General features: G+C 38.4%; 1 pseudogene; it reads left to right on the top strand.

Annotated features, from left to right (window-relative positions):
- Nucleotides 1–32,108: 32,108 nt before the first annotated feature.
- LOC149242649 (protein IQ-DOMAIN 13-like) lies at nt 32,109–69,685 on the top strand (annotated as a pseudogene).
- Nucleotides 69,686–72,089: the final 2,404 nt, after the last annotated feature.

The raw sequence follows: 72,089 nt of genomic DNA, 5'->3' as shown, positions 1-72,089 counted from the left end.
TACGGGTAGCTTGATCATGCTCGCCATGCTGAATTGCGGGGTTGGTGGAGGTGGAGTGGGTGGAGATGGAGGTGAAGGAGGTGAAGCGGGTGGTGGCGTGGGTGGAGGTGGTAGCTGCGGAATGCGTTGCCTTACCAAACTGACCACACTTCTCAGAGAGACCCGAGCAAGCTCTTCCTCGCTCTCTCGCGAATGTGAAATTAAGGGACTATTTCCTAATTCTCCGCTACCTTTGTAGATCTTTCCGCTCCGCGTCGTTCCAAACATTAATGTATTCACATAACCCACTTGTCATGTAACAACATCTTAATCTAGGTATTCAAAGATTTAATGTACTTACCTCGCGGTCCCTTGAGAAAATGTCGTTCTGCTTCACTATAGCTCATGGTCGTGTCTATTGCAAACTCAGTGATAAATCCCCCTATTATCCGGTCGAGCCAATGGTCCACAGCTCGCACGATCTTGTCTTCTGATGCCTCTAGTCTACGCACTAATTCCGGAGTCCACACTATAGGCTGGTCGAGCTTACACCTTCCCTCGCTGTCGGCTAAACTTGCAATCCACTCATACATTTAAGAAGGAAAGGACGCAAAGAAAATCTCATGGATTTTCGTATACACGTAGCGATCTAGCTACCTCGTCTCGGATACCTGCGGGGTTCTATTTTCCTGTGTCGTGAACTCATGAATATTCTTGTCCAACCACTCTTCAATTTCCTTCTTTGTTGGGTTCCAATGGCATGACATCATACATCCCTTAGGCAGATCCCGGTCCCAACAACGGAACCATTTGTTGGCTTAGTGGGGCCTGACCCAGGTTCGGAAATGATTTAGCCAAGCAAATCCCAGTACTACTAGCCCTTTTAGCAACAATCCACGGAGAGTGGATTGAGTTCTCACCCGAAGTGGTATGGGAGGGTGCTGGAACTAGGTTTCCGCACCCTAGGGATGTCTTGAGAAGGTCCTATAGGTTCGCGATCCTAATCTGCGCACTGTGCTGCTCCGTGCAGCTTTCTATTCTTTGCAACCCATGCACACCTTTGTGAATACAACATTATTCCGATCCGATCCTTACTGTGCTAATATATTAGTGTTTAAATTAGTTTGTGCGGGCCCAATATTCTTATTACTTATTCAACTTTCAGATAAGCACGCGTACTCGAAAACAATATAAATGGATAGAGATAATCAGAACATAGAAATACAAATCTATAAACAGATGCACAATATTCTGAATCAATCTTATCTTTATTATTACTCAAGTTCAGTTACAGACCTAACTCCGCCCTGCGCACTCAGCTGCGGGGGTCCACACACTCAGTTGCAGACTCTACTAGGCCTCTGTGCACTCAACTACAGAGCCTCTACCTACCACTACGACCCAATACCTTCAGATCAACTTCTATCTTCTAATCATGCCTTCGCATCTATCTATTACTTGCTTTCTTCCTACAAAATTGTCTTTACACTTAGAGCCTCACTCTATTTATACAATCCCATGGTCCACGAACCATGGGTAGGCTGACACACTTTACATTAAATTGCATTATCTTAGGGCGGACAACCCTAGACTCTCGCGCTCCGCGCTCGCATTTCGTGGGGTATTTGCATTACATTGACCAAAACTCGGCCTTTAAGCCCAAAAACTTGCTATGGGGGGATCCATGGCCCAACAGATGCTAATCTTGAAATCAATAAAGTATAATTAAGGATGGAAAGTGTGGTAGATGTACTTGTATATATGGTGGATGGATATGGATGATGTGACTATAATGAATGTAGGTAAAGGCTTAAGTGGTTGGAGCTGATTATGATAGTGATGAGAAATAGTCCTTGCATTGGGTGTGCAAAATGTAAAGGCTTCAGTTAGAAGGTCTTGGTTTAGTTCCAGGATAGGTGACCTAAATGGCTAAGGTTAAGGGATGCTGAGGAGCATGGAATATGAATTGAGTTGAAGAAAAATATTTACATAATTTGTGATGATTGAATAGAAAGAGAATGTTTACATAATAATCTGAGTTAATAAGAAAAACATATTGTTTACTTGACTTGTTTTAAAGCAAATTTAGCACTGCTTAGTTTCCTTAGTGGAAGGTTATATGGCATGTGGTTCTGTTGTGGCCACAACTACCACCCTATTGAAACATGCTCTTACAACAAATTTTCAGTGGGTCCCCTAGAAGTTTGATTTTTCATCTTTCAGAATGATCTGTTTTATCACATGGATGTTAACTCCTTGCCGAGTCAAATTTTCAAGGCCTGATGGTCCTCTGCTGCATGGGTCATTCATGACACAACCTGTCCATTTATTCTCTCCCTTCATCGGGATCTTTCAATCTTCACAAACATGCATGGTACATTGGTGCCCGCACAAACCATCACCCCTACCCTTATTATAATCATTTTTGGTTTAAATTGCAAAACCCCATCGCGTCATTATTCCCATTACAATGCCTTATAGCGAAAATCCTTCACAAAGCATGCATAAACCCTTCTGGGCCCATTGCAAATAACACAAGGCATTCATGGCTTCCGGACCCGATGGGTTTTATTAACTCAAATGTATTGCTTTCAGCCCAACCCCAAAGCTATATATAAAGGGCGCATAAATATCCCGGACCTGCCGATGATTATAAAACTAGGCGCATTAATTTTCAAGTCTGGCCTTATGGCCGGATACGCAAGTTTTTCGCTTATACCCTTGTGTTTCCGAAAAAAAATTATAGTCGGGGTTTTCCAAAGGGAAAGGTAACCTTGCGGACCCGAAGGGATTTATGAAACTTAACTTATATGTGCTTTGGGTCCGCAGCCCCATCGCATATCGCATATCGGTGGGAGCCCAGGCCTTATACATATTACACGCAACGATATAGCGGACCCGCCGACCTATCAAATACGATATATATATTTTTGGGTCTGAAGCCCTATCGCATATCACGATCGGCGGAGCCCCAGGCTTGTGCCTATTGTGATATGCGATAGGCTGGACCCGACAATATTTATAGACTCCATCAAATAACTTTTGAGGTCCGGCCTAAGTGATCGGGGCAGAATTTTCAGTGTTTTCCCATGTTTTTCAAAATCTGTGATATAACAAAGGATCGGGTTTTCAGTGTAAAAGCGGGCTTGTGGAGCCCCGATAGTGCAATTGCGCATCGGGGCGGTGGAAGGCAAGGCTCCTATGACCTGAGAAGGGACCAATACCCAATTACGATGAAAGGAAGCCCTCAAAAACTATGCCAAGCCTATGGGCTAAGCCGAAATTTGTATGTTGACTGTGTATCAGGCATAAATCCTTTTCACACTTGTTTCGTGGTTTTATAAAATGAATGAAGGCAGTGTTTGTGTTTGATTAAGCATTTTTGTTCTATTGTTCACAATCATCAAGCTAATGATAGCTATCCTTGTAGGTGAGAAGCAAAGGATGCAAGAGGGGATTCAAAGGGCCATTGTATACAGAAGCGCTGCGTTTAAGGGTTTGGCCGCAAGCATTCTGGGTCAGAATCCCACGCGTTGCTTGCACATTATGTAAGCAGAGCTGTCCCGGTCTTCATTATGGGAAGGCAACAGAAAGTCACCCTTTTCACCAATATCTATGTTCTTCCTCAAGAAAGGAATCGATTCGGCCGTTATGCTTTCTACGTGCCGGCGGTCACGCTGACAATCCCACCTCTGTGTACTCGATTTGCATATCTGAAATAGTGGGAGGATGAAGAGGCAGGGTAGACCTAGACTCATGGGGCGTTTGCATTAGTATTACCTCTGAAGAGGAGAAAGGGCTTTTGATTTTCGAGAAGAACAATGTTGCTTTATTGTGAATGAGGAGGACTGTTTTTGAGGGAGGAGGGAGCCATTAGTTTCAGACTCATTGTATTGTTTTGGATCAAAGTGTTGTTATTGGCATGAATGTAAATGTGATTTATATTTATGCATATTGATGACTTTCAGTCACTATTAGTCTTGTTAAATTGAATGTGATTCAGTTTCATGGTTAACTTGTGAATGATCTCTGATTTGAAACTAAATTAAACATTTGTTGCAGTTTTAATTCCATAGAAGAATGTGGATTCCTGTATGAGTGATTGGATTGCAATTTAGCTTTAATACAACCTTGTCCAGCTGTGAATTCAGTGATTGATTCATTTGGACTTGAATCTATGCATGATGTTTAACCTTCTTCATCATGCTCTTGCTGAACATATATATGATGTTTAAACCTCTATATCATGCTCTTGCAGGATAGATTAGAGTAGCTAGGACTAGATTAGAGTAGTTAGAAGTAGTATAGATATGATTTAATAAATAGAGGTTAGTTGTTTTATCTTTGTTGATCTAATTGAAGTCTTCCTCCCGGAAGCAACCTTTCGACATGTCCAAACAATTTATGGGGTCCCTTAAAACCCGTCGGAGCTAGCCATCCCAAACGAAAGCAGGTCTAATTGGGGCTTGCGATCAGGTTAGTTCCCCTTGTTGGCATCGTGCACATTTTCCATGTCAACAAATTGGCGCTAGGAGGGCCTGAATCTCCATCTCTAGCTTTTCAAAGATTTCATTTATAAGTACCACGCATGGATTCAAAAGGATTAATGTATGGATCGTAAAGGTCAGAGATCCTGCCACACATTTGAAAGAGCCTCATTTTGAAGAAACAAAGACCCCTCTAAGTCTTGTTTCCGCGTCACCCAAGGAAGAGAGACTGTGGGAATATCCTATCACTTAGGAACAACCTGTTAGAGCACTTACTCGGGCTTATGCTCGTTCCCTCTCTCAACTTCCCATCTTTCACTCCTTACCTCCAACAACTAAGAGAAAGCCAAGGATCTTTACCCTGAGCGAAGACACATCTGCAGCCACTTCTCTCGAAGATATTGTGCTAGAATCCTTGCAAAGTATCGACACCCCTTGGGAAGAAATTCCTGAGGATTCCCCTTTTAAAGGTAACTCCTCGCTTGATTTTGAGAATCCTAATGGAGAAGAATCCAACTAAAACTTCCCTATCCATTGTATGGCCAAAATTCCTCCTCCGGGTGGGAATCAACCCCCACCTCCTTCGGGAGCACTCCCTCCTTAGCTTGCACATGATATGGTAGCGGTACCTGGGCAGAAACATCCCTTACCCAAAAATACAGAAAGAGTGTTACCCAATTTTGACCCTGAGCGGGGAGATACTACTGATAACCATATTCGCTCTTTCTTCCTAGCCTTACGCAGGTTGGGGGTCGCTGATGAGGATATGGTGTGCCGCATGTTCTCTTTTACTTTGATTGGTGCGGCCTCCACATGGTATTTCAGCTTGAGAATAGGGTCAATCACCTCTTGGGATGCTTTTCAGCAGGCCTTTTTAGACAAATTTGGTGATGACAAAACACCTGCGGCCTTAGTTTTAGAATTATCCCGTCTAAAAATGGAAACCAAGGAGAAGGTTAAGGATTTTAATATTCGATTCAACACCTTATTCAATAGAATCCCAACCACCGCTAGACCTACTGAGGAAGTGCTCATGGAGTTCTATGTCTCTGCTCTCCCTGTCCCTACAACGATGTGGGTTAAAAGGAGTAATGTGCAGACCTTACAAGGTGCTATCGATGAAGCAGTGAAAGTTGAAAATGAAATGATCAGCCTCATAGCATGCCACCCTACAACTAGAGAAAAGAAAGCCCCTCAGACATCCAAGAAGAATAATGGAAATGATAACAAAGGGGCTGAAACTAAAGACAAGGACACCACGGATGTGGAAGGGTTGCATCGGATCATTAAGAAACTTACGAACACAGTTATTGATATGAGAAGGAATCATGGAGAGAGTACTAGTGGTAAGGGAGGAGATTATAATAACAGAAAACCTTCAAACCTTTTTACCGGAATAAAATAGAAGGCGGTCATGGTCAACTTGCATTGCCTGCTCCACCTAATGAAGGGGCTTTAAACACAGAAGAATTGGCTCTGATTGGATCACTCCTCAACAAATAAGAACCTATATTGGAGCTTGAATCAGAATAAGGAGATGAGGAGGAATACCAAGTATAAGAACTCATAGATGAGGAAACCCAAATTAATGTGCTATGGGATTTCCATAGTGATGAGAATGACGACGAGGGAGATAACACCACAAAAATCAACGCTAATGAAATCCACACGCGCAATAAAGGGCCGCTTCCAGGTGCGACAAAGCCCTTAGACCGAACAAAGCAAGATGTTTGCCCTGTGAAAGCATCCGCTCCTAGAGTCCCTGTCGAGAATAGTAGGCCTGGCGGTCAATCCAAGAATACCCTTGTTGCAAGTCACCCAGAGAAAGAAAATGCATCTCCCACTACAACGAAGGCTACTCAACATGGTAAAATCCCACTTAAAAATGGCAAGACAGGTATGTTTACTCTTCCCTATCCTATTTATAACATTGATTATAATATTGTGGATGATCTCAAGAAGTCTAGGGCCAATATCACATATTTTGACTTGTTAAAATTAATGCAGCAAAGAGATTTGCTGCTGAAAGCCATGAATGAGTGGATTTGCAAAAACCTTGCCACCTCAAGCACCCAAACCAAGAAGCCAATGTCGAAACCTGTTAGTACCACTAGCGTAGCCCAAATACCATCAGCTACGGAGGCCACGTTATCCAAAATGAATTGAAAACCCCAGGATGTCAGCGCAGCCACGATAGGGAGGAAATCTAAATCTATGACTCCATGGTTGCTCATTATGTTTGAAATTTTCAACATGAATGCCCACAATTTCTTGGTAGATTTTGGTGTCTCATCCATTGTCATGCCTTATGCTGTTGCTAAAAGACTTCAGGCCATACCTGAAAAAACTGGAACTCAAATCATGCAATTAGATAGGACAAATGTGACAGTAATTGGAGAATTGAAGGATGTGTTGATTCAGATGGCTACTAAACCACAATATCCACAGGTCATCAATATAGTGGTAGTCGATATACCTGAGGCCTATGGAATGCTTCTTAGCAAGGACTGGTCAGCAAAATTGAACAGATACTTCTCGACTGATTGGTCCCATCTCTTGTTGCCTTAGAAGGGAAAGGGTGATATGTTGAGAGTCGATAGGGAAAGATACATGAAATATGTGGTAACAGAACTAAATGGTCCCAATGAACATGTAATGTTTACCAACTCCATCCTTGGGAATTACAGTTTCAATGTTTATACTATAGAAACCTGTTTTGGAGAGTTTCATGTAGAAACCGTTGAAGAAACTTTGACACACACATAGTTGGAAATTCCCTCCCATAATCCAACTGATGAGCTATCCTATATTATAGTAGATTATAGGACCCATTTCTTAGATAGTAGTTTAATTGATGTAACATTAGATGCAATATTCTGGACACTCTATTTTGATGGTTCTAACGGCCTTGAAGGTGCAGGCACTGGAAGTATTCTCATTAACCTGCAAGGGAACCAACATCTAATGGCCAGCCAATTGGAGTTCACATGTACCAACAACACAAGGAATATGAAGGCCTACTGCAAGGCTTGAAGAAAGCCATTGGTATGAATGTGAAAAATCTTAAAATTTTCGGTGACTCTCAGATAATCATAGATCAGGTAAGGAAAATGATACACTGCAATTCTTCACACCTGATGAGGTACTAGCACGAGGTATGGGATTTAATTGATAGTTTTGATTCCCTCAACATTACATACATACCTCGAGGCCAAAACCAAGATGCTGATCTGATGGCTAATATGGCTACTAAATTTTTTCCTGATTTTAGACTGAAGAAAAATAAATGTTCTGTTGAATTGATTTTCAGACCGTCCGTGCTTGATAACATCTCGAATTGGAAGGTTTTCAAAGATGATGAGCAAATCCTTGAGTTCCTACACTGCGAGAAGACATTCAAGATTGCAGTCATTGACAAAAAGGAGCATGAAAAGCTTATGAGTGAAAGGGAAGATGAGGAAAAGGATCAGTCCAATGTGATTCCAAAATCAATTGTTAGGATGGAGCACTTGTATGACTTGCATGATAAATTCAAGAAACCTACTAACTGCAAAACACACAGCTCGTCCATGAAGTATGAAACAGTCAACCTTGGGACCGAAAAAGACCCAAAAAATGTCAATCTGGGCCTGGGGTGCTCTCCGCAGGAAAGGGCTACATTTGTCAAACTATTTAAAGAATACAAGGATGTCTTTGCATGGACATATGAAGACCTAAAGACCTTTGATACCAGTATTATGCAACATGTGATCCCTTTGGAAAAGGAGGCCAAGCCCTACCAACAAAAGCTGCGTAAGATGCATCCAAGCCTAGAACCATTGGTGAAGAAAGAACTGAACAAAATGCTGGATGCTAAAATCATATTCCTGGTTAGACACACCCGCTGGGTAGCCAATCTCGTGCCGGTGAGAGAGAAAAATCGAGACATCAGGCTGTGTATTGATTTCAGAAACCTGAAGAGAGCATCTCAAAAGGATAACTATCATGTCCCTTCTATGGAACACATCCTTCAGTACGTTTTTGGGTCTGAAATTTTGTCCCTATTAGATGGGTTTTCAGGATATAATCAGATATTGGTATCTCATGGGGATCAACTTAAGACAACTTTCAACACCAAATGGGGCACCTACGCATACGAAAAATGCCTTTTGGGCTCATTAACGTGGGTGCCACATTCCAGAGAGCTATGGACATAGCCTTCTGAGGGTTGATGAACAGATCGATAGTGGTGTACATGGATGACATCACTGTGTATTCATATCGCAGGAGGGATCACATTTATCACCTAAGGCAGATTTTCGAAAGATGCCAAAGGTATGGAATTTCTTTGAATCCCAAGAAGAGCATCTTTGCAGCCATAAATGGGAAACTACTGGGTCACATCCTTTCTAAAGACAAAATTGTGATTGATCCTGAAAGAATACAAACCATCATGAGAATACAACCCCCTGCCAATAAAAAAGCCATGCAATATTTCTTTGGGACGATTAATTTCGTTAGGAAATTCGTGTCAAGCTTCGCTGAAATAGTACACCCCTTGCAGTTGATGATGAAGAAGGATGTTGTGTATAAATGGAGCGATGAAGCCAAGGAAGCATTTCAGCGAATCCAGGTAGTCATTGCTCAAGCTCCTACACTGGTCAGCCCTGATTTCGACAAAGGATTCTTCTTATACACCTTTGATTCCGACCTTTCATATGTCACAATTCTCACTCAAAAAAGTGATGATGGCAATGAAGTCCCCATTTCCTTCATGCGTTCAAATATTCGAGGAGTGGAACTGAATTACCCAGACATGGAGAAGCAGGGCTATGCAGTTTTCAAGGCCATTAAACATTTCCGCCCCTATTTACTGAAGGCCAAGACCAAATTCATCGTGCCCCATCCTACTGTAAGAGCCCTCTTCGTGCAGAAAGAAATGGGTGAACGAAGAGGGAACTGGATAACCGCCCTTCAAGAGTTCGACCTGGAGATAAATCCAACACAGATAGTTTGAGGGCAGGGACTTTTTAGGCTAGCGGTAGAAGCCTTAGCGGACCAAAAGGAGGCATCTAAAAAATCAGGAACGTTGAGTTTGCAATATGCACAAAGGGAACTCTGGGAGGAGCTCTTGTGGAGTAACGAAGCGCTGATGTATGAGCGAAAAGCATCGAAACCTTTTTGGACCCTGAGTTGTGGTACCACGACATACGCTTCTATCTAGTGTGGGGTTCATGTCCGGAACACATGGATGCAACACAGAGGAGAGCTCTCAAATTAAAATCCAATCTGTATTATTTGGCCGACAACATCTTGTATAGAAAAATCATGATGGAATCTGGCTGAGGTGTTTAGAGAATGCCAACCATGTATTGAAAGAAATGCACGGCAACCCAACAAGTGGTCATTATGGCAGAGAGATTACTGCCCACAAAAAATTGAGAGCCAGATATTGTTGGCCCATAGTGTTCAGTGACTCGAATACCTATGCTTGCAAATCCAAGGTGTGCCAAACCGTTGTAGGACGAGAAAGAAAGCCCACTGTTCCCCTCAGGCCCGTCATGATTTACCGAACGTTCCAGCAATGGGGCCTAGACGTCATAGACAAGATTACTCCAAACTCCTCACAGCAGCACAAGTATATACTCACAGTGATTGATTACTTCACCAGATGGACCGAAGCCATCTCGCTTCGGAAGGTGAACAAAGATGAGGTAATATCATTCATTGAGAAATTCATTATCAACAGGTATGGCATCCCTGACACTCTCATCTTTGATAACGCTTCTTATTTTTCATCTCTAAGACTGACTGAGTTTTCCATTGATAAGTCAATCCACATAAAATATGCAACAAACTATTATCCCTAGGGAAACAGAGTTGCAGAGTCTTCCAATAAGAACCTTATCTGCATAATCCGCAAGACAGTCGTTGATAACCAAAGGAACTGGCACAACGCCTTGACAAATGCCCTTTGGGCCGATAGGGTCACCCCTAAAGTGGCCTTGGGAAACTCTCCATACTTCCTAGTCTATGGACAGGAAGCCATCTTTCCCCCAAATGTTGCCCTCCCATCCTTACAGCTCTCCCAAGCTTCAAGAGGAACCCCTTCAACCCTGCTTCAAGAAAGGATCGACCAACTGATGAAGCTGGAGGAATTAAGGGATAGAGCCAGAATTAAATTCAAAAATCACCAAATGATTGTAAAAAGATGGTTTGATCATCATCTGGCGGGAGATAAAGATTTCCAAGTGGGGGAACTAGTTCTGAAATGGGAAAAGCTGAGTGAACCAAAGGGTAAACACACAAAATTCCAACACCTATGGTTGGGCCCATTCCAAGTCGTCGAAAAGATTGGTCAAGGGACCTACAGGTTGAAAACTTACAAGGGGAGACTGAAAAGCTCCCTGTTAATGGCTAGCATTTGAAGAGATACTTCCAGTAGCCACCGCTTTGGTGGTTGCCTCCTGAGTAGATTAGAGTTCATTTCTTTTTGCTGTTAGTTTAGTTGTATTTATGTCCTTTCCTTTGTTTTCTACCAAGTCTGTACTCTTGTTGTTTTGAATTACATTCCTTTTCAGCGAGCTAATTGTAGTCATTTGGTCTCGTTCTACCTTTCATATTTTCCCTCATTCACTGCTCTTGGCCTTTCCCTACCTCATTAACTTGCTGATGATTTTTCTGTTTCTGAATCCATCATTTCCCCACAAATCAAACAAACCTTCTATCAACCCATGAACACTTGAGAATCAGCAGTGGAATGCAAACTGAAACCACTCATTGGCATCTGTTTGGAACTGTGTGAGATTTGTTGATAACTTGAACATCTGGAGCATGTAGGGGCACCTATATAAAGCAAAAAAATGTGTAACTGCAGCTGGACTAGCATGGAGGAACACTGCATTTAAATAAATCCCACTCAGACCTAGCCTATACTTGCTTGTAAGGTTTACAATCATTCTCCATTGGTCCCATCGACAACATTAAATGGTCCAATACCTGTTACTCACACGTAAACCTCCTTTCATGGGCTAAGCTCACTGTCTCATACCCTGTGGCAAATCTAATTGTGCTCTAGTTCTTGTGCCTGAAACTGGAAGGACTTATCTAAAAAGAAATTAAATGTCAAGTCCTTGTGCCAATCTGGAAGGACAGGTTGTTTGGGAAGCCGGTTAGAGTAAGGAATGTTGCTGGGCTCAGAGTACTGGTTGACATAGCAAACCCAACCTTTCTTAAGTGGTTTAAAAATATGGCATGATCCATGACTGCACCCCATTCAATCAATAAATATAGCAATGAAATTCTCATATAAAGTGCAAGAAAAACATGTCTACATCAAGCTTGATGAATAATAAAGAGCTAAGGTACACACCTAAACGGGTATGGATAGACCAGTGATGGCCCCAAAGGGATTTTTGAAAGTGGAAAACAGGTAGAGGAAGGTTAATAAACCCCATAATATTGCCATTGTAGAATGCCTGTCAAAATCATATCAGCAAGTAGAAGCTATTTGTCTCTATCCCCTCTGAAGTAATAATTTTTAAGTGGAACCCATGCTTGTCCATCTATATAGTTTGCATTTCAAGTTTATTTTTAACATCCTGATGTTCTACTAATCTGAAGGTTATTAGGAAGTAGAGATAACTAGTTCGCCCAACGGTTTGCCATTTGTTTTGGCTACAACTATCGAATTTGTCTCTATCCCCTCTGAAGCAATAACCCATGCTTGTCCATCTATATAGTTTGCATTTCAAGTTTATTTTTAACATCCTGATGTTCTACCGATTTGAAGGTTATTTGGAAGCATAGATAACTAGTTCGCCCAACGGTTCGCCATTTGTTGTGGCCACAACTACCACCCTATTGAAACATGCTCTTACAACAAATTTTCAATGGGTCCCCTAGAAGTTTGATTTTTCACCTTTCAGAATGATTTGTTTTATCACATGGGTGTTAATTCCTTTTCGAGTCAAAGTTTCAAGGCCTGATGGTCCTCTGCTGCATGGGTCATTCATGACACAACCTGTTTATTCTCTCCCTTCATCGGGATCTTTCAATCTTCACAAACATGCATGGTACATTGGCACTTGCACAAACAATCACCCCTACCCTTATTATGATCGTTTGTTGGTTTAACTCACAAAACCCCATTGCGTCATTATTCCCATTACAATGCCTTATACCGAAAATCCTTCACAAAGCATGCATAAACCCTTCTGGGCCCATCGCAAATAACACAAGGCATTCATGGCTTCTGGACCCGATGGGTTTTATTAACTCAAATGTATACATTTTGGGTCCAGAGCCCCATCACAGATCGCTATCGGCCCAGCCCCAAAGCTATATATAAAGGGTGCATAAATATCCTGGACCCACCGATGATTATAAAACCGGGCGCATTAATTTTCAAGTCCGGCCTTATGGCCGGATATGCAGGTTTTTCGCTTATACCCTTGTGTTTCCAAAAAAACATTATAGTCAGGGTTTTCCAAAGGGAAAGGTAACCTTGCGGACCTGAAGGGATTTATGAACCTTAACTTATATGTGCTTCGGGTCCGCAGCCCCATCGCATATCGCATATCGGTGGGAGCCCGAGCCTTATACATATTACGTGCAACGATATAGCGGACCTGCCGACCTATCAAATACGATATATATATTTTCAGTTCCGAAGCCCTATCGCATATCGCGATCGATGGAGCCCCAAGCTTGCACCTATTGCGATATGCGATAGGTCGGACCTGACGATATTTATAAACTCCATCATATAACTTTTGAGGTCCGATCGGGGAAGAATTTTCAGTGTTTTCCCATGTTTTTCAAAATCTGCGTTATAACAAAGGATCGGGTTTTCAGTGTAAAAAGTGGGCCTGTGGAGCCCCGATAGTGCAATTGCGCATCAGGGTAGTGGAAGGCAAGGGTCCTATGACCTGAGAAGGGGTCGATACCCGATTGCGATGAAAGGAAGCCCTCGAAAATTGTGCCAAGCCTATGGGTTGAGCGGGAAATTGTATGTTGACTGTGTATCAGGCATAAATCCTTTTCACACTTGTTCCGTGGTTTTATAAAATGAATGAAGGCAACCTTTGCATTTGATTAAGAATTTTTGTTCTATTGTTCACAATCATCAAGCTAATGATAGCTATCCTTGTAGGTGAGAAGCAAAGGACGTAGGAGGGGATTCGAAGGGCCATTATATACAGAAGCGTTGCGTTTAAGGATCTGGCCGCAAGCATTCCAGGTCGGAACTCCATGCGTTGCCTGCACATTCTGTAAGCAGAGCTGTCCTGGTCTTCAATATGGGAAGGCAACAGACAATCACCCTTTTCACCAATATCTGTGCTCTTCCTCAAGAAAGGAATCGACCCGGTCATTATGCTTTCTACGTGCCAGCGGTCACGCTGACAATCCCACCTCTGTGTACTTGATTTGCATATCTGAAACAGTGGGAAGATGAAGAGGCAGGGTAGACCTAGAATCATAGGGCGTTTGCATAAATATTACCTCCGAAGAGGAGAAAGGGCTTTTGATTTTCGAGAAGAACAATGTTGCTTTATTGTGAATGAGGAGGACTGTTTTTGAGGGAGGAGGGAGCCATTAGTTTCAGACTCATTGTATTGTTTTGGATTAGAGTGTTGTATTGGCATGAATGTAAATGTGATTTATATTTATGCATATTGATGAATTTCAATCACTATTATTCTTGTTAAATTGAATGTGATTCAGTTTCATGGTTAACTTGTGAATGATCTCTGATTTGAAACTAAATTAAACATAAGTTGTAGTTTTAATTCCATAGAAGAATGTGGATTCTTATATGAGTGATTGGATTGCAATTTAGCTTTAATACAGTCTTGTCCAATTGTGAAGTCAGTGATTGATTCATTTGGACTTGAATCTATGCATGATGTTTAACCTTCTTCATCACGCTCCTACTGAACATATATATGATGTTTAAACCCCTGTATCATGCTCTTTCAGGATAGATTATAGTAGCTAGGACTAGATTAGAGTAGTTAGAAGTAGTATAGATAGGATTTAATACATAGAGGTTAGCTGTTTTATCTTTGTTGATCTAATTGAAGTCTTCCTCCCAGAAGCAACCTTTCGACATGTCTAAACAATTTACGGGGTCCCTTAAAACCTGTCGGAGCTAGCCATCCAAAATAAAAGCAGGTCTAATTTGGGCTTGCGACCAAGTTAGTTCCCCTTGTTGGCATCGTGCACATTTGCCATGTCAACAGGTTCTCATAGAAATAAGGGTGCAAGAGAAGACTCTCTTGGTAAAATAAAGCCATATTGTGAAGAGTATGGTGGAGTATTGTTTTTTTCCCTAGGAAAAAAACTGTAATTTTATTTATAAAAGTAAGAAAAATTACATTTTTTATATACATAAACAAAGTGTGTATTCGAGTAAGATCTATCCAAATTCTAGCAATAGGCACAAATAAACCAGTTCCCCCAATAAAGAAACTACAACATTATAATATTTACCCTAGGGGTATGCACAAAAAAATATTCACAGCAAAACCCTAGAACCCAAACAACTAGCTCCAAATAGGAAGGTTACAGGACCAAAACGCTGACAGGCAAACAAGATAGAGAACAACCCAAATAGCATATTATAGGGTCCAAAAGGCTGCATACATAACCCTAGAAACCACACAAAATATGCTTACGGGTAAACCCATAGGATTAAACATGAGTTGTGAGAAAACGAGCTCGGAAAAAATTCGAAGCGAGGTCACAGTGGCAACCCTAGCAACTGGAAGTGAACAATGAAACCAACTACATGGAAGGCAACAACAAAAAAAATGCCCGGAGGCGGCAATGGAAATTAAGAAACTACAACAATTGGAAAACCAATAGAAATGTCAAAGGATGACCCACAATAACCCACGAGCAATGCAAAATGACAACAGTAGTCAAAGCCTATAAAGGAGGCGGTTGTAATGACATACAACAAACCTTGACCAAAGAAACCCACAGATGAGCCACATAAACATTCCAAGAAGAACTGCATCAGCGGATGGCAAAGGAGAAGGCCATGAGAACTCGACCATGGAAGATGGAGGCAACAACACGAACCAAAGGGCATAAGCGGATAGGGTTCCCTAACCACTGAGCCCTATACTCCCTCAATTCCCTCTAGGCATCCTCCATCATATGGTGGAAGATTGTTGAGTATATGAATAGGAATTTAAAGTCCTACATATTAGGTTAGTATTGAAATCTGAGTGAAATGGATTATGGGTAAAGTGATGCACATGGATATATGTGTGTGTGCACATGGATGTATGTAGGTCATACCTAAAGGCACCCTTGAGTGTCTTGCATGATGAATAGCATGAATACATGAAATTGGTGTGAATGTTAACCATACTACAGACTTATTCCTAATGGAGATAAATATCTTTGTGTATAATTTAGTGCATGTACTCACTTGGAAAGTCCATGGTAGGGTTGTGAGAGTGATGTAGTTATTAGGACATGTTGATGCTATCCTTGATATGAGAAGCAACCTGAAGTATTAACGTGAAACAAATTATTTCATGTAAATGAACATGGAAACCAACCGTGTAAGTGTTGGTTAGATCAAGAGACAAAGTGGTTTGATCATGTTCGATCAAGCATGATACAAAAGTGGGATTGCATGGAAAATGCTCCCTTGGGTGGACTATGGAAGGAATTTGTTAAGAGGACATAGTTATAAAAAATGACACACCAAAATAAGATGTAAATGAAGGCCATATATGTATTAAAATGACAAAGCTATTTGCATTATAAAAACTTTAGTTGAGAAAGTTGTATGCACAGGGGTGCAAAGGGGAGGGTTTCCATGGGTTTCTATAGAAGAAATAATTGGGTCAATGAGCTTGTTAAGAACGATGGATAAAATTTGATGACATATTTAATATGTTTCAATTTTTAATGAAAAGTTGCATAAAGGAAAGCATATTTAGATGAATATCAATCAAGGTGAACTTGGCTAAATTGTTAAGAACTAAATTATGAAATTTAAGCTATGCAGTGGACTTATAGGGGAGCTTCCCTTGAAATATTTTTTGTGTTCCTTTTAAAAGAGAAAACATTAAGTTATGAGATAATGGAGCATGGGAATATTTGATAAATACTAACTTCTAGTTGCAATAATAAAACATTGAGAAAATGAATAATTAAGTGCATGCAGTTATCTTAGGGCATAACTTGCTAATGGTTGTTGATTGCAAAATTGTTATAGCATATGCATTGTGATTTTCATGATAGATGGTATTGTGATTGTGATTAGGAAAAGTTGAATTTGTTGATGACATGATTCAAATTCAGTTAATATCCTTTTGCAAAGGAAAATGAGAAGATGATGCATGCCAAGAGGGCCAATGCAAGGAGTCATGTATACTCCCAAAAAAATCAACTAGTCATGTACCAATAATATTGATGATTGCGATTATGCAAGCATGAAACTTGCTCATACTCAATAGAAGGTAAATTGAAGGAATTAGGTAAGAATTCCTTCAAACATAATTTGTATTTATGATGACATGCTTATAATTAGATGAATGATTTTCATTTATATCTGAATACGATATGGTTAAATCAGAAAACTGCTAGCACATAAAGATTTAGAGAAACCTTGATAACATGTGCATGCATTGAGCTACCTTGTGGGATAGGCATTAAATGAATGAACCATACACTCGTGATATAAAATATGTTTGGTAATACATTGAGGGAATGCATGAATATGTGGGATACATGAAGTAGATTCAAGGATTGCATTATGTGCATGAGGCTGTGAGCATTGTCCCAATAGTTTCTAAGCTTGAAACAAGTGATTTCATCATATAATGTAGAGTGTGTTGGTAAGGAACATGTAATTGAATGCTTTCTTTCTCCTGGTTATTGTGAGAATTGTATGGAATTGTTGATATATGGATGCATGTTGTCATTTATACCTAGTGGGTTATGACAAAGGAAATATTCCTTCAATGTTTAAAGATTGCTAGAATCTTTATAATGCATTCATGGGTTTCTATGGCATGATTGGGTCATGACACTTATATTATGAATAATGATGGTACATATACTTGTATGCATGCTTATAGACAACAATCAATTGCATAATGCCATGAAGGGAAATAACTTCTAATGCTCTTAAGGAATTATTGAGTAGTGAAATTAGTGGTTTGAATCCCTCACCCTACAAAACAAGGTGGAAACTAACTACTAATAAAATTTGAGAAATTTATTTTAGTAGAGTGAGTGAGTATGTAACTCTCAACTTTGAGATGTTTTGGTTTATTAGAACAAAATTTGGTAGCATTATAAATTACCAAGAATGAAGGTGATGTAAAATATTAAATATGTAATGTAATGATGATTTTGTTTCAATGTAAACATTATGTAGCTAACTTGATTGAATGATTAGATGTGTGATGACTTTGAAGCCAATTTTTGTGGTTATAGTGAATATTAAATTTAACAGATTTTATGCATGCAGACTAATAATTCTTTGGCTAAGTGAAAATGTAGATTGCAGGTAAAATGGCCATAGGTATGGCATTGAATGTAAACCCATAAGAAGGATGGTTATATCACCTGCAAAAGAGCCAAAAATTATGAAAAATAGTCTCATATTTGTGAACTTTTATTTTGTATGAAGCACGTTGAAATCAAAGATTTTATTTTATTTTATTATAACCAATCTCATGAGAATGGTATGCATGTGATATAGGTGAGACAATGAATCTGTCCAAGAAGGAATAGATAAATGTTGTGAAGCAGAGAGCCCAAAATAAGGCCATTGTAGTGACACTACAACCCTATGGCATGTAAAATATGTTAGATCAATTATTAACGAGAAAATTCCCTAGGGTTAGGGTTGGCAGGCCCAAGAGAGAAAAACATTAAATTCAACAAACGGATTCAAGCAATCATGCATACATATTGAATTGACAAAGTAGATCTAGAGTGCATACCTATAGGTCCTACATTCAATGATGTTATTGTAGGGTCCAAACCCTAACTTCTCCTCTTGAAGTTGTAGACCTGTAAGATGAACAAGAAACTAGACGCATATGGTAACATTCAAAGCATATATTCATATAATCAAATCATTCCATAAAAGTATACATTATACATTCATATCCATAAGAAATAGAAAATGCAGATAAGAATGGAATGCAAGTCTCTTTATTGAAATAACAACAACAAGAGCTAGTTACGATCCAACCTTATCCAAATTAATAACATTGATGGAACCTTCCTCCAGATCCCTCCTACCCAAGCCAACGAGAACCTCCACTCCAATAGTAGCATTGAAATGTGAGATAAAGGGGCTCAACATTTATGTAAGGAAACTAGGGTTTCCTATAGATATGGGAGTGTAGAGAGCACATGATAATGCAAACTTGATCTAGGGGAAATTTGGTAGATTAAGGATGTCAATCATTAGGATGATTATTAGGTCAACCCATAGGGTATATTTATTCCACCAAAAACTAGTTGGGTTGGTTATTCCATAGGATCCTTTAGGTGACTTCCTAGTCTAACGAGTAAATCCTGCCCAAAAAATAACTTAATTATTTTTTACAAATAACTTAAAAATAACTCTACTAGTGCACGATATATACAAACTTTTACAAATTTATACAACAACCCATCTTCATTATATTAATCAAACTAATAATACAACAATATAGGGATATCGTACTAGGTATAATGGCCCTCACACATCCATTGATACAAATATATACAACAACTAGGGATTGGTGTTGGTCACTTCGATAATCAATCTACCTTGAACAAAGTACCGGTCGTCTAATTGATGTGGAACTCCTCACAACTACCTTCATCATACCTTGTACACATCTGCCTGATCCTTAAACTTCTGATCTGCTGCAACTCCAATCTACCTCTATCAATAAACCAACTCCATTAGGTTGTTGAACTCATCTTCACTTGCTCTCTAGCTGAACGTTATTCCTTCAATGAATCAACACATCGAGACTCCTGTAGAGTTGTTCACAACTCTGTTTGTGAAAAAATCTCAACTGCCCATTGCTGCTTCTCATATTTTTTGGGATTTTCTTCCCATGAGTTCCTTCTTGTGATGCTTGATGAAGACACACTTAGGGTTGAAGGTCTTCCCACTATCACTTTCGAATGTCCTTCTCCAATAATGAACTTAGGGCATGGAGGATTGCCCAAATTTTGTTGTAGATGTCCTTCTCTACAAGGCAAGTCTAGGGATACAAACTGCTCCTAGCTAATCAAACCTTTGAGCTCATCTTCTTCCACTTCTAACAATCCCTTAGTGCTTCAAGAGACTTGTTTCTTAGGGCTTGAAGGAAGCCTCTACAATTCTGCACAAGTTGTTCTTTAGGTTGGTCCAACTTTTCCAACTTGGTCCACTCTCATGCTGCTCTCCAATAGTCCATGAGTGTCCAATACAATGTCCTCTTCTAAGACACCATCCACTTAGCATCCATCCATTAACAAGGTGACATCTACAACTTACTACTGCTCCCTCCTTAACCTCGATTTTTATGCATTCAAAAGTTTGGTTAGGGCACACAAAAACCTTAAACCACTACTCCAAAACCATTTTTGTTCCTTGCCAAATATTTCTCCTATCTTGTTGTCCCTTCCTTAACCTTCAAGACACCTTGGGCACCTCTACAAGAATATCAAACAACTAGGACTGTTACAACAAACTAGGGATTCCTGGTTACACAAGAAAACATTGTTGTTTGAAGCATCTTGAACCTTTTATACATGCACTTCTCCTTCTATGGGTTGCGACCAAGTGTGACCTCCCTCCCCAAGGCCTCACAACCCTTAAATCACCTCCAAAACAGGGTTGTTTTCTATAACACTCCCGCAGTCACTTGTAATAGAGATTCCCCACATTATAATGCACATAAAATACCCTTAAAACATACCTCTAACCAACGACTGGGGTCTGTAGTGATCTCACACTCCAATTTGTCCAAGACACAATCTCAAACCTTCCTTGTGGGCTGCCTTAGACCTGCGGCCAAGATGCCAAGGAAACCACACCCTTGAAAGAGACAAAACCTCTCCAAACTCAGCCCCTTGCCTTCCTAATCTGCTGCCTTAGTCACTTCTTGATGGTTTGAAGCACTTGGATGTGTCTCAAATGCCTCTCCACTCACTTGTATTTAACATTTCTCATGTGGCATCAACTTAATGTTTTGGGCACACTAACACACCAAGTTGACCTGAATTACATTCCATAAGAATCACCAAATTCTATAGAAATTAATATATTTACTTCTAGAGCTCAGATTTCAGTGATTTTCACTACCCCTTTCTCCTCTCAGGGTCCTCTATCATCTCCATAAATCACATGTCAAATTATCCTCATGGTGTTGGCCCCACATCGATGGGTACAAAACCCCAAGCTTGGGTTCCGAGCCCATAAAGTACTTTTGTGGTGCTCCAACCTCCACTCCCCTAACCATAGGGCTTGGAGTACCTCCCAAGATACCAAATCTCAATAGACAAACCAACGAATAGGTCATTGGTCCAATGGTTAGCTTATGCTATGTTAAGACTTTGGGTTGGGGGGAGGTCTTGGGGTCGTGCCAGCGGGCCTCCTGACTTCCGCTTTGTTACAACTATATAGCCTATCGTTTATATTATAACCTATCAATTATATTATAACATATTGTTTATATTATAATAGCCTGCCATTTGCTTTTGGGTTTGGCGGGACCACCAAAATGGTGGCCCACCAACTCATTGTTCTAACAATTCTGCCATTTGCTAACTTGACTTGTCGCTAATGCGGTTTGGTGCCCCGCTAAGTGCTTTGCTAATCTATTCACCAAATTTGGCCGTATGCTGCTAGACTTGGAGGTTGCACCAAATTTATCCCCAGCCAAGTTGATATGTCGAATTTTTCCAACCCAAGTTAGACTTGGCAAACCACAAGGTGCCACATGGAGAAAATTGATTGGGACATGTGGTGCCTATGGATTGGGCCACTTCAAACACTATTATACTAAGTAGCTTGATCTAATGCTGACAAGTGGAACTGTTTAATTGGCCCACGTGATCTTATACAATTGATGATGCTACTGATGGGTTTTCCATGTGGCAACATTTGGGAGTGCCACGTGACACCCTATGTACCACCTGCAATTTTTTTTAGTTGTTTGACTTAAAATTTAGATGGGTATAACTTTCACATATGGAGTTGGATTGAGGTATCATTTGTGCTGTTGGAAAGCTCTCACTGATCTATATAGCTTGGTGCTAGTTTTTTTGAGATTTTAGGACTTCAAATTTTGAGCATTTTGGGATCCTCCTGGAGAATTCCTCCCCACATAAGATTTTGGGCCTCCAAAAGCCTCATCAATCAACAAGTAGGTGAAGGAGTCATTCCTTCACTTTCTCCTTTTCAATCCATCGTGCCTTACTAGGATGCATTCCTTTGAAACCCACTCGAAGTTACTCCATGTCTCCCCATCGTGAAGTCCTGGTTTTCCTATCTAGGATGATATTTTCAAGCAAGTTTCCCAAGTACTCTGGTGAAAAATTATCCACTGATGGAACTCGAACACTCTCCTATGGATCCATGATCATGGGTGGTTCATAGAGTTTTAAGTTTTCAACATTAACCACATAATACATTTTCATATATGCTGGAAGATTAAGGCGATAAGCATTGTTCCCAATCTTCTCTAAGATAGGGAAAGGACCATACCTGACTGGTCTCAATTTCTTTCCTTCTCCCTGCATCCTGTCCTTGGTAATATGGAGCCCTACCCAGTTTCCAACCTAGAACTAGTGATGAACTTTGTGTTTGTCATGTCAAGCTTTGTGTTACACTTGAATCTTCTCTAAGTGTTCCTGCATTATTTGATGAATCATTTGGATTTACTGAATGAACTTGCAAGCTGTTGGCTCAAATTGGGCCTAACCTAGGTTTGGAAGAATTATTTAGCCAAACAAATCCCGCAGCTACTGGCCCTTTCGGCAACAGCCTGCGAAACGCGGACTGAGGTCTCACCCGAGGTAGCAAGGGAGGGTGCTGGAACCAGGTTTCTGCACCCTTGGGATGTCTAGATGTGGTCTTGGAGGCTTCGCGCACTGTTCCGTAGCTTCGTACTACTTCTGCTTTGCGCAGGTCTGAACCCAAGAATTTCTTTATTACTTGCTTACTGTGCTTTTTATGTATTCAATTTACTTATTATGGTCTTTAAGCAAACATTTATCAGAGGTAACTCATTCACATACAAAATAAACACCAATTCATACATTCATAACAGAGACAGATGCATATAGAATAAATAGTGAAAGTAAAAGCCAAATCGCGATAATTCAGATTTAACACAGAATTTCGAAAACACTTATCTTTATTAACTTTCTTCACCAATACATCCAAACCCACCCTGCGCACTCAGCTGTAGGGGTCCGCGCACACAGTTGCGGACTCTTCCAGGCCTCTGTGCACATAGCTACAGAGCCTCTACCTATTACCCAACCCTTTGACTCGGACTTACAGACGCTTTCGACTTCCTTCCTCAGATACCCATTACATAACAGATTAAGAATTATTCTACCAAAACTTGACTTCTCTAACCATAGAGCCTCACTCTATTTATACCTTTCCATGGACCACGATCCATGGGTGGGCCAACTCATTTACATTACTTTTGGGCAGACTACCCTTTTGACTCTGACTTATTACAAATCACGCCCTGCGCATCCGCGGAGCCTTTTCCCTATTTTTATCCCAAAATTTCGGGCTGCACGCCTCATGACCATTGCGCGGGGCTTCCGCTACCCAACAGTCCCCCAACACAATCATCGTGACTCATCCCAAGTCACTCAGGTAGTACGGGAAGCTTTGCAGTGAGCTCAGTCAACAATTTCTTCATTTCTCCCGTCTCTGCAACAAATTTGGCTGCTATTCTCTGTACCCGCTCCATGTGAGCCACGGAGGTCGCTGGATTCTCTGCAACTGCTTGCTCTGTCAGACATACTTCCTCCATCTGCGTGATCTTGCATTCAATGATTTTAGAGACATTAAATGCTTCGTCGATCCAGGGCTGTATACATTCTTTAAGTACTGCCTCCTTCTGTCGGACTGCATCCACTTGGGTTTTGAGCGCCTGTGCCTCCTTCATTTTGGCCAACCGCTGTGTGATAACGACCATCTGTGCAACGCCCCGGGCAATGTCATAGGCCTGCTGCAACTCATGCGCCTCAGCTTCCACGTGCTATATGGTTGGATCCTCCTGGAGAGCGGTGAGTATCCTAAGCGACTGACCGAGTAGTCACAAGAATTCGCGAACATCACGACTCATGGTGTCAAGTCCCTCTAGGACTTCGCGGCGACAACGTTCACGTTCGGCGAGAGGTGTGGGCAGGCGAACCGTCAGGTAGAGCTCTGTAATCTGTAATTTTAATTCCTCCTGATGCCGAGTGGCCTCCTCTTGGGCCTTGCGAAAGGCAACTGTCATGTGCTTAATACTGGTGGCTAAGGGGAGGTTTTCAGGGAGGGCTAGCTCGAGGTCCATACCGCACGCCTCGGTCACTGTTTGTTCTACCTCCTGGTGCTGTGTTGCCAGTTCATCATGCTGGAGAATGAGTTGTTTTATCTTTGCTTTTTGTTCTGTCAAGAGGTGGTTCGTGCGGCCTTCCCTAGCCCAAAATTCCTGAGCCACTCTGTCGTGCAGTTTGTGTAGGTCGTTTCTAGACAAAGCGGCGAGATTTAATTCCCAACCATCTCCATCGCCCGTGGCGGTAGCTTGGACACCCTTGGCTGGCAATGGGATGAAGTGTGGTGGGAGTGTCTCTACGGCAGCATTTGTAGCTTCCGTGGTAGCGCGAGGGACCAACTCGAAGGTTTCTTTGGTAGAGCTTATAACTGCGCTCTAAGCTCCCCCAACACTGTGCAGTGAGCAAGTCAGGCAGTGTGCTAGCGGTAATATTGCTATCAGGTGGGCTACTGTCTATGAAGTCTTTCTCCAGAGCCTTTGCTGTTTTAGACTTTTTCCGGGTAGCGGTTGGTTCCTTGGTGTGCGATCGCTTAAGGGGGTCCTACTTCTCGATGTCATATTGTGGATCTTGTTCTTCATTCATGCCCTGATCCGTCTGAATCTCTGTTGTTATCGGGCTCGTGGTGGTCCCTTGCTGCACAGTGGCTTGTTGTTCTTGTCGAGCTCTTTCAGCGAGCTGGATGAGTTTCTGCTGGTGGTCCTTCTTCTCCTGCTGGCTAGCCATTCGGTTGACAATGGCTTTATCCGGGGTGCGCCATTCCAAGGGCCATGCTGCTAAGACTGTGTAAATGACATCATCCGTGGCAATGAATGGAAGTGTGGCCCAAGATTGCTCGGGGTCCTTTTGCGCGCGGATATATACAAGATGCATGTCGGCTTTGAACTCGGCCGTGCTTTAAAAAGTGTTGTAGATTGTGGGGGACATGCGCGGTCTTCAAGCAATTTGTGTCCGTATCTTGTCTCGCATAGATGTCCAAAATGCCCTGATTGTGGGAACCTTCATTGCATCCTTCGTGGCCCCAAGTGAAAGATACCGTATTGCCTCGGGTAGATCATCAACGATGTTTGGAAACTGGCTTTCCTGTGGCCAGTCACTTGTAACCAAAAGGATTGATAATACCAACCATGCATAATGAAAGGTCTTACCTTTGTCCTGTGCTTCTTGACAATTGGTCAAGAATTCGCTGCATAAAAACTGTGCCCAGTTGAACTGAACTCCCTCGGCACATTGTCCTGCCAATGCGATGACAGTGGCAGGTACCTCGTCCACGCGACATTTTCTCATAAGTTTACCAGCCAGGATCTGAGAGGCTACTCGGACTATGCATTCGCTGATGCTGGCTATGACATATCCCCGTGATCCTTTCTCTAGCTGGTACTTTGTCTTGATTGTGTCGACGAGGCCTCCCTTGCTACTAGTTTCGGCTATGTCTGTGGGGTTGTTTCCTTTGCATGGCAGGTGCATAATGCGGTGGATGAGGTCGACTATGATTGGGATCGACTCCTCCAACCAAAGATATCCATCATGTATGAGGCCTAGCAGCTGCCAAATCACAAATATGGTAATGGTGGCGCGGTGGTAGTGAGGTATCCACCTGAGGTTCAGCAGTCCAGACCTTTCTACGCCTAGTAACCACTTCTGGGGGCTAACACGCCTGCAGCTAGATCGGGGAACTTATCGTTGTCTGCCAGGTCCCAGTCTTTGAATTTGGTGCTTGGAACACGTCCCATTAGCAACCCTTCGAACCTGATATCGTCCAGAAGAAGCGAGCTCTGGAGGGTAGTTTTTGCAGCGTCTGCGTCCTTTGCTACTTTGGTCGTTCCGGTCCATGGAGAAAGATATGGGGGTAACGATGTGAAATGGAACGTTGGTTATTCTTCCTCGGCCTGCACGTGGATTTGATCAAGCAGGTCTTGTAGGTCATCCTCCTCCTCAGCGGGTTTGTCTATTACTGATTTAACCCTTTCAACTGTCGTTGGTTTGCTGAATCTCGGGGAGGCCCGGACTGGACCCAGTTGCTGCTTGTCCTTCCTGGGCCATGAGGTGCGTGGGGATTTAGGAACCTCAGGAACTTGAGTGGGTGCTTCCTGATGCAACTGCATTTCTTCAGCAACTCGTGCTCAGGTTCTTGCCATCGTAATCATGGAGTGTTTGAGAGTCATGTTCGTTTTGCTCTGTTCTAGCTTAAAGCGCCAACAATTTAGCACCGACCACCCGTTATGTAATTTGAAATAATTCCCTCCACCTGTTGCTTGGATTTGGAAAATCTCTGCGTACCTCGTCCAGAATTTTCACCTTAATGTCCCACCGACCACTTCTGTTTGACGTGGTCTAACTCGCTTGTCAGGGTTGATGTGGCTAATGGTTAGTTTTTGGCTCTCTCCCCTTGTAGAGATATCCATGTGGCGCAGCTGCGGACTTAGGGACTGCTCAGCTGGTTGAAGATCCCTTTCTCCCTGTCGGATCCCCACAGTGGTTTAGAGTCTCACACCTTCTTTCAACTGCCCAAGGCGCTGAGACTACAATTATTTCGGCTAGTCAGGGGTTCGCACCTTCGATGCGAAAGTGGCCCATCTCGGGCTGTGAGCACGCCCATAGTAGCTGGGTAACTAGTCTGGGGTTTATATTCCTTTGTGAGTGTGAGCGCAGCCATGGTATCGGTGTCGCAGTGTGTTTCATGGCTCCTCTTCTTGGCTTCTACGACCGTAACCCCTGTTTATTGACAGTTAAGGGTCCACGACCCCCCCAGTCATTTCCAAGCTTCCTTCTACCATGTAGTGCAAGCCCAATGTACTTGTGGTATCCGCAGCCTTCTTGAGCTGCTGTCAATGGTGGCATCTGCAACTTCCCTGGGCTGGGTAGATGTTCGCCCCTTGGCCACTGGTAGGTTTGGTTGGCGCGGGATGCAAGCCTGGTTCCATGGTGTTGACCGTGCACACGCCTTCCTTTGACATTTGCTACCTGTTGCTCGCGTCCTTGGAGTGAGCCTTGGCCTGGGAACAGTAGCAGCACCAATGTCTTTGGTGGTTCCTCTGCGCCGACAGTGACCATGCGATTACAATTGAGTGTGGTTACTTCATGCAGTCAATTCTGCCATCATTCAACCTCTTCATCTGAGTCAGATGTGCAGGAAATGTCGCGATCCCATGAGAGTCAACCATCCACTATCGGATTGACCCTGTCTTAATCCTGTGCAGTAATCTGATAAATACAGTCCAACCTGTTGTCACCGTTTTCTTTGTGCACGGGCTCGGTATAACGTGCCCCTTCTGCCGGGTCCAATGTAACCACTACACGGAGAGATTTATTCTCGAAGATCATTTTGTGGTTCTTGAGGTTGATGACCCCATTCATATCTGTTGCCCAATCTATTCCTAATAGCGCTGGATATGGGTTGCTATCATCCACAATTTCGATGACCTCAAAATCAGTTTGAGTGTTGGCGCCATCGATGTCTACTGTCACTCCGTGCAAGTGCCCCATAGGCAGGATCTTTTGCTGGTTAGCCATCCGTAGTTGAATTGGTGACCATTGCAGTGGAGGCCTGCCCATGCGTTCCCAAGTCTGCTTCGGCAAAACATTCACGTCGGACCCCAAATCTAAAACGACTCGATCCATTTCGTAGTCCCCAATTTGGACTGTTAGTCACATTTCCCGTCCAGTGCACAACGCTTGCTTTCCTAGTTTCTGGATTATTTGTGGTTCATCTACTCCCGCGCACTGAGTGATCAATTCCTGCAACCCCCTTACTACTTTGGCATCCCTTAGTAAGTTCATGCATGTTTCCAAGAATGTAGTTAGCACGGATGTATCCTTCTCTGGTCCTAATTGATCTTTATTCCCGGACGTAGAAGTGTCTGCGAAATTCTTCTTGGCCTCCATAAAGGTTTCCTTCGCACATTCTAAGTCAAAGTCTGGTTGTTTTGGGGGGACCTTCTGGACCCAAGCATCTATCTCGGACCGTTTCCCCCTGTCTTCTCCAGTTGTTGCGCCACTCCAGAGCATCATGTTTACATTCGGTTCCTCCGTACGAGGTTCAGCCTTCATCATCTAGATGTTTTGGGTGGGGTTAGCTGGGAGCACCCCCTTTTCTTGCATCTGAGCGATCAACATGGGGCAATTGACTGCTTCGTGGTCATATCGGTAGCAGTAAGGACAACATGCTTTCGTCGAGTTCGTGCAATCCCACGCATAATGCCCCGGTCCTCCACAATTGTAGCAAATTAATTGGCCTCGTCCCCGCCCAGGTCCCATGCCTCCGCGACCCCGTCCACGCCCCTGGTATCCTCCCTGTATGAATGGTGTAGTGGGATCCTGCTCGCATGCCTCCGTTTGCATCCTATACGTCGGGGTTGGATACATCAACATTTGGTAACTGCGGCAATCTCTTTCCTCGTGGCCCACCGTCCTACAGAAATTGCAAAATCAGCGTTGAGGAGGAGGTTGTCGTAATCTTGGTAATAGGTGACAATTGTCTGTGGCGTGTTTTCCTCCTACTTCATAGATTGCGCACCAGAGTGCGAGTGTAATGCTTGGCCCAACCGGAACTTTTGGTCACAATGTTATGGGCCCCCCTCCTATCATAGGGTTCATGAAGATTGGACAATGGTCCTTGTCGTGGGCTGGTCCACTGCATTTGATACACCATACTTCTCCCCATACCTCGGTCTTAGGTGCCTGTCCGTATTTCAAGCTTTGCATCTCCAGACATAATTTTTGGATTTGTGCTTAGATTTGCTGTACTCCCAACCCTGGGCCCTGTATTGGGGTGTCATGTAGTCACATTGCTGCCTCCAGCGCTTCGGCTTGGGTTGAGATATTTTGCTGTGACAAAGCCGATCTCATATATGGTGTTAAGGAAGTGATAAACCAAGCGCGGTGCTGCTCATCTGTCAGTGTCATGTTAGCATCGCGGATAGTGCTTTTTAACCTTTGATCCAGGTCCCATGGAGTTTCGCTAGGTAACATAGTGATTTCCTTGAATCCAATAACCAACTGAGCTTCTGATTTTGGCCGGAAAAACTCTTTATCTAGCGCCTGATGGATTGCCGCTATTCCTTCATTTGGATGGTCAATCGAGTATTTCATATACCAGGTCAGTGCGCGATCTTGTAGTGCACTAACTAAGGTGGCCTTCTTGATTTTTTCATCTATAATGCCTTGAGCTTCCCATATAGATCGTATCACAAACCAAAACTATCCTGGTTCTTCATTCCCTTGACCCTTAAATATTGGTAGTCTAATTGTACTTGCCATCTCAACTCTTCGGGGAGGAGGTGGAATCGGAGTGGGCATTGCCGGCGTCGATGTAGGTGAGGTGGGCTGCGGTGTGGACGGAGGTGGTATCGGTGGGAAGCGCCCCCTGATCAACCAGACTGCATTTCCTGGTGAGAAACCTGTGAGTTCTTCCACGCTTTCTCGGAAAATAGAAGCTAAAGGACTGCTCTCTACTTCTCCCGTTCTGCGGTATCCTCTTCCGCTTCGGCTTACTCCAGACATCAATAAATGCACATAATCTATTTTTCACAGAACAACATCTTAATCCAAGTGTTTAATGCTTTGATATACCGATCCCGAGGTCCTTGGAGAAACTGCCTTTCTGCTTCACAATAGCTCATGGTATTATCTATTGCAAACTCAGTGATAAAGCCTCCTATTACCCGATCTAGCCAATGGTCCACTATGCGCGCGATTTTATCCTCGATGGCCTCTAGCCTGCGCACTAGTTCTAGAGTCCACACGATGGGTTGGTCCAATCTGCACCTTCCCATGCTATCAGCTAGCCTTGCAATCCACTCGTACAGCTCTAGTGGGAATGACACAAAAAATATTTCATGAATATCTGTGAATATATATCGGTCCAGCCAGTCTTCCACTGATATTCGCGAGTTTCTGTTCTCCTGGACTGTGAACTCGCAGGTTTTCAGATCCCACCACTCCTCAATTTCTTTCTTTGTAGGGTTCCAGTGCTCACACATTAGACACCCCTTAGGCAGATCCTGGTCCTGGCAACAGAACCATTTGTTGGCTCAATTGGGCCTAACCCAGGTTTGGAAGAATTATTTAGCCAAACAAATCCCGCAGCTACGGCCCTTTCGGCAATATCCCGCGAAATGCAGACTGAGGTCTCACCCGAGGTAGTAGGGGATGGTGCTGGAACCAGGTTTCCGCACCCTTGGGATGTCTAGGTGTGGTCTTGGAGGCTTTGCGCACTGTTCCGCAGCTTCGCACTACTTCTGCTTTGCGCAGGTCTGAACCCAGGACTTTCTTTATTACTTGCTTACTGCGCGTTTTATGTATTCGATTTACTTATTATGGTCTTTAAGCAAACATTTATCAGAGGTAACTCGTTCGCATACAAAATAAACACCAATTCATACATTCATAACAGAGACAGATGCGTATAGAATAAACAGTGAAAGTAAAAGCCAGATCGCGATAATTCAGATTTAACATAGAATTCCGGAAACACTTATCTTTATTAACTTTCTTCACCAATACATCCAAACCCGCCCTGCGCACTTAGCTGCAGGGGTCCGCACACACAACTGCGAACTCTTCCAGGCCTCTGTGCACACAGTTGCAGAGCCTCTATCTATTACCCAACCCTTTGACTCAGACTTACAGATGCTTCGACTTCCTTCCTCAGATACCCATTACATAACAAATTAAGAATTATTCTACCAAAACTAGACTTCTCTAACCATAGAGCCTCGCTCTATTTATACATTTCCATGGACCACGATCCATGGGCAGGCCGACTCATTTACATTACTTTTGGGTGGACTACCCTTTTGACTTTGACTTATTACAAATTGTGCCCCGTGCATCCGCGGAGCCTTTTCCCTATTTTTATCCCAAAATTTTGGGCTGTGCGCCTCATGACCATTGCGTGGGGCTTCTGCTACCCAACACAAGCTCTATCTTTTTCACTTCATTCACTGGAATCCTCATCCTTCCCAAAGACAAAATCTAAGGGATATTTTGGTAGTTACCCAAAGCACGTCTCAAATGGTGAAATTTGAGTAGAAGAGTGTAAATCCCTATCGTATGCATGTTGCACATAATGGATCTATTCATCCCACAACTTAGGATGCTTGCTGCAATACCCTCAAAGAAAATGAACCATTGTTCTATTGATGACTTCTGTCCATCCATCAGTTTGTGGATGGAATGTTGTACTCCTCTTTATCTTGGTGTCCATCATCTTCCACAAGCTTGTAAGAAACTCTCCAAGGAACCATTAGTCTTGATATGAAACAATTGATGTGGGTAGTCCAAAATAGACCCATATATGTTGAAAGAAAAGTTGAGTAGTCTGCTCATAAGTAATATTATTATTACATGGCATTTAGACACACATCTTACTAAATCTATCCACCACAGCATTCAAATAATCATGACCCTTTCTTGACAAAGGAAACCCTCCAACAAAATCCATGGAGATACTCTCCCAAGGATGAGAAGGAACACTGGGTGGTGTTTACAACCCCAATTTTCTATTAGTGGGCTTACAAACAACGCACATCACATACCCCTTTACATATTTGGTTACAATTTCTTTCATAAGAGGCCAATAAAAAACCTATGCATGTGAGACATATTCTTTTCCTACACCAAAATGACCAAACACAAGAGAAGTGTGAGCTTCTTGAATGATATAGACTCTTTCACTTGTAGGAATACATAGCTTGCCAAGGTGGTAAAGTAATTTGCCTTGCAAATGGTAGCTTTCCACATGTAATCCATGGGTTAGCTTCTCATTAAATTCTTTAAAATACTCATCAACAACATATTGTTCAACATAGCTATCATGAGATAAAGAAGCATTTTTCAAAACAATAGAGCCAAAAACAAGAGGTCTAGAGAGCATATTTGCCACTTTGTTACTTGTACCCCTTTTTTACTTGATTACCAAATGGAATTGTTGAAAGAATCTCATCCACTTGAAATAACATGCCTGTTGCAAATTGCTTTGTGATTGTAGACACTGTAAAGGCTAGTGGTCTGTATGTATGATAGTGTTGAGCCTCACAGTTACTTCTTTTTGACACCCTTTTTCACTCTATCTATTTATTTTTGACCTTCATAATCACACATTTGGCATCAAATCACAGGAATTATGACATGGAAGGTATATAATTGTCTTGTATTTCATAAATTGATAATGTTATTTATTATTTAGTTTAATGTTTACTTTAGCTACCGAATTGCAATGATTCTGCAGCTAATATACGATTCTGCAACCGAATCCGTGGTTTGACATGTTCCAAGGTGCCAACTAGGAAGCGAAATATATGGGTAGGTGGCAATTGATGCACTCAACGATTTCCTCCTACTCTCGTGAACCAGATTGATGGAAGCAGGTCCTGGTGATGCGGTCAAGGATGAAGTCAACCTCTGTAGTCGGCATCAGGCGAGCAAGAACTAGATTTATACCTCATGATTTTATTTGATAATAGCAAATCATGAGTGAATTTTGTTACGTTATCTTTCCAAGGATTAGGCATATAGCTTTGAACAATTTATTGCTATGATCTCTATAAATATGCCTCTCGACAGAAATGAAAAGGTTGTTAAGTAAGGACACGAAAACGGGATTTAAACTCTGTTTTTAATGCTCTGTTTATAAAAGAATCATTTCGTCTTCTCATGCGTGGTTAAGTATTTGATCAATAGTGTGATTGCCTGCTTCTCGTGGAGGGCCCCCTCGAGTAGTAAGGATTTCTGTTTCGTTTTTAGTAGATAGAAATTATCTTTATATTCTCATAGCTTTCTGTTTGTTTGATTAAGTAATTGCATTCTAATTTCTTCCAGATTTGAATTAAGTTTGTTCTACTAATCATTTCATTTGTTCATAGATTATGAATGCACATGGATAGAGTTTAGTAGCAATGACATAGTGTTATACTTTAATCAATTAGACAAAATTTTATCTTTCTTATAGTCAGAGGATTTATTTGTAGAATTGGATGTTAAATTTCAAGCATGTGTGATCTATAATTCAAGCAAGTGGAATGCATGTTAAGCAGAAGTTTTTTTCATTTTGTTTTCATATAAGTATGATTGATGTTTATATAGATGTGTGATATGATTCAATAGTAGTTTTTTCTTCCGCATTTGAGTGTGTGTATATAATTCTTATTTATGCAAAGTGTGGAATCAATTTTAATTTACATCAAGTGTGAGATTGATTTACAGAAGCACGAGATTTTCTTTATTTCAAAGCAGAGTGTGAGATTTATATAAGCACAAGTAGTTTTAAGTAAGAGAGTGTAATCATCATTGTAGAGTTAATCTTATTTTCTAGGAATAACTAATTTACTCATAGAAGACGTGCATTTCAATAACTCAATTTAATTTAGAATAAAAGGCTTCTATCACATACAATGCACTTACACTTCATCAACTTACTAGCCCTAGTCGATAATTTATGTAAACAATTTAAGGTCAATTAAATTGTCAAACATTTTGGTGTTGTTGCTGGGGGAAGTGTATATAGGAGTATTTTATTTTTACTTAAAAATAAAATTAATAAACAAAAATGATATGCATAGGGAAAGATATTCTAGAGATAGATTTGTAGGTAGATGAAAAATCTTAATTCCAACATCATAACTCACCCCACCACGACCTCATAGTGCCACACCACCCACTCAAACTCATATTCCATCATTTTCAAGAAAACATAAACTTCCTGAGTTACTCATATCCGAAATCCAACCTAGAGATTCACCAACCTCATTAACTAAAGCAATAGTAGAAGAAGAGGGTCCTACATCCCCAGCAGAAGGAGTAATTTTCCTATCTTCAATTGGGGAGCAACTTATAGGACAAGAACTAGAAATCCATAGTGAAGAAGAGGAGGAAGAAACTTATTTTAACTTACCGTTGATAGAAGAACCAAGAAGAACTAGAAGAGGAATTAGAAAACCCAATTTTGGAACACTATATTAGTTCTGAAGAATCTGCGATGGTTGGAGAAGGGGAAGGAGAGGTACATAATATCAATGGTGAACAACCTAGGATTGGAGGAGGAAGAGGAGGAAGTAGGGGAGGAGGAAGAGGTGGAAGAGGTGGAGGAAGAGGGAGAGAAGGAGGTAGAGGAGATCTAGAACCTTTTGGATTTCTGATCCTCGATGAAGATACAATTGCTACAATGAAAAACATCTCACCCTCCATCCTTCCAAATTTTCATGGATTAAGAAGTGAAGATCCTAAAACATTTCTCTTTGAATTTGAAGTCTTGTGTAGATCTTATGATTACTTGTTTGATACTTAAAAGTTGAAATTGTTTCCAGAAACTCTTAAGGATGCAACATTAAAATGGTTCATGGGCTTAGGAGTAAATTCTATAAGAAAATGGGAAGAAATGAAAACTACATTCTTAGAGAAATATAAGGACTACTGTATGCCCCATAATCTTAAGGATGAAGTCTTTAAAATGATGCAAAAAGAAGATGAAAATCTTGAATATTTCATTGAAATATTTGCTTATAATGTTAAAAGGGCTAAAATTCATGAATTAGATGAAGAAACTTTGAAAGCTGTCTTATTAAAATCCATCAGAGATGAGTGGATTGATATTATCAATTTGATGGGTAAGGGAGATATTTCTCGGTTATCATGTGGAGAAATTTGTGAGTTATGCATATACATTTCAAGAGGTAAGGCAAGAATTGGGAAAAATCCAAGAGACCCTCTCATGTCCATGATTAATAAATCTGCAACTGAGACAATAAATAGGGTTGAATTAGGCAATTTGCTTGACAACTTTTCAATAGACATTTTGGGGAGTCTTAGTGAAAAAATAAATACCCTTAAAGTACAAAATAAACAAAAGGTTGAAAATGCTGCATTATCAATCTTTTGTCCCAAATGTAGAAAAAAACATGCTCTGAGAGAATGCCCTCTTGACTTAAAAAGTGTAGAAACATGTGTTATATGTGCAGAAAATCATGATACAAAGGAATGTCCTTCAATACCAGGTCTTAAAGCTATTTATCAAGAGGAAGTAATACCAAATCAAGTAGATCCCCTTTGTTTTATTGCTAAGAGACCGTGGCAAAATTCACAACCAAATATGACCCAAGGTTTTAACACTCAAGCATTTGCACAACCATCACAAAACAATTGGACTGCACCCATGCCTTGGCAATATTGGCCTCAACCTTGGGCACAAGGATGGAAAATTCCTTATGGGAAATATCCTCTATATCCTCAACATCAACAACCTTACCCTATTATTCAACCACGATATTTTCCTCAACATGTTCAACCAACTCAACCTCATAATCCAAATCCACAACTTTCATTACCATTTCCTCAAAGATCAAATCAATTGCCTGCTCAACCACTTCAAAATCCAAATAATAATAAAAATTCACAACCTATTTAAAATATGGAAGGAAAAAATTTCCAAACCTACATGATAACTCTGTTATATCTAAACAATGTCCAATTGAGATCTGGTAGAGTATTGGAAAAGAAGTCCCCATCAGTTGTTATTCAGGAATCTAAAAAGGAGAATCTCTCTGAAAAAGAGAAATCTCTTAATCAAGAAGAAAAATCTCAAAAACAAACCACCCCTGTACATTTTGATGATATTCTAATAAACTCAACTCCCATCATAGAACAACCTTCAGTATCTATCCAAACACCACCTTTTCCTGAGAGATTGAAAATTGATAAAGGGGTAGAAAAACAAATTTTATTGCTTGATTATGATATGATAGATGAACTGAAGAATGTTTGTATAAAAATTCCTTTGTTACAAGATATCAAAGAAATACCAATATTTGCAAAGACAATTAGGGAGTTAAGTATTAAAAGACCAGGAAGAAAGATAAAAGAAGTCAAAAGAATATAATTAGTTTGAAAAATTGAAGATATCATGATGGGAAAAACAACAATTTACAAATATCTTGATCCAGGAAGTCCCATTTTGAAAACACATATCAATGGTATTGAAATTCCAAACACATTGATTGATTTAGGAGCAACTATAAAAATCATGCGTAAACACACTATGAATCAATTGAAACTTCCTAATCTTCAATACACACCTACATTGTTGTAATTAACAACCATATCTATTATTAAATCTGATGGTGTATTAGAAGACATATTTGTATTCTTATATTCTTAGGAGTATCTTGTTGATTTTATGATTCTAACACCCAAGAGTAATTTAGGAGGACATCCATTGATTCTAGGAAGACCATGGTTAGCTACAATTGATGCTTTTATAAGTTGTAGATCTAGTGATATGTTTATTTCTTATGGAATTTCAACAAAGAAATTCACATTATATCCTCCTGCAAAAACAACAATAGAGGTAGAAAGTGAAGAATGGATAGATGATGATATTGATATACGACCAATCTTTGTTACTTCACAAATAGATGAAGAAGATCAGATTTTGAATTTAATGGAAAATAATGAGTCTTCCTCATATTGTGAATCTAATCAAAGTTTTCAAGAACAATGTAATATTGAATATTTATCATCTCGTCAATTATATTTACATTCTATGAAAAAATTGGCAATTCTTCAATAGAAATATTTCCAGAAAAAACCTTGAATATCAATAATAATCTAGAAGAATTTCAAAAGAAAGATTTAATAAAAATGTTACAAGAATATTCCTCTACTTATGCATGGGAATACACTGACATGAAAGGAATTGATCCCAATACTTGTACACATCATATTTACATTGAAGAAAATGCCAAACCAATTCGACAACCTCAGAGGAGAATGAATCCAAATTTAAGGGAAATTGTTAAAGAGGAGCTACAAAAATTGTTGAATGTGAATTTCATTTATCCAATATCAAATAGCCAGTGGGTTTCATCATTGCTAATTGTTCGTAAAAAGAATGGAAAATGGAGAGTATGAATTGACTATAGGGAATTAAATAAAGCCACTTTAAAATATCATTTTCCACTTCCTTTTATAGATCAAGTTTTAGATACATTGGCAAGAAATAAATATTTCTCATTGTTGGATGGTTTTAGTGGATATAACTAGATCCAAGGAGCTCCATTGGGAGCCTATTGGGAACCTATGCCTAACAAGTACTTCCTTTCAGATTATGTAATGCACCTGCAACATTCCAAAGGGAAGTTTTAGGCATTTTCTTTGATCTAATTGATGATTGTGTGGAAGTTTATATAGATGATTTTACTGTCTATAAAAATTCCTTTGAAGAAGCTCTTAAAAATTTGGAAAAAGTTCTCATTAGATGTAAGGAATAAAATCCCTCATTAAGCCATGAAAAATGTTTTATGATGTTTACTGAGGGAATTGTTTTAGGACACCATATTTTAGGGAATGGAATTAGAGTGGATACATCTAAAGTAGAAGTTATTTCTAAATTATCAATTCCAACTTGTCAAAGAGATGTTAGAAGTTTTCTTGGTTTTATTGGTTACTATAGAAGATTCATATAAAACTTTACAAAAATTGCTTGTCCACTTTTCAAATTTCTCACAAAATATTGTGAATTCGTTTGGAATTTTGATTGCCAAAATGCTTTTGAAACATTGAAAGAAAATATTTCTGAAGCACCCATTCTAAGAGGACCAAATTGGAAACTACCTTTTCACATTTCAACTGATGCTTCATATACAAATTTAGGAGCTGTACTAGGACAAAAGGATTTAACTCCTTATGCCATTTACTACACCATTAAAAATTTGGCTCCTGTAGATTTAAATTATACTGTAATAGAAAAATAGTTTCTAGTAGTTGTCAACACCATTAATAAATTCAGACATAACATCACTGGTTATGAAACCTTTGTACATACAGATAATTTTGCAATTAGGTATTTAATGAATAAGCCAATCACTAATGGCTGAATTACAAGATGGTTATTGTTGTTACAAGAATTCAATATTACTATTTTGGATCGACCTGGAAAACAAAATACAGTTGCTCACTTTCTATCTAGGATTCAAAATGATAATAATGATGTACCTGTAGAAGATAATTTTCCTGATGAATATTTTTTTGCAGTATCTATTAAATCTCCTTGGTTTGCAGATATTGCTAATTATTTGGCTACAGGGAAGTTACCATTATATTTTTCTCCTCGAGAGAAAAAAAAGTAATTCAAATTAGTGCATCTTACTCATGGATAAATGGAGACTTATACAAAGCAGGGCCAAATTTGATCATTCGGAGATGTGTAAGAGAAGATGAAGTACCATAGATATTAAAGGCTTGTCATGATGAACCATGTGGAGGACACTTTGTTGATAAAAGAACTTCTTACAAAGTTCTTCTCTTAGGATATTATTGGCCTTCCGTTTTTAAGGATGCCAGAGAATATGTTAAAAGATGTGATAGTTTTCAAAGAATGGGGATGAAATGCCTCTACAACCTCAGGTACTCATTGAACCTTTTGAGAAATGGGCTCTAGATTTTGTTGGTCCAATTAATCCACCATCAAGACAAAAAAGGTGCATTCTTGTTTGCACTGATTATGTTACAAAATGGGTAGAAGCTAAAGGACTTTCTTTTGCTACTAAAAATGATGTAGTTTCATTTCTTTTTGAGGATACCTTTACCCGTTTTGGTGTCCCAAGGGAAATTGTGACATATCAAGGTACTCAATTTACATCTAAGTTGGTACAGAATACAATGGAGGAATACAAATCAAACACCAAAAGTCCACTCCATATCATCCACAGGCAAATGGATAGGTGGAATCCACCAATAAAGTAATTGAAGCAATTCTTACCAAGACTGTGCATCTGCATAGAATAGACTGGGCATAAAATCTTCCAAAATCTTTATGGGCATACCATACCACATGGAGAAATACCATAGGACATACTCGCTCTGAACTTGTTTATGGGAAGCAAGTCTTATTTCATATTTATTTCCAGGTAAAGACTTACAAGACAACATGTAAATTGGGTCTTGATCTATCTAAAGCAAAAAAAAAGGAATAGAGCAACTAAATTAACTAGATGAGATGAGACATGGTGCTATTCAAATAACCAACATAGATCAACAACAAAGATCCAGGTGGCATGGAAAATTCATAAAAGAAAGGAAATTTTAGCCATGAGATTGGGCATTATTTTTTGACTCAAAATTTAAATATTTTCAAGGGAAATTTTAAACTCATTGGCCTGGGCCTTATGAGATTGAAACTATCTTTGATAATGGTGCAGTCAAGATTAGAACCATTGATGAAGAAAAAGTGACCTTCCTTGTAAATGGTCATCGATTGAGAATTTATCATAAACCATTGACAAGGGAAGAATTTGTTAAAAATCTGCAAGACAATATTGATTTGAAGGTGGTTAGGAAGGATTTCCCTTCCTCTCCAACTTGACTCGCAAAGCCTTTTGTTCTCTAAAAAATACAAAATAAAATAATAAAATGGTATAAACATGAAAACCAACATTATTGGCATGTTTATATAGAAAATTTAGGATGAAAACCAAGTACTCTTGGCACCCTAGATTTTATTTTTAAACCCTATTCTAATCCCATTTTATTTGTAGCCCTCTTTTCCTTTTCAAAATAAGTAGCTACGGAATTGTTGAGAATCCGTAGCTTTAACAAAATTCTGCAGTTGATACTGACAGGGACCTGTTAGCCTCCTATTGCAACAGGATATCATTTTTCATGATTGACATTTTCACATGCCAAATATGTCATACTTTGCAAGCTGCAGTGTTCCATATTTCCAGAAGAGACCAAAGGAGAAATCGATGAAGTGTACTAGTCCAAATGCCACTGCTGATTCCAATTTTGGATGAGTTGTTCCAGTTTTGAAGAGTTTTCATTTAAGGAAGGTCCAAACAGTTTAATCTTGGTCTCCCTAGGTTTCAATTTCCTGTTTTAGAATATAGAGAATGATATCTGTCCAAACAGTTTAATCTTGGCAGATCTGTAGATAGGTAGAGAATCAAAGGGACCCAACTGCTTAATCTGGGCCCTGGCAGAAATAAGTGTAGATTTAGATAGGAAAAATTCAAAAGAAAAAATTGTAAATCTGGGTTTGCAAGTCTAAGTGCACCCAAACCAAAAAGAAGAAAAAATGTTAGGAGAGTAGGCTGGGTAGGTAGCTGTGTGGTTGCAGAATGATAATTTATGATCAATTTTGTGGTACAAAGTGTTATATTTTTACAGATCACAGTGCAGGCAGTGTTCATGCAAAGGAGCTCAAAGGTGGACATAACTAACTCCCCCCTTCTTCTAATTCCCCAAGTCCCTTACTAACTTCCTAAAGAGGTCAAGATCTACTTGATTCCTCTTAGATTCATCATCATCCATATCAGTTTCCTTGGTGAAGATCTGCTTCACTCAAGGATTTTTATTTCTTTTCAAGGTCTTTTCCCCAAAATAGCCTAAGGTCCCTGACCTTAGCGCTTGCTGATCACCGTCATATTAACTACTAACAGTATTATATAATTCCCTATCAGTCTTCCCCCTTCCCCTACTAAAACTTTGTATATAAAATTCCCCTATGTGAATATCCCCTCCCTGGCAATATAGCTATATTTTTATAAGTCCGGGAAAAAAATGTCCATCCGGTGCTGTTTTTAGCCCATCCGTGTCTTAAAAGGGATTAATCCGACACCTGGCCAGATTAATAACCTCTCCCCTAGCCCTAAACCCTCAAAAACCCCCTTTTCCGCCCCTAAACCAAAGTTTTGTGCACAAATACATTGACTCGCGCATATTAAACCCATATAACCCCCGTAACCCGCATAAACCATTGTTTAGATCCACCTGCGCACATATTAAAAAGAGAATATTCTCTGTATATTCTCCGCCCATATCCCCCCGCCGTATTATCTTGGCCGCCAGCCATCGGATCGTCCGCCCTGCAGATCGACGGTGGGCGGGCCGTCCCATCTCCAAAATGCCCGAGCTTTAGCGTCCGGGAGATGGGCGGTATTACCGCTGTACCTCCCACCACGCATCAGCTCCTAGGCTGTGGCGGAGCCCCCTTTGACAAAACCGCTCCCCCCCAAAGGAGGTGCGCCACAAAACCACTTACCGCCTCTTGCCCTGCACAGTCACCGCTTACGTCACCCCCCTCTGCCCAGTCACATGTCGAGTCATCTGCCTGCGTGGCCCCTTGCCACGTGTCATGCCACGTCACCGTCCGTACATGATGATGTCATGCTTACGTCATCCCGCCATGTCATCATGTTGACGTCATCGCTGACGTCACCCGCAGTACAACATCACGTCATGCTGACGTCATCAGCCCTTTTTTGGCGCGAAGGGCAAAAATCGCACTTTGGAGCCCCGGAATCAGATTCTGAGGCAGGTTTTTATGAGCGATTTGCGCCTAGTGCAAATCGCTCATCGCAAATCACTCATCGCAAATCGCTCATCGCTAGATTTTTTGGGCCTGAATGGGGAATCTTTTCATTCTGTGGCCCCCAGCAGGCTCGAAAGGTGCCGAATGACCCATTTTTCTTCGCGAAGCTTGCCGGCAGGACCAGAAAACAATTTTGAAGAAAAGAGAGGCCGAACAACGGCCATTAAATGATGATTTAACACACAGCACATCAGTAAAGCATCTGTTTCTTGCCAAAGAGTATCAGAGGAAGAAGAGAAGCCAAAGAGTATCAGCCAAAGATTTTTAGGGGCTCGAAGCACCTGAACATTGATGAGCCCCCCCCCAGAAAGTCAAATCAAGAGGCATAATCCCATCCTTGCCCTCAAAGCACAGTTAAAGCTTTAAATGCAGATAGACAACAAAGATGCAGAAACCCATAGACATTTATTTCAGAAAACACTGCAGCAAGCCACCAAGGACAACATCATTTATTCAGTTTTGATACGATGGCCCTGAGCGCAGCCCGAGATATTTTTTGCATTTATTTCTGGATAGGATTAGGTTAAGTAGTCATTTTTCTTTATGACCTGATTAGGTCAAGATGTAATAAAGGAACTCTGTAGATAGTTTTTCCCTATATATACCGCCCTCTACATTGTTTCAAGGGTTGGTTGATTGAGAATTTTCACCAGAGACTCGCATTGTATACCTGAGTTTTTTCTATAATCAAAGATTGCTGAAAGATTGGAGAGCAAACTGTCTGATGTAAATGAATGTTGTTGGAGATATGAAGATGGAATTCTTGTGCTACGGCCTGAAGCAATAAGTGCATCTCACCTCTGTTTATTGTTTACCACTATCTAAATAGCAGAAAGAAAGAATAGCCTAGAATTAGTTTAAATACTCTCTATGCTCAATTTCTGCTATTTCTTTATGTTTTCCTCTGATTGAATTGGTTATGAATATGAATTCCTCCTGGCTCATGTTTACCCCAATTCACCTGTGTTTTCCAATTATCTAGGGATTCTTTACTGCCCCTAGGTAGCGCTCTGTTACCTCCTCTGTTAAGCTGATTGAGAGATTCTTAACTGCCTCTCATCACTTAGAATTTTTCCCATCATTTTAACCTGAAATATTGTTTCATGCTCAGCTATCTTGCTCCACTTTCCCTCTCTTGTGACCAAAGAAATGCACCAACAGTTCTCCTCCTCGACTCCACGCCCAATGGTTTGAAACTTCCAGACTATGCCTTGCCTCTCTGTCTGAAAACATCAATTTTCCCACCAAAAACAAAACAAAAACCCTCTGAACTCGAGACCTAGCCTAAAATCCTTTTCAACAAAGCTAAATATAAAAGAGAGATCCCTCTCTGATTGCAGGTTGGCTAGAACCTGCAGTCCAAAGTTGGTCTGTGGTTACCTCGGCCGTATCCTTTTCTAGAGCTTAAGGACAAGCCTAACAGGACCAACTGGGACAATTGAAGATCTTGGCATAAGAAAATGATCAAGATTGCAATTGAAGGCATCCAAGGACAATCTACAAAGGTCAATCAAAGCATTAGAATTATAAATCCAAAGGTATGTAAATATTAGATTAAATAATAAAGGTAAGAAACATTAGATTATGAAATAAAATAGACATTTCTACCGCCATTTGAAGTAATCATTACTATTCCAACTTCAGATTTAATTATAAATACTATGTCCTATAAACGAAGTTGGCCATAAGCCCATTCATCATTCATCATTGCACAAATACTCCACTCCATAAACCCTGATAATTCTGCCCTCATTCATACTCTGTTTTCCCAAAATCCTTTTCACTCATTTCCATTGATGATTTCACTCTCATCCATACTTAGTTTTCCAAAGCCATTTTCACTCTCATCCATACTTGGTTTTCCAAAGCCATTTTCACTTCAGAACCTTGTTAAAAGAAGCAATTACAGGTTGAGATTTCACCAAAATGGGGGTTATTATGAGGACAGAGCCGAATGGGAATAAATTCATGGATGGTTATCCACAAGTTAGATAGATGTTACAAGTACAATGGTTGGAATTTGTAGAAAAATTTAATGGCTATGACAAAGAAGTAACAAAGTCCTTTGCTTGAGAATTTGATGGAGTTGAGGCAGAAATTGGAGATGTGAAAATAGTAGTGACATAATATTTCATGGCAGAAGTAATTGGGCTACCTAGGGTTGGTGAAATATGGTTCAAAAATAGAGGAATTGAAGGAAATGAATGGAGGACATTTCTCAAAAACCTAGGTATGGACACTTTAGTGTTTAAGAAAGGCATCCCAAGTATAACTCTTAAAAGAAAATGGATAAATTTACTATTGGTAATTCAAAAGTTTATTACTTGTGAAGGTAGATTATGCAGTATGCTTTTCTATCATATACATTTGATGATGCATTTCCTTGAGGGTAATGAAATTAATTTGCCTTATTTCTTACTCAATAGTCTCAAGAAATTGACCAATAATATTCATAGAAACATACGGTCTATTGAAAATACCATGTATCATCACGACCCAATAAAAATGTTGATTGAAGCCACCTCAAAAGTATAGGAGATGGTTGGGAAACTTTTCTAGTCAGAAACCACTTTAAAGAGGTAGAACAAGAAAAACCCAACAACAAAATAAAGAGAAGTAGAAGAAAGTTATCTCTAAACCCTAAAGATGACCTACCTCTACAACAAGAGCAACCCTCAGAAGATGAAACTCCCCTTGCTAATGTATTAGAAAATATTAAAAATAAGAATGTTAGAAGAAGAAAAACCAGTGATAAGGAAGAAAGCATATCTAGAAGAAAAATAGAGGAAATAGAGCAAGCAAAGACAAAACAAAGAAAAGTTCAAAAACAAATTCCTCTCACTAAAACCTCATCCACTGTTAGGAGGAGTGCAAGACTCACAAAACCACCTAAGGAATCATATCGACAATCCATAGAGTTTATCAATCTGGAGGAAGAAGAAGGGCTAAAGGCTCCATCACCAATTCCATCACCTACAGTTCCATCACTAGTTCTATCACCAGTTTCATCACCAATTGCTAATAAAGTAAGAAGAACACCTGAAATTGACCCAATCCAACATGAGATATATGATTATATAGAATCTTTGGAGAAAAGAGCTACAAAAAAGGCCACTACATCCTCTTCAAATCAAGAAAAATAAATTCATTCTGATAGTCCATAAGAACCTCCAATTATAAATACTCTCAAACAAGAAATTTATGAATTGGAGACACTAAATAGGCACTTAAAACAGGAAAATGAAACATTGAAAGTGCAGAATGAAATAGAGAGGACCAAGAATGGCAATATTCTCTTACGTCTTGCTCTATGGTATGATAAGAATAAGAAGCTAAAAGAAAATAAGAAATCCCTTAAGAGAAAATTCATAAGCCTGAAGTATATTATTCTCATGAAGAAACCAAGGATGGCAGTCACTAAGAAGGAAAAGAAGACAAATATGGATTTTTTAGCTCAAGTATCTGAAGGAGTTCAGTAACAAGAAGGGTTCATCAATTTTGAAATTTTTGCATGAGGACATGCAATGACCTCCGTGTGGGGGAATGTTGAGCCTCACAATTGCTTCTTTTTGACACCCTTTTTCACTCTATCTATTTCTTTTTGACCTTCATAATCACACATTGGGCATCAAATCACAAGAATTATGACATGGCAGGTATACAATTGTCTTGTATTTCATAAATTGATAATTTTATTTATTATTTAGTTTAATGTTTACTTTATCTACTGAATTGAAATGATTCTGCAACTAATATACGATTCTGCAGCCAAGTCCATGGTTTGACAGGTTCCAAGGTGTCAGCTAGGAAGCAAAATATATGGGTAGGTGGAAATTGATGCACTCAATGATTTCCTCCTACTCTCATGAACCAAATCGATGGAAGCAGGTCCTGGTGATGCAGTCAAAGATGAAGTCAACCTCTGTAGTCGGAAACAGGCGAGCGAGAACGAGATTTATGCCTCATGATTTGCTTTGATAATAGAAAATCATGAGCGAATTATGTTACAATATCTTTTCAAGTTAATTATAGTTTTTGTTGATAGGGATTAGGTGTATAGCTCTAAACAATTTATTGCTATGAGCTCTATAAATATGCCTCTTGGAAGAAATGAAAAGGTTGTTAAGTAAGGACGTGACAATGAGATTTAAACTTTGTTTTTAATGCTCTGTTTATAAAAGAATCATTTTGTCTTCTCATGCGTGGTTAAGTGTTTGATCAATAGCATGATTTCCTGCTTCTCGTGGAGGGCCCCCTCGAGCAGTAAGGATTTTTGTTTCGTTTTCAGTAGATAGAAATTGTCTTTATATTCTCATAGCTTTTTATTTGTTTGATTAAGTAATTGCATTCTAATTTCTTCCATATTTGAATTAAGTTTGTTCTACTAATCATTTCGTTTGTTCATAGATTCTGAATGCACATGGATAGAGTTTAGCAGCAATGACATAGTGTTATACTTTAATCAATTAGACAAAATTTTATCTTTCTTATAGTCAGAGGATTTATTTGCAGAATTGGATGTTAAATTTCAAGCATGTGTGATCTATAATTCAAGCAAGTGGAATGTATTTTAAGTAGGAGTTTGTTTCATTTTGTTTTCATATAAGTATGATTGCTATTTCTATAGATGTGTGGTGAGATTCAATAGAAGTTTTTTGCTTCTGCAATTGAGTGTGTGCATATAATTCTTTTTTTTTGATAGGTAAGCACCCACGGGGGATTTGAAAGTGTGACCTATCGCAAGGAGTGCCTTAACAGTGCACCCATTCGTGTGCATATAATTCTTATTTATGCAAAGTGTGGAATTAATTTTCATTTACATCATGTGTGAGATTGATGCACAGAAGTGTGAGATTTTCTTTGTTTCAACGTAGAGTGTGAGATTTTTATAAGCAAATGTAGTTTTAAGTAAGAGAGTGTGATCATTATTGCACAATTAATATTATTTTCTAGGAATAACTAATTTACTCATAGAAGTCATGTGCATTTCAATAACTCAATTTAATTTAGAATAAAAGTCTTATAGCACATACAATGCACTTACAATTCATCAACTTACTAGCCCTGGTCAATAATTATGTAAACAATTTAAGGTTAATTAAATTGTCAAACATATAGTCTCCTTCCCAATCAAGTAATTCTTCCATTTCTTGATTCTTTTCACCAAAGCATACAACTCCTTGTCATAAGTGGGATAATTTACAACAACTTGAGAGAAAGTCTTTGTATGGTAACAAACATGTTTCCGATGATACATCAAAACTACACCCACGACGTAACCACTAGCATAGGTCTAGATCTTGAATTGATGTTGAAGGTTAGGAAAGGCTAGTACTGGTGTGGTATTGATATTTTATTTTAAGGTGTCAAAAGTCTCTTGTTGCTTTCCTCCCCACTGAAAAGTATGATTCATGTTGGTTAGGGCATGGAAAGGAGATGCAATGATGGATAAGTTGGATATGAATATTCTCTAGTACTATACGGTTCCCAAAAATCTAATTCTGAATTTTGTCACATTGGTAGGCTTAGGCCATTTAATAATTACATCAATTTTAGAAGGATCAATCTTCAATTGAGCTACTCCAACAATATGACCCAAATAAACCAAATAAGTTTTTCCAAATTCACATTTCAATAATTTGACATACAATTTCTCCTTTTGTAAAATAACAAACACTTGTTTGACATGTTTAACATGACCATCCCAGGGTTTGTTGAAGACAAGTATATTATATAGATACACAAGCACAAAATCATCTAGAAAAGGCTGAAAGACACCATTCATTACCCGCATGAATGTAGCTGAGGCATTGCAAATCCTAAATTGCATTACCAACCACTTGAACAATCCTTGCTTGGTCTTGAAGTATTTTTTCATACATCATCCTCTACAACTTGATCTGATGGTAGCCACTGCGCAAATCCAACTTATTGAAATAAGAAACATTCTTCAATTGATAAAGTAAATCATCTATATGAGGGAGAGGATATTATTTTTACACCGTGATCTTGAGGATAGATCAATAATCCATACACATTCTCCATGTTCCATCTTTCTTTGGCACCAACATGATTGGTTAACCACATGGATATGAGCTAGGTATGATGACTCCTTGGTTCGACAAGTCCTGCACCTATTTCTTGATTTTTTCCATTTCAACAATTGAAAACCTATACATGCCTTTGCAAAGGGCGTCCTTTTGGAGATGAATTTCATGCTCGATCTCCCTTTTAGGAGTCAAACCACTTGGTTCCTGAAAAATAGCATCATAGTTAGAGACAATATCAAATATTTTTTTTATCATGAGAGGGACTACAACCTTTGAAAGCATCATATGTATTAACTTCTTTTTCCATCACAACCATGAACATATAATTCTTGTTGGAGTTGATAAGCCTTTTCATTTGTCCCGCACTAACAAGGGTTGAATTGATGTTCATTCGGTGAGCTTTGACAATATACTCCACCCCATTCTTAGTGAGATGGTATTTGTTCTCATGCCCACAAAATATTGCTTTCCTATCATACAAATATGGGCTTCCCAAGGCTATGCCACAAATATCCAATGAGCAACATCTAGATCAACCTCATCTATTAGCTTTGAAGCAATAGAAAACCTAACCCTACATTGCTTGTTTACATTGAGTTTTATAGTCTCACATACCCAACAAAGAGGTTAAGGTTTTGGATGAGGTTCAGTTTCCATACCCAACTTCTTAACAATTTCTTCTGAAATCAGATTAACTTGAGAACCCAAGTCAAACAATATACATATTATTGTATGCTTAGATACAATCCTAATATGGAACAATTCACTTATTTTTCATTCATCAACATGAGATTCATTTGTAGAAATTGAACTAACATGATTTTTAGAGCGCAAATTAACATGAAGGGAACTAACACCTTATATGCAAAAAAATGTAATCCTTGTATCATCACTGGAATCAGTTCCAAGGTCTTGTTGTATTGTAGTAACCATTTTATGCTTCTTGTTTCCACCATACTTCATTGGCTTCAACTCTGGATGCAACTTACAACATTGCTCTTCATCGCGCCCTTCTTTCTTGCAATGCGTGCAAGATGGCTTCCCTTCTTCTTTCTTTGCAGAAAATTCCTTCTTGTCCTTTTCCTTTCCTTTCCCTTTGAATTTGTTGTTTTTAGGCTTGGATGATGACTTCTTTGGATGATCTTCCTATCCATGCTTACCCTTGCTTTCAAGATGAATAACTTTCACACTAGCCACATCAAGGATAGCAAGTTTAATAATAATAAAGAATGCCAAAGATGCACCAATATATTTAATCAAAGTATCAGGCGAATATAAAGGAATATCCAATTACAATGCTTTCTCCCTAAATTTCTCTGTGAAACTTTGAACATTTTGACCTTTGCCTTGTCTCAAATTTTTCCATTCCATCATGGATTTTTATTGATAACCCAATGGATAAAATTTCCATCTTAATGCAGAAACAAATTAAGATAAGAAGAAAGGAGTTTACCATATGCTTGCTACCTTTCTGAAGTTTTCTCTCCCACCATACAAGAGTGGTGCCTCCTAGTCAAAGAGATGTTGACTATATCTTTGCCTCATCCTCTTTGATTTGTTGCATCCTACAATATACTTCAATCTATCTGATCCAATTGTTTAACTTTTTTGCATTAGATTCTTCGTTAAACACGGGAAAATAAATTTTCACATCCAACTTAAAAAAATGCTTTTTAGAAGCGTCCCTATGATGTCTATTAGAATGATGAGAATAAGATGAAGAATTAGAACATTCACTTGAAGATAAAGAAGGAGGTTCAGGAGGTTCTCCTCCATTTCCATGATTTAACGAAGCATTGTCCTCTATTTTCTCCTTCTTAATCTTTTCCTTCTTCAACGATTTCTTCTCATAATCTGCAAAAAAATTATCTACCTTATTTTCCGTGTTGTAGAAAGATTTATAGAAAGCTTGCTCATTCTCAGTATGGGAATAGTCATCTTCCATTTTCCTTCTTCGTGTTGCACGTCCAATCTCTAGGTCAAAAGACTTGAGTTTTCCTTCACCCTTTTTGAGTTTGGCCTTGGTTATCATCCACACTCACAATTCACATCAACAAGAAAATCACTCTCATATTAAACATGATTTAGGATTTTTAGTTTATTGATGTTTTCAGAATTGCATAAAAGAGCATGTAAAATCTATATACACAGACACTTAAACAAGAAGCAACATAAAGGACACCATAAAGATAATGCACCCAAAGTTTGATAATGCAGTTTGTCCAATGTGGAATATGTCTTTGGTCCCTAATTCAATAGTGGGGAGGCCTCTTCATTCATATAAGCAAAAATAAAAAATAACTACATGGAAAAATACATAATTATACCTCCAATCCTGGGAGTGACTTGAAAATGGGATACTCAGATCCAAAAATAGATGCACCAGTGAAATTGTGGTGAAATTTTGAGTAAAATGTGTATAAACTTAGTTGGGTTATGTCATGTCAAATTTGGATACCTAGGGAATTTTCCAAGATTCCATAAGAGATTTTATATGGAATATTATGGGATTTTTCCAAGGAATATTCCCTGGGAATATAACCTTCTTACAATGCGCCCTCCTGGTTCCCACATGCAGGGTTCCTATGCTCCTAGTTCCTTATCTATGTGCAGTTTCGATGGTCTCTCCCCTCATCCGCTCGAATGAAATGGGTTTAAATATGTTGTAGCGGGCAAACCAACCAATGAACAAGTCGTTTGGCCTGACAACTAGCCCGTGTAATGTTAAGACTGTCAGTTAGGGGAAGGTCCTAGGGTCGAGCACATAAGCCTCCCCACTTACATTTTTTTACAACTATCTTGTCGTTTATATTATAATAGTTCACTATTTGTTAGGTTTGATGGGACCACCAAAATGGTGGCCCGCCAACTTGTTGTTCTAACAATTCCACCATCCATTAACTTGACTTGTCACTAATGCGGTTTGGTTCCACGCCAATTGTTTGCTAATCTGTTCAACAATTCCACCATCCATTAACTTGACTTGTCGCTAATGCGGTTTGGTGCCACGCCAATTGTTTGCTAATCTATTCACTAAATTTGACTATATGCTGGCAGACTTAGAAGTTGCACCAAATTGATCCCCAGCCAAGTTGCTTCATCAAATTTGTTTGGCCAAGTTGGACTTGGCCAACCACATGGTGCGACGTGGTGCCTGATGATTAGGCCACGTGGCACATATGGATTGTGCCACTTCAAACACTGCTATGCCATTTTGCTTGATCTAATGCCAACATGTGATCTTGTGATCTTGTATGGATGATGACGTTTCCACGTGGCAGCCTGTGGGAATGCAACATAGCACCTTGTGTACCACTTGCAATGTTTTTTTAGCTATTTGACTTTAACTTCATATAACAACCTCAGGTTAAAAGTTCATGTAATAAAAGTTAATAAACACAAAATAAGGCCAAGGTCACAAGACACTTATTTCAAGCTTAATGTTGTGCAAATATTCTAGTGGGCATCACTTGTTGTGTTTATGACTAAGGGGAAATTGGCAAAATCAATGGCAAAGGCTTTGAAAGGGAAAAATGCATTTTTGGCATTTTATTAATGAAAATAAAGGAAATTAGTAGAAAAGGAAGGTGAAAGGTCACAGGTTGCATGTGAGGAGGAAATTGAAGGAAAATTGAGGAAAAATGAATAAATTAGAGGCATCAATGTTAAAAAGACATAAGAGCATTAGTTTGTAGCTTTTTTTCAGTTCAGTTTTGGGAATTAGTCTAAGAGAGGAGAAGGAAACCAAGAGGAGAAGGAAAGAAAGCAAGTAAAGGAAGGACAAAGAAAGCAAAGGAACGAAAAAGAAAGAAAAGGAAAGCAAGGATCAAATAAGGAAAGGTTGGATCAAGTAGCTTCATTGGGAATACTTGCAGGTAACAGGTTGCATGTATGATTTCGTAGTTGGTTTTGGCATGCATGGCATATGCATGTGTGTATATGGTTTCTTGCCTATCGGTGGCATGGATTTTGTCAGGTTTTGACAGTGGTTTTTAGCCTTGCCTTGCCATTTATAGACAACCATGGTGTGATGAGATTCTTTATCGGTTTGAGCTTTGGATTGCCAAAAGGTTTTGGATCTAGGTGAGTTGGTCATAGGAAAATTCCCAAAGGCCTATGAATCCCTTAACCGGTAATGGTGGGATTCATGGTAAATCTTGAGAGTGGAGACAAGAAAATTCCTCAAGGGATGGTGAAGGAATTATGAGGCATCCAAGCTTTGTTTGGTCTTTGTGATCTCGGAACCAGTTTAGGTGAGATCACGGTATGGTGAGGGTGGAGGTGGTTTAACCTCTGGATTCCCTTAGTTGCTTATGGATTGGTTTATCCCACGATATCCCAGATTCATGCTTGGAATATGGCACGAGGCTGATTGGCTGAAAGAAAGATTTGGTTCAGCCCAATTTATGGTCGTGTGGTACATGGAAGTCCCTAACTTGGTTGGATTTTGTATATGGTTAATAAAAGCTAAGTTTCTATTTCTTTTGATGAGTAAATTTACTTGTATTTATGTGGCTTTAATATTTGTTCTATCATTGTTATTTATCTAGTTATATGTTGGTTATAAGCATAGTTTTATGATAGATATTAGTCGTGGATTCCATCATGTTTTTACTTGTAACCAAATGAATAGTGAATGCATGACCTAATGGGTGATATGAAAACTCTTGTGAGAATGCATTGGCCCTTCTTGTTTAACCTCATATAAGTTTCAGATTGCTATGTTCAGTTATGCATTCATGACATGTAGGTGGTTTGCCTACCAAGTGTTTTCCGGAATGTCAGTCCTAGTTTGGATAGGTAAAGTCAAGTCCTGGTTCAAGTTCTGCTTTATAAGATTTGTTTCTATGTCATTCAACTTTTCTGGAAGTTTCACTAAGTTCTAGGTAGAGGCCTAAGTCCTAGCCATGAAAAGTGGCTCAGAATCTGGGGTCACTGGCACGTAACTAACTGGAAAAGTCCACAGTTGCTGGGAAGCAGGATTATGGGAGTGACTGAAGGGTTATAGTCACTTGCATGCCTTAGCAAGGGAATGATTGAGGCTACAAGCCAGTGAAAATGAGAGTTATCTCAGAGGTTGGACACCTAGAGTGGTTGGGTTGCTCCTAGAGGTCCTGTAGCACCTAAGGGAATTCATTAAGTCTCAAGTTGTCGAATCCATTTCCTTAAGGTCATCTAGGAGGTTGAGTCATGTCATAGTATCCCCTCAGCTCATGTTTACCTTGGGGATTTTGGTGAAAGTGGGTAGATATGAGAGGAGGCATGGTCACAGGGTGGTATCAGAGTGGGTTGTGCTCTCTTTGGGTAAAGTCTGATGTCTTCGAGATTATGGTTGTCATGCATGGGGTCATGGTATACAATTGGTATGGTCATGCATGATGTTGACATGTTGTTATGTGGATATGCTTATAATTATACATGTACATGCTAATGAGGACTGATTTTGCAAATGAGATAAGACTCCCTTGAACATCAATGAGGTATGGGTTTGAGTTTGGTATCTCTTTGGCTTATCTGACATGGTATACTTGTAGGAAGAAGAGAATCAAAGATGATGAGAAAAATGGTAGACTACAGTTCCCATGACTCTCCCTACAAATCAGTTGGGTAATAAGGAGATGAGCATTCTCCTAGTATAACTGATACATTGAGAAACTTGAGGGCAAAGATCAGAATTTGTAAAGTGGACAATGATAGGTTGGTTGAGGCTCAGGAAAGACTTGCAAGGGCCCAAGAAAAAATGATTGAAGTTAATGCAGTAATTCTTCAAAGCTTGTTGGAGTTGCAGAAACAAGGACATTTGAGGATCAATCAAGAGAAGGAAGAGAAAACTAATGGAGCCTATGGTAGAAGGTCCCGTCAAAATATAGGTTGGATAGAGGGCACATAGTCAGAGGTGGTAGATCATTGGATACACTTGACAGGAAGACTGGCATGTATGGGCATTATTCTAGTTCTTTATCCAGGAGACATCATCATAGTTATCACCATCATCATCCTTATAGGAGGATGGAGTAATTTCCTGAGGAGTTCAAGAAAGTGAAGCCTCCTACATTTGATGGAGAGATGAATAAGTTAGAATATGCAAAGGCATGGTTTCTTGGGATGAAGAAATTCTTCAGATTGCATAGCTACTTAGAGAACATGAAAGCCAAGATAGCCACCTTCAGTCTTAAAGGGAAAGAAAATATTTGGTGCGAAGATGTAAAGAAAGTAAAAGGTATTTGTGAGGACGACTTGACTTGGGATGAGGTTGCTAGGCTCTTCAAGAAGAAGTAATTGTAGAGAGGTACTCTGATGAAAAAGCTAAGGAGTTTTATAAGTTGTAGATGGGTTCTACTATAGATGATGAGTATACTAGAAGGTTCCTTGAGCTTTTGAGATATGTGCCTTACCTCAAGGAGAAGGCTAACATTCAAAGATTTATCAGTGGGCTGCTAATATCATTTAGAGACCAGATTGAGTTTGATGATGCTAGATCATTGGAGGAGGCCATCTGGAAGTTGAAGCATTGTTATGAGCAGTCAAAGCACAAAGTTGAGCCTGAGTGTGATTTGAAAGAAAGTGAGAAAGTTAAATTAAAGTGGCCAACGAAGAGGGGAAGACATCAAGATGCGAGTGAAAGAAAATGTGGTTCCTTACAAGAAGTTCAATGCAGTTGAGAAGGGACATGTGTCGCAACTTGGAGAGCATCATAATAGAGGTGATGGTAGGGGACTGTTGCAGTGCTGGATATGTGGCAAAGATCATCGCAAGAAGGATTGTCCATTGTACCATGGTGGTAGGCCTCATATCTATATTGCTTAGGAGGCATAGATAGTTGGGGATGTTGGTCATATCATTCCTTAGATTTATGCAGCTATGTAAAACAGGCAGGCAAATGACCAAGCATATATTATCGAGATGGACCATAACCTTTGTGATCAATTTGTTTCTATTTTGACCAATCCTAGATCTAATTATAGTTATGTTAATCCTACCATGGTGGATGACTACAACAAAACCAACAATTTGTGCCAGATTTAGTGCTAGATTTTAGTGCATTTTTTTACAATTGGGATGAGCAACATGGTGCTAAAATTGACTCTATTGTACAATTTTTAAAGTGTCCTTTTTGGCACATGATTGTGCATCATTTTTCACGCCATATTTTGCATACTTTTTTACACCAGATTATGCATCATTGTTTGCATCAAATTTTGAACCAAGATTTGCATCTTATTTTTTGACAGGTTTTGCTTCTACTTTTGTACCATTTTTTGCATATATTTTTCATCGTTTTTTTCTTCCTATTTTGTGTCCATTTTTGCTTCCATTTTTGTGCCATATTTTGCATCCAATTTAGCGTATTTTTTGGCATCCATTTTGTGCCAAGTTTTGCGTCTAGTCTTATGCCAAGTTTTGCATCTAGTCTTATACTAGTTTTTTCTTCTATTTTGTACCTAGTTTTGCACCAGCTTTGGTGCCTATCTTTACACCATGTGTTGAATTTGATTTAGCACCAAATTTTACATCATTTTTTGACCCATTTTTGCATCTTTTTTTGGACCATTTTTTACATCCACTTTTACGTTCGATTTGTCTCCCTTTTTCGCATCCCGTTTTGCACCATATTTTGCATCATTTGGTGCATCCAATTTTGCATCATTTTTAACACCATTTCTTGCATTCAATTTTATATCATTTTGAGCATCCAAATTTGCATCCTATTTTAAGCCATGTGTTGTGTCCAACTTTGCATCCCATATTGTGTCTACTATTACATTCAATTTTGACCCATTTTTTACATCCACTTTTGCATTTGTTTTTGCACCAAGTTTTACATCCAACATTGCATCTCAATTTTCATCCAATTTTGAGCTAGTTTTATGTCCATTTTTTCAATTTTTTTTGTGTCTAGTTATGTGTCCAATGTTACACCATTATTTACGTCCACTTTTTCATCCAATTTTGTATCCTTTTTGGTGTCTAATTTTACATCATTTTCACCATCCAAATTTGCATCATTTTCCAACCTCAATTTGTGTCCATATTTGCATCTCATTTTGTGTCTAGGTTTGAGTCTGAATTTGCATATGATTATGCATCATTTTTGGCATCCAATATGGCATCCTTAGTTTCACCATTTTTTAGCCCCATTGTGCATCTCGTTTTATGTATTTTCTTACATATTTTTTCTTTTTTCTTTCTTTGTGCCCAAGTTTGTATCCCAAATTTACAACAATGATTTATGATGATGGACCTTTCTTGACACTCCCTATATGTCAAGGTTCATTAATCGTCACCATTTCATATATAAAAAAACGACTCTTGATGATGGTCCTTTAATGAACCTCACTATTGATACATATATATGGGTGGATAGTGATCATCACCATTCCCCGTGAATATTAGGGCACGTTGGAATTGAACCACCAACCACCTACTTGTAAAGCAGGTGCTCTTCCATTGAGTTAATGCCTTTCAAAGAATTAGACTTTGAAACTTTATAAATTCTAAATTCTAAAACTTTAATTAAATTATAAAATAATCAAATCGTAAGGGAAACTATAAATACTAAGCAAAAATTATAAATTTATATGTGATGCAAATTCCAATAGAGTCCAATTAAAGTATTTCTGCTAGCACACCATACTCCATGAATATAGCACTAGGATCTCATAAATTACTAATAGAAAAATTATTATCTAATGTAAAGCAGTTGATATACTAATTGAACACAATATAGCAGAGTTGCAACCAACATTATGACTGCTCCTCCTACCCCCCCCCCCCCACAAACTATTGTAGTCATAATTAAGCTTCTAATATAAGTTCACATTTTTCTTCTTCTTTAGCTTCCTCCAACCATTTCATAAAAGGCTCCAGTGACTTCACAAAGTGTTTCCTGAAATGCACAAAATCACATCACATCTTATTTTCACCCAAATAAAATAAAATAACTAGAAAACTAATGAATTCCAAATGCCGACCAAAAAACAAAATATGTTGTTATTTTACGTGCAAAAGGAAAATATCCTTGTCACATGGATAACCATCATTAGAAATATTACACATAGAAGTTGATAAGTACATTATGGTAACCCAGTGGGTTAGCTCAATTGGTTTGAATCAACCAACTTTAAGGCAGAGAGGTCATGGGTTCAAGTCTCGCAAAGTCCCTCTGGGTTAGGAGTACAACATATACACCAACAACATTTACCATGGTTTCCATTCACAGGAATGTGAGGAATCCCCTCAAGGATTTCCCCAAGGAAATTTTCCACGGTAAAAAAAATACATGCTCGATGTAAAGCCATGGATAAAAACATTGCATGCATAACTAATCCCCACATACTACATACAAACAATGCAATTGCAAGATAATAATTCCCTCAAACCAAAGGAGATAGCTCTTGACATTAAATGCATGCTCTGACTGTTAAGTTTGATCCTTGTAGCACCTTTAATGGAAAATGGAATTAACATCCAATCTAGCACAAGCATGATCAAATGACTGATTTATGAATTCCACATGAGATAAAATGAAAACATATTAACAAAAGAGTTTAAAAAATGTATCATATGTTAGAAAATCTAGTGTAACCATATTTATGGCCAAGAAAAGACACGAAAACTCTTTACATTGAATGAAACCTTCATGGAAACATAGGTTGAAGGATTCAATACTGCATCTGTATACATTCTGTAATTAATTTCCAAAAAAAATATCTATTGAATTGATAGTTTGATAAAAATATTTATATATACATCAATAAAACAAAACAAACATGCGCAAGAAGCAAAAACATGATATCCAGAGCAAGAAACAAAGTATCCACAATTGCATTAGATTTTAACAAATGTTGTCTATGAAATTGAAACATTCTATTTTCTCATGCACATCAATGAAAGAATCAAAGTGCGTAACAAAACATGATTCTTAAAAGTAGCAAAATGCAAGTTGTGGGGATGACCCTTAAAAAATTATCCATAGACCCATTTTCCCATTAGATTCTAATATTGAATAAAAGTTGTAAACATATTAAACACTTAACAAGAAGAAAATACTTTTCAAAATTCAGTAAAAATCCATAAAATTGTTAATGATATGATGAGGCATAACACATATGGTAAAAAAAAACATAGTACACGGTCAAAAAAGATTAAATACTAACTTGATGCAATGCCAAATTTAAATTTTGTTGTTGGTTTTTTCCAGACCACTACAACATCCATAATAACATCCCATAAGATACACACTACTTCAATATCAGGTAACTTTGACTCTTTATGGCGTTGCTTTACAATTTCAATGACTTCTGAAATATCAACATTCTCTGCAATCAAAGTTGTTAATGCACTCTTCATGTCCTTCAATTTCACATCAAACATTTTCTTTTCATTATATTTGAAAAGAGCATCCAAACCCTCCTTACTGCCACACAAAAAGTAAAAAATACATATGTTAGTAACAATCGACAACAAAAACATGTGACTTTAAGTAGACAGTTTGGTTCCAACAAAAAAGTCTTCCCACCTGAAGTGTTCTACAAAAGCTTCAGTGGTGTGTTTCTGTATTGAGAACAAATCAAGAAGATTATCTTCTATCTTCCCTCACTTCAACAATGTTATGAGATCATCAAGATTGTTTTCAACCAGATACTCCTTGAAAAATTATGTTATGAATGAAAGCAAAATCCCCTTGGAAACAAGGTTGCCTTTAAGAAACGGTTGAAAAACGGTTTCTCGTGAAAGCCCATATAATTTCTAAGAGAGTGAGTGCAGTAAAAATTTCAAGTTTTTTCCTTTCATTTTTCTCAAAAAGCTCAAGGGATTGCAAAAACCTTTGAATAACATTTTCAAGATTCTTGATGAGGAAATGTCTCCTGCGAAGTATCTTCTGTATATTCAGAAAAAATGGCAAGACATTCTACCTTGCAGGTTCACAATTCAAAAGAACATACGGATGTTGATCCCGTTCTTCAGGTTTTAAGGTACCCGCTTGTGTGCGGCCTCCAATGGAGACCGCCTAGCAATGAACATTAACATTAATAGCTTATTATAATTTTACAAAAAAAAACTTTATTGAACAACTAATAGCTAAATTGATGATCAATTATAGTCCAAGACCAAACCATGCAAATTTAGTGTGGGACATCTATATTTCAAATGTAAGCATATAATTCAAGATTGAGGTAAAAATGTCTCAACCTGCCTCTTTTGAGAAAGGAGGGCCAAGGAAGAGGGAAAGCATGGCATGCCACAAATCAAAGACCAAGGAAGAGGGAAAGCATGACATGCCACAAATAAAAGTCTCTACCTGTCATCAACCAACCCAAAACCCTCCCCATCAAACCTATGTTGTAAATGCTCTAGACCCTAGTTTAAGGGCCACATTTCCAACACTAAAACTTTTTATGGAAACAACCTACACCAATTCAACTCTAAATATGAACATGTAGATGAAACTCATACTCTTCTTGGAATAACAAAATAATGGCTCCAGGGCACAAAACCTATTCCTTCCATCATTAGAAACAATATAACCCTTATAAGTAGAACTTCAGCGTAAATCACATAAAGAGAGACATTTGTCGACGCGTTTCGAACCAACCAGTGTGGCTCATTGTCAGGACAAGTTCAAGAAACAGATCTAGCTTTGCATGCTAAATAGTCTGAGCAGAGCCTCCAACGGCTATCTTCATCAACGACTAATTTTGACTTAGGGACAGTAGTCAAAAAGTCAAAATGATAATTTAATGGAAGTTAGTTATCATACCATAGATTATATAAAAGAAATAATTCTAGAAGTTGATTACATTAATAGTTTATTTAAAAACGTGACTAATTCCCATATAAGTCACGTTTTTAACTAAACTATTAACGTAATCAACTTCTAGAATTATTTCTTTTATATAATCTATGGTATGATAACTAACTCCCATTAAATTATCATTTTGACTTTTTGACTACTGTCCCTAAGTCAAAATTAGTCGTTGATGAAGATAGCCGTTGGAGGCTCTGCTCAGACTATTTAGCATGCAAAGTTGGATCTGTTTCTTCAACTTGTCCTGACGATGAGCCACACTGGTTGGTTCGAAACACGTCGACAAATGTCTCTCTTTATGTGATTTACGCCGAAGTTCTACTTATAACTATTATGGATCACAGAAGCCTCAATTCAACAATATAACCCTTGGTTTCCCTTGCTGCAATCATCGGTTTTGGTAAAGTTGATACCTTCAAGTTTCATGCACATAAGAGTAGAAGCACAATGTAGCATTAAAATTTTGAACAAGAACATAAAAAGAATATTATGTTTAGCATTATGGAAAGCAATAACACACCTACAACTTCTTAAAAGCACAGGGAAGAAGAAATATGCTTAACAGTGATTCCATCCTTAAAATAAAAAGTAACAGAGTTAATCATTATTCACTCTACCTTACAAGACCATAGGAAAATATCAACACAACATTTATCATTATAACTGGAGTAGAAGAAAACGAGAGTGCATGCAAATCTGAGGATGTACCTTTCCCTTTCAAGGTTTTTGAATTCTACCAAAGTAGAGTTGTGTCTTTTCTTTTCTTCCTAGAGTTCAGTTTCTAGGTCCTTACATTCCCTCTCAAGAACACATGCCCGACTTTGAATTCTTAATACCAACCTCTTACATGCAACAACTTTGACCACTTTAACTCTTTCAAACCTATTGCATATTCCCAAAACGTAAGTATATTTTGTTCAAATTACATCACAAAAAATTGATAAGCTTGCTAACACACACACAAGAAGTTAGAAATTACAATTACAACAAAATCTACTATTCCTATTCTCTTGAAATATGACAAGTTAGAACTATTTAAATCACCTCCATGTTTCATAAGTACTAAAGCTAAGTTGCATAGAAACATATACACATGTAGATACTGATACACCAGATTTCTTAAAACTCAAGATCTAGATAAAGGGAAACTGTACACACAACAAAAAGTTATATATATATATATATATATATATATATATAGAGAGAGAGAGAGAGAGAGAGAGAGAGAGAGAGATATTAAAGTTAAGATCTGGATACAAAAAAATGGTATTAGAAACATGTGTCCACACTTATTAAAAACATATAAAATTCACATTTTCAAATGTGTTTCGCTACAAATCTCTATTACAAAATTTAGAAATGCAAACTGATATGAAAGGCTCAGATTTGTCTATTTTAGGATGAGGGAAGGGTTGTTTTATAAGGAAAAATTAGGATTTTAGGTCCCCATACTTGGCCTTTTTTAAATTTTATTTTATATTTTATGTTACATTTTGAAAAAAGTTTTTAAGGATCTGATCGTTGGACATTTTTGGCTAGAAACAGATCCCAAGTGGATCTCCAACACTTCCAAACTTGAAACATATCTTGAGTGGATTCGAACATGTAGTAACATAGATCCCATAACTATGGTGAAAAATGTTAGGTCCCTATACTACTAGTGTAACCCCTTATTGCTATTAGTACAACCCCCTTATTATATCGTTGTGCCTATGTAGTCCCCATATTGTTATTATTGTGCCCCATAGAAGCCCACTATTGTTATTATTGTGCCATTACATTATTTTTTTTCCCGGGGAGAAAATATCGTAATTTCCATTAATTTGTTGAAAATTACATGCTGTAAATGCCATAGGCATATGCAAGTACTGTGACCATAGTCAGCTGTGTAGAGTTTGAACTGTAAGTTCTACAAAAAGACCCTGTGTTGGGTGTGCTAGTGACTGCTGTTCATATATAAAATAATTACATATTCAAAAATTCACCAATGGTGTTTGCTGTTTTGTTGCCAAAAAGTGATAATTACATAATAGAAAAATTGTAAAAGACTATTAAAGACTGTTGATATTAGGGCCTGTCTGCCCTCCGTAGTTCCTGATCCATATATGGTCTGTGGAAGAACTGATAGGTCCGCTCAGGTGTGTGCTCTGTGATCATCCATTCTCCTCGAGGACGATGCGTTGCCTCTTTTGATAGCTTGTCCGCACCTTCATTACGCTCCCTGTAAATATGAGTGCATGAGATATGAACAAAATGTGTTTTGAGAAAAACAATATCATCCAAAATAGTTCTCAGAGTATATGCATGGCATGATGTTGTGTTGTTGAACCAATTTATGACTATTTTGGAATCTCCAAAAATTTGTATGTGTCTGCACTGTTTGAGAATTGAAAAATGTAAAAGATGTTGGAGTGTAAGCAACTCTGCAAAGTTATTTGTACCATCTCCCAAACCCATGGCAAATGTGAAAGTAATGTGTATTAGATAGATAAAGTATAATGACTCCACCACATCCCCCGCTTTCATTATTATTGTTATGTCGACTCTGATTATATTATGACCCCTTAGACTCCTATATATAGAAAGGAGGTCTTGTCATTTGTATCATCCAAGAATTGTTCATTTGTGTAATGTAGAGGAGGTTTCCCCCTCGAAGAGGCTTATTTCTAAGGCTTTGATCTATCTTTTCTATCTTTTTGTGAGCTAGTTTCATAACATTTGGTATCCAAGCTTTGGATTCTAGGGTTTCATTGCTCCAAACAGGTCATCGTGGAATTTTTTCAATAATTGTTTCACTACGAAGTTTAAGAAGCTAAAAAAAAACCCATTTGAGAAGAAATCAGTCTAAACCTCGGGTCCGAATTTCAGATCTTATCTCGCTATATTTTCGGAGATATGATTTGAGGAAGTTAGGGTTTTTGCAAGCTCCATAATTTCATCTCAAACAGGTCATCGTGGAATTTTCGCTATAAATTTTTTTCTACGAAGGGTCAGACTTTGAAATTAAAACCCATTTGAGCCAAAATATTGGTGAAGCTTGGGCCCAAATTTTAGATTTTTCTTCGCTATATTTTTGGAGATACGGTCCAAGACATTTAGGGTTTCTGCAAGCCCCCGAATTACATCCCAAACAGGTGACCTTGGAAAAATCGTCATAACTCTCTCTCTGAGCATTTGATTCAAATTTCATAAAAAATGACAGAAATCAGATGGACTGTAGTTTGTTGGGTATCATTTTCAGAACCTAAGGTTGAAACAGTGACACGTGACACTTCGTACAAGTTTTCTCTACTGAACAAGTCTATAATCAGGTCATCGTGGGAGATTTGACATAACTCTTCCTTGGAGAATCAAATCTTGATCAGACTTACGGGGTTAGAAAGAAGACTCAGAGGGCTACTACAAGATGCAATTTCAGACCTTGGAGATCCACAATTTTAGAGATACAACAAATTCAAGATTGAGGTCCTAAAAGCATGAAAAAGAATGACTCGAATCAAGAAAATAGAAACACCTAGTAATCAAAATTGGATAGATGATTTGAAGAGTGCGATCGAAGCTAAGATAAATAGTTATATCTATTCCATGGAAGATGGTATAAATGATATGAAAGAATATTGGAAGAAAGGCATGTAAGCTTTGAAGAAAGACATGGAAGGTTTGAAGGAAGGTGGGACAAAGCTGCTACAAGCAAGTTCTCCTAATGGAAAAAAGGTAGTAGAGGAAACTCGTGATGAGAAAAAAATTAATGTTGATCATGATTTCATAGAATCTAATGTTGGATTGAAGATCCAACATATTCCAAAGATAGATATGAGGAAGTTTGATGGCAAAGATCCCATAACATGGATACTATAGATGGAGAAATATTTTGATCTACATGAGGTGCAACTGTTACAAAAGGTACGTATTGCATCTTTATATTTAGAACCGAATCAATTTTTATGGTATGAAGGGATTTGTTCTCATAAACCACTTGTCACGTGGTCAATTTTCACAGAGGAAATGATAGCACATTATGAGGATACAAAGAGAAACACCTTCTTTAGCCAATTGATAAATCTCAAACAAAAGGGTTAAATGGCAGAGCACATTGAGGACTTTCAAAAATTGAATATAAGGGTAAATGATATTCCAGAGAAGCAAAGGATTGATTTCTTCATAGGGACTTTAAAGGATAACATTCAACATGAGGTTCGTCTTTGGGAACCTGATTCATTGGAGAAGGCATTCAGGTTGGCAAGAAAAATTGAAAGCGGAATTATGGAAACAAGGAATCCCACCACTCACAACTATAAATATGGAAGTGTTTTTGCTCCTAGCCTTCCACAACCTATAATGTTTACACCACAACAATTGGAAGAAAAAAGAGAAAAAGGGCTTTGTTACATTTGTGATAGAAAATACACTAAAGGTCATAAGTGTGCTGAGAAGAAATTATTTTACATAGATTGTGAAGAGGAGGAAGAAAGGATCAAGAAACATCAAAAGAAGAGGACATACACCAGGAACCAACCCCAGGGAAAGAATAAATGAATCCAACCATATATTGTGAAGCATTGGCAAGAATTACCACTCGTAAAACTCTTAAGATAGAAGGACATATCAAGAAGAAAAAGGTTCAAGAAGTGAAAGATCACATCAAGAAAGAAGAAATGAATCCGACCATATCTTGTAATGCATTGGCAAGAATTACCACTCCTCAAATTATCAAGATAGAGGACATATCAAGAAGGAAAAGGTAGTAATGTTAATTGATTCGGGTAGTACCCATAATTTTATTCATTGTAAGATAGCCAAGGAATTGAATTGCTTCCTATGTCCAGCACCATAGTGTCAAGTGATAGTTGCAAGTGGAGGAACCATAAATTTCTTTGGAAAGTGCCATAATATCAAGCTATCCATGGGAGAATATGTATTGAATAGCCCAATGCTTTCCATTCCAACGGGTGGTGCTGATGTTGTACTAGGAGTCTAATGGCTACAATCCTTGGGTACAATAGCTTTTAATTTTCAAGAACATTTCATGAATTTTTCTTCGGAAGGAAAGGAAGTTGAATTAAGGGGTATCACAGGGAAACCAGGGAAGATAATCAGCTCTAATGGAATGACAGAGATTTTAAAGAAAGAACAAAGAGGCGTAATTGCACAATTATGTTCGCTAGAGGTTCCCACATCGAAATCATCTATTTCTCCAAATCTCCAAAAAGTCTTGGACAATCATTCCAAGGTATTTGAGACTCCCAAAGGCCTCCTACCTATTTGTGATCATGATCATGCTATTCATTTGATTCCATGAAGTGTTCCTCCAAACATCATGCCTTACATATATCCATATGCCCAAAGGAGTGAAATTGAATGTATGGTTGCCAAATGCTAGAGGTTGGTATAATTATCCAACCAAATTTGATAAACGAAGCAATGGATGAATGGAAGAATGAAAAAGAAGTGTGGCCACTCATTCAAAAGTTGCAAAAGATCCTAGTTCAAACAATATTGCTAGAACTTGATGAGGAAGGAAAAATTGTATTGGAACCTGGAGTAGTCACAAAAACAAGAACCTGATAGCTATGAAATCGATCAATTTCAGATTATCTCATCAAGTGGAAGAATTTACCCGCTGAAGATTCCACATGGGAGGACAAGAATTTTATACCGAAGCATCAAGAACTACTCAAGCGTTGAGTACAACACTTTTTGAAGGAGAGGGGCATGTTAGGTCCCTATACTACTATTGTAACCCCTTATTTTTATTAGTACAAATCCCTTATTATATTGTTGTGCCCATGTAGTCCCCATATTGTTATTATTGTGCCCCATAGAATCCCACTATTGTTATTATTGTGCCCTTACATTATTATTGTTATGTCGGCTCTGATTATATTATGACCCCTTAGACTCCTATATATAGAAAGTAGGTATTGTCATTTGTATCATCCAAGAATTGTTCATTTATGTAATGTAAAGGATGGTTCCCCCTCGAAGAGGCTAAATTCTAAGGCGTTTATCTCTCTTTTCTATATTTTTGTGAGCTAGTTTCATAACAAAAAACTTATCAGATTCAAAGGATTAAATAAGAAAATATATATCCTTCCTCATTTTTTTTGTAAATGGTCATTATGTTAAAACTTTGAAGGCATTCCCTCCTCAATAGTTTCTACAAATTCTTACAACTATCTTGAAAAACACGAAAAAATACCTTGGTTCTGTAAAGAGATTAAATTTATCTTTGAGATTAAAAGGGTGCTTGAATAGGAAATTTGTTCAAACATCTAATACACAATCCAAGTCACAACTATCTGATTGTTTTCACAACGTTTGAGGCTGGGATGATGGAAGAAATGGAATTGAATGACTCCTAAAAACCCATGCATAATATGTAAAACCTTAGATGACCCCAAGAATAAGAAAAAGAACAAAAGGCAAAAGGATTAGCCCTTTGAAATGTTGTATTTCTTGGTTTTTTTTACATGCAAGCTTTGCTTGATGTAATGTTGTCATTGAAAAGAGAATAATTAAATCACTATAATCCCAAATTGAATCCCATCATTCGAAACCAATGTTTTTGGTTGCAACTTGTATAGCAAATTTAGATCTAGTGTAATACAAAAAAAATGGGAAAAATGTTCATATTTTCCAATCATCAATGTCCATTGTCAAAACTGAAGATACATGCTACGGAATATTCTTGGATTTTCCCAAAACATCTATGAAATATGCCAAGAACATCCCCAAAATCTATCTAAAACATCCCTGTAATCTGTCTTGAACATCATGGAGATGGCCAACAACTCCTTGATAAAGTCCCCAGTTGTTCAAGGACATTTCCTAGGATTCCCCATGTCCCCAAAGTGCCGAAACATCAGGTATGGGATTTTTTTTCGATGGGATAGGTCCCTACACATCCTAGTTGAAAATAATGTAACCACAATAATCTACAAACTGCATTCTTACATAAAACTCAAAAGGAGTAACATCCCTATTTTGTAGCACAACATCACCAATTTGTGGAAAGAAAAAGATTAATCAACCTTATGACATTCCAAATACTTCTTCCCAATCAGATCCTCCAACCACCTTTAGAAAAATAACTTTTGCAGTGAAGGGGAGAGAAAAGAGAGCATTGAAGTCAACAATAACCCATTCCCAGAAGAGTAGTTTAGTCGAGGTTTAGAATTTTTGGAGGATATAAATTATTTGAGAAACACATCTCACAGAGCCGCATTGCATACTTCCTCTTGCTTAGGTGCAACTATATTTTATCCAAAAATAGAAATCTTGCCCAAATCAAATGGTTTTAGGTGTAGCATCCCATTATGTGGCACAACCTCGATATTTCAGCAAAAATTAAAGACTAATCAAGTTTACAACATTCCAGATACCTTCTCCCAAACTGTCAGACCATCCTACCATCCCCTAGAGTGACCCCTTTCCTAATGAAGGTGATCGAAAAAATCATATTGAACTCAATAATAACCCAAATATAGAAGATTCTGGCAGGATCACAGTTGAGATTTTCTTTTTTGGTTGGAAGTTCTTAAAAACACACCCCCAAGGAGCTGCACTGTATATTTCCATATCCCAAGGAGCTGCACTATATATTTCCTTTAGCTTAGGGGCAGCAAATTCTAATCCAAAAGCTGCAATCTCACCCAAACCAAATGGAGGAACATTCCCATATATGGCACAATATTATCGTTTCCACAAAAAATAAAGCCTAGTCAATCTTATGCCATTCCAAATAATCATCCCTGATGTTAACATGGTTTGGTTTGATGGTAATGTGGGCATATTTCATATCCTTTACTGAGGTTCAAATCCTTTAGAGACATGTTCACTGAAATGGGAATAGATTCTGAGACACAACTAAATTAGCTAAAGAGATCTTCCTCAAATATTATAAGCAAGCTACACTATATTGTAATATTCTCAAGTGGACTATTTCAAGTGAATGTACAAGTCTTAGGTGACTTTAGTGAAATAGATACCTTACCCTTGACGACTTCATCGAAATGGATACCAAGGCATACAAATTTTTAGCTAAATAGATTTTAAAAATTAATGTGTAAATGTTATACTTTATCCTAATAGCACACTGAACATTCCCGATGAGAAACAGGTTGAGCATTTGGGCTTTTTGAACACTTCTTCATCAACATTAAGTGTGAAGGGCCAATGCACAACGCAAAACCCTACCATGGTAGACTCACAAATGTTGGAGTAGATTTTGTTTTAGGTATCAAACTATAAATGGATTATTTCCATATGGACCTACTCCACCAACCACAATGAGAAATTGATCTAAAAACCAAGATGATCATGAAGTCACTCTCAAAGGGCTCGACAAACTCAAAATGCATCCAAACCTTTGAAGAAGGGCCACATTGGTTCCAGAGCTTACTTATACTATATGAAGGAAACTCCTTGTCAACAAACTTATAATTTATGGCTCTCCAACTTATAACACAATCTATCAGGATATGTGTGCAAAAAATCCAATAGACAAGGGCATGGAATCATATAACCAAAAAGGTAAGGATTTCTAACTAAAAATTAAAACCCAACCTCAAAGACAGTACTCATACATCATCACAGACATTAGATCCATTGAAATTACCCAAGAAGGCACTAATATGTCTAATATAGAATCATATTAAACAAAAAAAACAAATCATGACCTCAAAAAAGGTATCATCGTATCTTGAGAAGTCAAGATCTGAGGATTCAATTATCTTGGCAACAAGTTCTTGCAAAAAATAAATTCCTTTTAGCTGGGGCTACAATTTTCTTAGTTTTAGTTTCACTGATCATGATAATAATGTGTACCATTTCCAGTTAACAAATCTTTTTTTGTTTGATTACAATGTGCAACTAACTTCCCCATTTGTTGAAGGTGAGACATAAAGCATTACAAAGATGTAAAGTTTCATTTAAACAACATGATGTTGTGTAGGTGACTTGTAGAAGGATCAAAATTCTGCCTTTCACCAATAGAATTATCCAAGGACAAGGACAAGTAGAGAATTTCTGAAACATATACCTTGACATCTATGCTCAAAGGTGTCAGCAATTATAACTGTATTTTCTTATAAATACCACTAAGTTCTATTGAATAGAGGTTGTTTTCCACTGTTGGGTGATTGTATTATAACATATTTATAAACTCTCAAATTATTTTTACATAGGAATGACCATTCTTGGCTGGAGAAATAGATTTAATGTCAAAGCCTTTATACAATGAGTATGAAATTTTGTAGTTTCTGGTGATCTATACTTGCTTTATTGTATGTTATGGCAAACAAGTTATGTTGCAACTTCAATATTTCATATATTCTTTCTTTCTATTATTGAAAGCATTAATTGTTTTAGTCCAACAAAAGAAGCAAGTTTTGTGTATCTGTAGTTCTTTTCTTAAGGAAATTTAGTTGGTTTCAATGAAAATAATGCATGTTTCTTTGTTGTCGCCTTGTTGTCCAATCATCATTTGCACTTGTCAAAGACTAAAAGACTGTTGTTTCTGAATAGTCTGAAGCTGATCATCAACAAGATTGGGACAACAACATGCTAACCAAGGAAGAAATTGAGGCTAGATGACAAATCAAAATAGAGGCTGTTATTAAGCGAGAGAGGGCATTGGCCTATGCATTTTCTCATCATGTATGTGCTTAACTACTTCTTGAAACTACTAATATGCCAAATTCAACAATCTGTTTGACACATTTTGGTAAATATTGCATGTTTACAACTATGGAAGAATCCTCCAAAATCATTCCAGACTCCAGACCAAGTTGATGGAGATTGATCCCAAGAAGCCTCACTGGGGATGGAGCTGGTTAGATCACTGGATGGAAACCAGGCCATGGGACAACCACATGATGACCATGAAGGAAAATTCTAACATGAAGCTTCAAACTATAGGTGAGATTGGACAAAAAAGTTCACATATAGAGTTAAAGAAGCATAATGCAGAATTGGCCAACATTGGTCGCATAATATCTAATCCATTTACTCCTCTTTCAAAATCCTCCATACCAAACAAGATGTCATTGATGAGCACAAAAACAAAGAGAAATGATAATGTTTTTAGGTAAAAAATACTAAGATACAACTTTCATAACGGTGTAGTAGGTACATCTTCTATGAGAGACGATGATAGTCGAGCGCTCCTAGAATGTCCAACTACATGGCATCTACAAAGTTTTCCAAAGGAAAGGTCAGATCACTGAGTACTCCAAAACAGAGGCCTGGGACTCTTGACATAGAGCCTATTTCATATAGAAGGAAAAGGCTATATTTTCCTTTGTCAGAGGCCAGTTCAGGCCCATACAAGTCCACTAAAGGCTCCATGTTTCATCATACAAGTCTCAATTTGAAAGGGCTTTCAGGACCATCAAAATCAAAGAAGTTCATCAGTTCTTTGAAAGATCTTAGTATTGAATTAGACAATTCCTCTTTGACCTGGGGTCATAGAAAACCTTTTAGATAAGTATTTGTGTAGGTACATATACATCTATATATATATATATATATATATATATATATATATATATATATATATATATATATATATATATATATATTTTTTTTTTTTTGATTACAGTGGAATCGGCAACAGGGGCAGCCTCGCGACTCACATTACACGGGGTCAATTTTGACTGCTACCTCTATAACCACTGGGAGCTGCGCCCGCCCCTCTATATAGCTCCAGGGTTAGTCTGGGGGATTTGAACTCGTGACCTTCAGTACGGAGCCCGCCTTTCTAACGAACTTCACCGCATTGTGATTACCAACTTGCCTACCCCCGTGGGGCTAATTATTATTATTATTATTTATTATTCTTATTCTTATTATTCTTATTATTATTATTATTATTTTTATTTTTATATTTTTATATATATTATTATTATTTTTATATTTTTTAGTTTTTTTTGTTTAACTTTTTAATTTTTAATATATATATATATATATTCAGAATTACAAAAGGTTGCTCTAGTGGGATGAGCTTGGAAGTTGGGAGTAGTAGCCTCTTATGGATTCGAGTGATGTCTATTTCTATATTGAAAATATTGACATTTATGAAATGTGAAGGCTTTGCTGTAGATGTGAAGTCCCAGAATGACTTTATTGAATATTTTATATTTAATCATGTTGAGTTAGCTGAGGAAGAAGCTCATGAAAAAGGGATGGCAAAAATAATAATGGATAATTGGCAGGCTTCTAAAGTTTAAGAGGGTATCCTTGCAAAAGGATTAACCTCACAAAGAAATTTTGGGTAAGGCTACAAGCCTTCAAGGAAATACCATTTATTTCCTCCTATGCTGATTCCAAGGACTTGAATCTGCCTTCAATAGAGGCAAAGGAGAAAGCATAGATTGTGGTTTATGAATTTTTGAGCCTAACAATAGAAAATAGAACTCTTGTATACCATCTAACACATTTCAAATATGATTATAAATTTTCTCAAAGGATAAGGGAAATTCTTATCTGGCATCCAGAGGTTATCTATGTTTCTTTGAAGGGAGACAAAGATCATGTCTTTCTCAGACATGCATAGCAAGACTTTGAGTTGATTGAGAAGGACCCATTAATCATTGCTAAGGAATGACTTGAAGCCCTTGTTTTTATTGGTTTCTTCCAAAGATAGACTAGAACACAAGCTGGAAAGCATGGAAACAAAGGAAATAATATTGCTAGGTATAGAGAACAAGATAAAGTTTTAGGCAATGTATATTGAGGGAACATAACTAGTTTTGACTATTATTGTCAAGCCAGAGTCAATGTGAGAACAATTGTAGCCAGTTCAAGTTATGTAGAAAATCTGGGTATAAGAAATGCCAAAAAGTTAAATCCTCAATTTCAAAAAGCTTAGAGGATTACAAGGTCCAAAGGTATTCAGTCAAAGGAGAAACCCTTTTAAAAGAAGCTCAAAATGGTTTGAAAGGTAAAATTGAAGTCAATGTTGTGGATTTGTTGCTATATGGGGCTGCAGATTTATTTTCTACAGCTGTTGATATTAACCCTTCAATCTCGGTAGCTGTAGGACAGTGGGGAAATGCTTTGCTTATTCATGGAAAACTTAAGCTAACATTGATCCAATAGTTAAGGAATTTTCTTTTCTCAAGAGATGACTCCTTTGGTGATAAGGGAGGAAAGTGACAATTTAATGAGTTGAGTCTATGACAAAAAAGAGAAGAAATGACAAAGAAAAACAAAACTACTCCCATTTGCTTGGAGTTGTCCAAATTCCCTAGAACTTTTGTTTTTATTCTATTATTCACCAATACATCTATTTCTTTTTTTCAGTGGGTTGGTTATTGGTGGGTATTAATACATACCACATATACATGGATTGCCAATGCCTCTATATTGCAGCTATGTGCTATGAATTCTATCCAGAAATCAATAGGACTAGATACCCACATAAATGGATTATATGATATCAATACTCCCAAAAATGATCCTGGGAAGTCATATACGAAGCTAAAACAAGGAGAACTAGCTATTTAAAATTTACTTGAGTTAACAAAGTTTTTGTCCATAGGTGGTGGGACAAAGATGACATGGTTCCTCTTATCTTTGTTTCTGCAAACATGAAGGTCTATAATATTACTTTTCATTATGGGAATACACAACCACCAATACTTAGAATCTGAGTTTGAATGTTGAAGTTGGGGCTATGGTTCCTACTACGGGGCCTTTTGGAGATGAGAAAACCACTCTTGCCAAATCATCACTTTGGAAAGAGTTGCAATATCCACTTCAAAGTCATTCATTCTAGACATGGAAAACAATACTTCCAAAATTGAGCGCAAGTGAATTTTAACTCAAGTGTGGGGGCCGACGGGGACACAAAAAAATGCAAGTATGGCAGTGTTACAACAACACTTCAA

Source organism: Pinus tabuliformis, chromosome 8 (genome assembly GCF_031772625.1).
Source record: "Pinus tabuliformis cultivar Carrire ecotype Pingquan chromosome 8, CPIR1, whole genome shotgun sequence".
In the NCBI taxonomy this organism is placed as follows: Eukaryota; Viridiplantae; Streptophyta; class Pinopsida; order Pinales; family Pinaceae; genus Pinus; species Pinus tabuliformis.
The sequence above is the reverse complement of the archived record's forward strand: the minus strand, read 5'-3'. Positions and strand labels throughout refer to the sequence as shown.